We start from the raw sequence: 60,948 nt of genomic DNA, 5'->3' as shown, positions 1-60,948 counted from the left end.
TTGGCTGTAACCTTCAAAGAAGCAGATTGACAGGTCTTTCTTTTTCGAAGCCACGTAACAGTAATTTTGAACATTCACTAACTTAGGTTCCTTGACTTTGTTACCACAATTTCGCAAGTTAGAGCCGCCTGCTGCAAACCGCCAATTCTCGAGACAGGGGTGAGGTGGGTAGCAAGAGCTTTATTAGATATACCGGCATATGGAGATGGGGGGAATGACCTCCTCCTAAAGCTGTCTGTCTCTCCCAAATGGAGACTGGCTCAAAGATTTATAGGGCAAAATCACAGGTTTCAGGAACTTGTGGAATGTCTTTCTCTCCTGGGGTGGTTCTGGTGATCATGGTCCCAAGGTATCAGCTCATCTCTCCAGGGCGTGACTGTTCTCCTGGGTGATTCTGATGGTTATGGTCCCAAGGTATCACCTCAGCTGCCCAGGTGATGACCAGTCTCCTGGGGTGATGTTGGTGGCCACAAAACTTTCTCAGATCGTATCATTTGTTTTTACAGTCTGAAAAAGACATTAGTCATTAGTAAAAATTCAACAGGAAAAGAGGAACTGAGCACTCAAGAATAAGTTTAGAAGAGAGAAAAATGGTGTCGGTCCCGTTAATGTCATGACGGAGCAGCCTGTCTCAACTTGTCAGTAAACAACACTGGAGACAATCGGCTAGATGCCAAATCTGCTCTCTTGGACGATCTTTAAAACAAAACACACCCAGTGCCGCTGAGTCAATTCCGACTCATAATGGACTCATAGCGACCCTACAGGACAGAGTAGAACTGCCCTATAGAGATTCCAAGGAGCGCTTGGTGGATTTGAACTGCGACTCTTTGGTTTGCAGCCCTGGCACTTTAACACTATGCCACCAGGTTTTCTGGACGAGCTTTATGAGTCTGTAGATCTTTCATGTCCAGAATTCTCTTTCAAAGCTCAGCTTCGACCCTGACACCCTGGTACCAACACGTCTTGGATGGATCCCCAGGGCATAAGGGCAAAGGTCAAGCTCCTCAGCCAAGAAGGCTACAGGTGGATTTCTGCTCCTTTTCAGGCCTTGGGCTCCAGTCTTCCCCCGCATGCTCCGCTCCCAGCCTCTAGGGTTCACCGCGTCTTCCCAAAGAGAGATCTCCTGGGCCGTTCGTTCTAACCCGGCCTCACGCGTTCACCGCGTCTTCCCATATGGGGCTCTCCTGGGCTGTTTGTCCTAACCCGGACTCATACGTTCACCGTGTCTTCCCATAAGGGGATCTCCCGGGCTGTTCCTCCTATCCCGGCCTCTTAGGTTCACCGCGTCTTTCCATACAGGGATCCCCTGGGCCGTTCCTCCTAACCCGGCCTCATGGGTTCACCGCGTCTTCCCACACGGGGATCCCCTGGGCCCTTCGCCCTAACCCGGCCTGTAGGTTCACCGCGTCTTCACACACGGGGATCCCCTGGGCCGTTCGCCCTAACCCGGCCTGTAGGTTCACCGCGTCTTCGCACACGGGGATCCCCTGGGCCGTTCGCCCTAACCCGGCCTGTAGGTTCACCGCGTCTTCCCACACGGGGATCCCCTGGGCCGTTCGTCCTAACCCGGCCTCGTGGGTTCACCGCGTCTTCCCACACGGGGATCCCCTGGGCCCTTCGCCCTAACCCGGCCTGTAGGTTCACCGCGTCTTCGCACACGGGGATCCCCTGGGCCCTTCGCCCTAACCCGGCCTGTAGGTTCACCGCGTCTTCGCACACGGGGATCCCCTGGGCCCTTCGCCCTAACCCGGCCTGTAGGTTCACCGCGTCTTCGCACACGGGGATCCCCTGGGCCCTTCGCCCTAACCCGGCCTGTAGGTTCACCGCGTCTTCGCACACGGGGATCCCCTGGGCCCTTCGCCCTAACCCGGCCTGTAGGTTCACCGCGTCTTCACACACGGGGATCCCCTGGGCCCTTCGCCCTAACCCGGCCTGTAGGTTCACCGCGTCTTCACACACGGGGATCCCCTGGGCCCTTCGCCCTAACCGGGCCTGTAGGTTCACCGCGTCTTCGCACACGGGGATCCCCTGGGCCCTTCGCCCTAACCCGGCCTGTAGGTTCACCGCGTCTTCCCACACGGGGATCCCCTGGGCCGTTCGTCCTAACCCGGCCTCGTGGGTTCACCGCGTCTTCGCACACGGGGATCCCCTGGGCCCTTCGCCCTAACCCGGCCTGTAGGTTCACCGCGTCTTCGCACACGGGGATCCCCTGGGCCCTTCGCCCTAACCCGGCCTGTAGGTTCACCGCGTCTTCGCACACGGGGATCCCCTGGGCCCTTCGCCCTAACCCGGCCTGTAGGTTCACCGCGTCTTCGCACACGGGGATCCCCTGGGCCCTTCGCCCTAACCCGGCCTGTAGGTTCACCGCGTCTTCGCACACGGGGATCCCCTGGGCCCTTCGCCCTAACCCGGCCTGTAGGTTCACCGCGTCTTCACACACGGGGATCCCCTGGGCCCTTCGCCCTAACCCGGCCTGTAGGTTCACCGCGTCTTCACACACGGGGATCCCCTGGGCCCTTCGCCCTAACCGGGCCTGTAGGTTCACCGCGTCTTCGCACACGGGGATCCCCTGGGCCCTTCGCCCTAACCCGGCCTGTAGGTTCACCGCGTCTTCCCACACGGGGATCCCCTGGGCCGTTCGTCCTAACCCGGCCTCGTGGGTTCACCGCGTCTTCGCACACGGGGATCCCCTGGGCCCTTCGCCCTAACCCGGCCTGTAGGTTCACCGCGTCTTCGCACACGGGGATCCCCTGGGCCCTTCGCCCTAACCCGGCCTGTAGGTTCACCGCGTCTTCGCACACGGGGATCCCCTGGGCCCTTCGCCCTAACCCGGCCTGTAGGTTCACCGCGTCTTCGCACACGGGGATCCCCTGGGCCGTTCGCCCTAACCCGGCCTGTAGGTTCACCGCGTCTTCCCACACGGGGATCCCCTGGGCCGTTCGCCCTAACCCGGCCTGTAGGTTCACCGCGTCTTCACACACGGGGATCCCCTGGGCCCTTCGCCCTAACCCGGCCTGTAGGTTCACCGCGTCTTCCCACACGGGGATCCCCTGGGCCCTTCGCCCTAACCCGGCCTGTAGGTTCACCGCGTCTTCACACACGGGGATCCCCTGGGCCCTTCGCCCTAACCCGGCCTGTAGGTTCACCGCGTCTTCCCACACGGGGATCCCCTGGGCCCTTCGCCCTAACCCGGCCTGTAGGTTCACCGCGTCTTCACACACGGGGATCCCCTGGGCCCTTCGCCCTAACCCGGCCTGTAGGTTCACCGCGTCTTCCCACACGGGGATCCCCTGGGCCCTTCGCCCTAACCCGGCCTGTAGGTTCACCGCGTCTTCGCACACGGGGATCCCCTGGGCCCTTCGCCCTAACCCGGCCTGTAGGTTCACCGCGTCTTCGCACACGGGGATCCCCTGGGCCGTTCGCCCTAACCCGGCCTGTAGGTTCACCGCGTCTTCGCACACGGGGATCCCCTGGGCCGTTCGCCCTAACCCGGCCTGTAGGTTCACCGCGTCTTCGCACACGGGGATCCCCTGGGCCGTTCCCCCTAACTCAGGTGCAGCCCCCGTTCCGCGCAGCTACGCGCTGCCTCCTCCGTGCGGCGCTGTGACAGGTCCTGGTCGTCAGGCCAGCGGGGACGGCCGGCACACAAACACGGGCCTCCCGCCGAGAGGCGGAGAACTGCACCCCTGCGCCACCACGGCCCCCAGGCCCCTGGCCGCGTCGCGCAGCGCCCGCTCGGCGCCCCTGTCGCATCCGGCCTCCCCTCCGCCCGCCGCGCCCCGGCCATGTCCGCGCCTGCGCACTGGGCCCACCAGAGGCCGGGGCTGCGCCCTCCGTAGTGGCGTTGCGCGCACCGCAGCGACGAACGGACCCCTTTCGCGAATACACACACGGCCAGGCACACCGCAGGAGGAAACGTACGTCATTTCCTGGCGCGGTTCCTTTCCCCGCCCCCCTCCCCCGCCCCGTGACGTCAAGCACTGTGACGCCGGCGCGCGGGTGGCGTCATCGCCCCGCGCCGTCTCATCGCGCCGCCCCGCCTCGGGCCTTGGGAGCAGCCCGATCATGGCGGAGGTGGGCCGGGTGGCGGTGCGCGACCCTGGCGCGCTGCTCCCGGGGGGCTTCTGGGCCGCCGTGGCCGTGTGGCTGGAGAGGCCCCAGGTGGCCAACAAGCGGTTGTGTGGCGCCCGCTTGGAGGCCCGCCGGAGCGCTGCCCTGCCGCGCTCTGAGGCCCGCGGCCCCTGGCCGAGCGCAGTTCCCGGGCCCGAGGAGCGAGGAGCGGGACCCGGACCCGGCCAGGGGCCCCACGAGGGCAGCCCGAGCCCCGGACCGCGAGCAGTACCCGCGCAGGGCACGGCGGGGCGCGGGCCCGGGGAGGCCGAGGGTCGGCGCCAGCAAGGCGAGGAGCCGAGGGACCCCGGGCAGCCGAGCAGGGCTGGGGTCGGGGAGGCCGGCTTCCCTGCCTCGGAGCTGGATTCTCTCTGGGGAGATTTCTCCCGAAGCCTCGTCACCAGCAATGGGGAGATGCTGGCTTTCCTCGCCCGCTCCGAGTCCGCACCGCAGGAAGACGCGCCGCGCGACCTCGACGTAGTTCTCAGAACCATCATCCCGAAAACGACCCCCCAGGGCCAGCTCACTGCTCCGAGGAGAGAAATGGTCGTGCGAGGTAAGAGTGTTTTTGGTAGTGGTAAGATGCAGTAAGATGAAAACGCGTTCACTGAGCCGGGGATCAGTGAAAAGGCATTAGTATGTGCCGGTTCTTTGCAATGTCGTAGGGCGTTTGCAGTTTGACATTGCTTTGCCTATTAAACAAGGTCCTCACCTACTCACATCAGGGACCTAAGGACTGGAAGCTCCACTCAGGTCACCCAGCCACCCGCGACAGGGGTCCAGAGATAACTGGTACCTCCCAGTCCTTACAGCAAAAACTTTGGGTGTCCATGGTCCGTCTGCAGAACCCACCCACCTTAAGAATCATGTGGGACTCTATCAAGAGAAATAATCTATGAGTGATTGAAGTACCAGAACAGGGAGGGATAACAGAAAATACAGAGAAAATTGTTGAAGATTTGTTGGCAGAAAACTTCCTTGATTTTTTGAAAGATGAGAAGGTATCTATCCAGGATGCTCATCGAATTCCACATAAGGTAGATCTTAAAAGAAAGTCATCAAGACATAATCAAACTTGCCAAAACCAAAGCTAAAGAGAGAATTACAAGAGCAGTGAGGGATAAACGAAAAGTCACCTGCAAGGGAGAGCCGATAAGAATAAGCTCGGACTACTCGGCAGAAACCATGCAGGCAAGAAGTCAACGGGATGGGTTTTTTTTTTTTTTTTTTTTTAGGGCATAGAAATATGTGTCCTTAATACAGAGAATGGAGCGATTGATTTGGGGCAGTGTCTGGAAGGCTTCAGGGAGAAGATGAAGGATGTGCTGGGTGTCGCTTGAAGAGCAGGAATTCAGCAGGTGGCTTAGATGAGGACAGTGGTGGTTCGGGGGTAGAACTGTCGCCTTCCATACCAGCCAGTGCATCCCGTGCGCACCCACCACCCATTTGTCAGTGGAGCCTTGCGTGATGCTGAAAAGGTCTCAGCAGAGCTTCGACACAGACAGATTAGGAAGAAAGACCTGCTGGTCTGCTTCTGAAAATCAACCAGTGAAAATCCTGTGGATCACAGTGGTCTGATCCACAGCCAATCACGGGGAAAACGCAGGACCCGACAATGTTTCATTCTGTTGTGCGCGAGGTGAGTCAGGCTGACTTGACGGCAGCTAACAACAACAGATAGATTAAGGAGATGTTAAATAATTTCTAAGAGTAGAAACAACATTAAAACAATGCTACCTGTACCCGAACCCGTTGCCTTCAAGTTGATTCCAGCTCATAGCAACTCTGTAGGACAGAGTAGGTCTGTCCCATAAAGCTTGCAAGGCTGTAATCTTTACGGAAGTAGAGCGCCACATCTTTATCCTGCAGAGTGGCTGGTGGGTTCAAACCACCAACCTTTCAGTTACCAGCCAAGTGCTTTAACCACTGCACCACCAGGGCTCCTCGTTATGAGATAAGTTGTAAAGTTAGCATGAGAGTTAAGTATAAAAAAGGAAACTTAAAAAGGAATACTTAGCACTTGCAGCCTACACGTCCTCTCTGGCCTGGAGCGCTCCGAGCTCTGGAACACTCCTTCCTGCTGGGCTTGTCACGGGAGGGTGCAGAGTGCCTGCGAGGCGTGAGGCTCCACAGCACAAAGCCCCGCCCGGGAGGAGGGCCTAGAAGGACGTTTGCCTGTCTGAAGTGGCCCCTGGTGTTGGCAGTTTGCTGTGTTCCATTCCCATCTGGAGATCATGGCCAGAGGTTGTCCTGGTCTCAGGCCGTGATGCAGGTTGTCCTGGTGTCTCAGGCAGTGACACAGTTTGTCCTGGTCCCAGGCTGCAGCTCTCAAGCCTGCGAAGCTCCACGTCGCTGGCACCTGCCTTGATTTGGCCAGAACATCACACGTGCCTCGCTGGTCCTAGGTCACGTGTCCCCCTAACCAGGACCTGTTGTCTGTTCCTGCCTTGTGCCTGGTGCACTCTAGGCACCGGGATACGGTAGCAACAAAGCACCAGGGCATCTGTGTCCTTCTGGGAACTGACGAGAGTAGCGCGCTGGGGAGAGCTGCTGGTGAGGTAGAAGGCAGGGCGACGTATTTTTCACTATTTTCGTGCCCGTCTGATGAGACACTGAACTGAGCAGCATTAATTTATCATCTTTTTTTCCTAGATGTTTTCGGTGGAACCCTCACTTTCTTACCTTTGGAAGAAGACGCCGAAGGGAATTTAAAAGTTAAGATCAGCAACGTATATCAAATTCAGCTCAGTCGTGGCCGGCAGGAGTGGTAAGAACTAAATGACTAATTCGTTTTTCAGTATTTTGTGGTTTCAGTAGCTTATCCTTTAGGTAGCTTGAAGATTCTGCATCATTTGAGAGGTAAATGTATAAGTTAAAAATAATGTAAACCAGCTCTGCTTATTCATATTTCTCTTATTTTTAAAGGTTCATATCTGTTTTAATTTTCTGTCCAGAAAGATGGCATTCTGATGGAATTGTCTATCCTAAACCCATCTGGCTTGGAAAAGAGCTCCTGGCCAGGTTGGCCAAGTGGTCTGTCGAGAACAAGAAGAGCAAGTTTACAAGTACTCTGTCCCTAGTTTCTGTTGTGAAGTACAGCAAGCTCTACCAGGAACTGAAAGAGAAGTATAAAGAGATGGTTAAGGTAATTCCGGGGGAAGACCCGTGAGCCCCCCCCACCCCCCGCCATTTAAATGAGGTAGTATGATCACTCGAGGAAAGGTAGATTTGCTTTTCTGTAAACCCTCTGGTTTCACACAGATGCCGACAGCGAGTCAGAGTCGCCCTCGCGGTTCCCTGTGGCAGGCTCTTGTACGTACTTAGGCTCAGACCACAGCACCGCTTGCAGGTGTGGTAAGGAAAGGCTCTTTTTGTGGACGTCACCGATCTTAATAACAAGACCTTAGGTTTGCACAGCCAGTGTTCTCCATCTGTCAAAGCACTGGGGTAGTCCTGCTGCTGTGTGTTCGTCAAGGCGCAGGCCGACACAGAGACTGATGGCCGGCTGCTATTCGCGGTGGTGGCGCCGGCACACCAGCAGGGCCAGACCACTGCCTCCCGACCCTGAACTGTTGGCTTTCTCATGCCCGGTCCGTGCTGTAGCCTCACGTAGTGAACAGGACAGTCGTATTGGGGGCTCACCCTGACGTCCATTTGCCACATCTAGACATCTTGCGTGCCTGTCCTTGATTGCACAGTCCTGCTCCGGGCTGTGTTGCCCTGGACATACCGGTGGTGCAGGTGTTCTATGCTGCTTTGTGTACATCTCTCATCGGGAGAGACTGGTCCTGAATCTTTGCCTTTAGAACAAGTTTATATATAAAACCAAGACCAAAGCCAAACCGATTGCCGTTGAGCTGATTCTGACTCATAGCGACCCTATAGGACGGAGTAAAACTGCCCCACAGGGTTTCCAGGGAGCGGCTGATGGGTTTGAACTGCCGACCTTTTGGTTAGCAGTCAAGCTTATATATGTTTCTTGTTTTTGCCACCAGAGAAGTAAAATCATTGTATGTATTATCTGACCAGAGTGTAATTAAGCTAGAAGTAATTTATAAAGATAACAGGAAAATTCCAAAGTGCTAGGAAATTAACCATTTCGTTCCTAAATACACCATAAAACCCTCTGCCATCGAGTCGATTCCGATGCATAGTGACCCTATGGGATAGAGTAGAACTGCCCCACAGGGTTTCCAAGGAGTGGCTGGTGGATTTGAACTGCTGACCTTTTGGTGAGTAGCCAAGCTCTTAACCGCTGAGCCACCGGGGCTGCAGGTACACAGTAGGTAAAAAGAAATATTATAACGGTTGTTAGAAAAAATATATATGTTTTTAAACATTTCCTTGTGCTTTTGGTGAAAGTTTACACGACAAGTGAAGCTTCCATTTCACAGCTTCTGCCCAAATTGTTCAGTGGTATTGGTTACACAGTTCACAGCGTACAGACACCCTCATTTCCGTCCTGCTTGCTCTGTTGCCAGTCATCTAGTTTCCCTGCCCCGTTACCTTCTCATCTTTGCCTTAGAGTAGTTGTTGACTGTTTGGTCTCACTCTGATGGTTTGTGAAGGAGCAGCTGTGGTGTCATCCCCGTCTGACTGCAGGGAGAGTGAGAATCAGCTTCAGCCCAAAGCTGACCCCTGTGAGGTGGAGGTCAGACATACCGCCACTCTCCAGCCTTTTTACCAGTTCTGACACCAGCCGTCCCTCCCACGCCACTCTGCTTCTCTGCTGGCTTCGATAATTTGTTGCAGTGGCCACACAGAACTCACAGACCATACTCACAGTTAAGGGGTTTATTAGGGAAGCCACATGGGATTGGGATCAGTTTGGAAGTAACAAGAGTAACTCAGGATACAGATCTTCAATCAGGATGGCTTCTTTTCAGCTGCCGCCACCGGCCCACTCAGGCCTGACCTCGGCCTGTGCTTGGGCAAGCGTTACAGCTTTGTAGCTCCACCAGCAAGTGCCTGGAGGCACCCTACTCCACCAGCAAACCTGCTGCCGGAAGGCCCTCTGTTCTCTTGCTCTGTGGGTGGGCAAGCCGGTCTCCTGGTTCTGCTGCCACCACTCCAGTATTACAGCTCTCTCTCTGTCTCCTGGGTCCAGGGGGTTCTCAGTGCAGGAACCCCAGGCCCAAAGGATGTGCTCCGCTCCAGGCCCTTCTTGATGGTAGTGAGGTACCCCCTAATCTCTTTGGGATGGGTGCTTATGTAGGCACGTGGCTCGATTCTGTTGGGTGGATTTTATGCACCCTATTTGGATAATCATTCAAAAGTGGCTACAGCAGTATATCAACAGGGAACTGCCAGAAGTTCAGGCTGGTTCCAGAAGAGGACCTGGAACCAGGGGTATCATTGCTGATATCAGACGGATCCTGGCTGAAAGCAGAGAATACCAGAAGGATGTTTACCTGTGTTTTCTTGACTATGCAAAGGCATTTGACTGTGTGGATCATAACAAATTATGGATGACACTGCGAAGAATGGGAATTCCGGAACACTTAATTGTGCTCATGAAGAACCTGTACGTAGATCAAGAGGCAGTTGTTGAGCAGATAATCCAGAAGCTGGACTGTATGAAGAATGGAGTGTCGGGATTGGAGGAAGACTCACTAACAACCTGTGTTATGCAGATAACACAACCTTGCTTGCTGAAAGTGAAGAGGTCTTCAAACACTTACTGATGAAGATCAAAGACTACAGTCTTTGGTATGGATTACACCTCAACATAAAGAAAACAAAAATTCTCACAATGGGACCAGTAAGCAACATCATGATAAACGGAGAAAAGATTGAGGTTGTCAAGGATTTCATTTTACTTGGATCCACAGTCAACAGCCATGGAAGCAGCAGTCAAGAAATTAAAAGACGCGTCGCATTGGGCAAATCTGGTGCAAAGGACCTCTTTAAAGTGTTGAAGAGCAAAGATGTCACCTTGAAGACTAAGGTGCGCCTGACCCAAGCCATGGTATTTTCAACCGCATCATATGCATGTGAAAGCTGGGCAATGAATAAGGAAGATCGAAGAAGAGTTGATGCCTTTGAATTGTGGTGTTCGCGAAGAATATTGAATATCCCATGGACTGCCAAAGAAGGAACAAATCTGTCTTGGAGGAAGTACAACCAGAATGCTCCTTAGAAGCAAGGATGGTGAGACTACATCTTACATACTTTGGACATGTTATCAGGAGGGACCGGTCCCTGGAGAAGGACATCATGTGTGGTAAAGTAGAGGGTCAGCAAATAAGAAGAAGACCCTCAATGAGATGGATTGACACAGTGGCTGCAACAGTGGGCTCCAGCATAACAATGATTGTGAGGATGGTGAAGGACTGGGCAGTGTTTGGTTCTGTTGTACTCAGTGGCACCTAACAACAGCAACATTTGTACAATAACTGATCAATTCCCTTGTAAGTGGCTCTATTTATTCGTATAATAGGTGACATTTTCTGCTGAAGGGGACTGGCTTCTTCCCTGGGCAGAAGTAACAAGCTTCTCCAAAGGACTAGGGCAACTAACATTTTATCAGAATCTCCCAGGCTACTTCCTTGCTCTGTCTGTTTCACAGAACCAAGGCAGAAGGCGACACAAACTCATTTTACCACAGCGGTACTCACAGGTGACGGTATTTTCTGAGCCAGTCTCTTATTTAGCTGAAAGGTGACCTCGGGATAGTTCTGGTTCAAGGTTGAAAGTACCTCAGAGCGATAGTCTCAGGGAGTCGCCTTGTCTCAACTTGTCCAGTAAGTCTGGACTTTTTAAGGATTTGAGGTTCTGTTCCACATTTTTCTCCTGTTGTATCAGGATTCACCTCCTGTGGCCCGGATCAGAGTGGTTAGTAGTGATAGCTGGGCACCATCGAGTTCTTCTGGTCTCAGGTCGATGAGGCCATGGTTCATGTACACAGTTAGTCCTACAGACCGATTTCTTCTCTGAGCCTTTGGTTCCCTCCTCTTTCTTTCGCTCCAGACAGATAGAGACCAATAGTTATGCCTTTGATGGCCACTCACAAACTTTCAAGACCCCAGACACTACTCGCCAGACTGGAATGTAGAGTGTAAACTTTATGAACTATTTTATGCCAATTGACTGAAATGTCACCTGAGACTGTGGTCCTAAGCCTTTAAACCCAGAAAACCCATCCTATGAGGTGTTTGGTTATGTCTAAGAACTACCCGTAACCGTACCTTCTGTGTGCTTGTCATGGATTGAATTGTGTCCCCCCAAAAATGTGTGTATCAATCTGGCTAGGCCGTGATTCTTGGTATTGTGTGATTTTCGTATGTGTTGTACATCCTGCCTCTATGATGTTAATGAGGGAGGGTGGGCGGCAGTTGTGTTAGTGAGGCAGGACTCAATCTAGAAGACTGGACTGTGTCTTGAGACAATCTCTTGACATATAAAAGAGATACATGAGCAGAACTGGGAACCCCATACCACCAAGAAAGCAGCGCTGGGAGCAGAGCGCGTCCTTTAGATCCGGGGTCCCTGCACAGAGAAGCTCCTAGTCTGGGGAAAGATTGATGAGAATGCTGACAGAGAGAGAAAGCCTTCCCCTGGAGCTGACGCCTCAAATTTGGGCTTTTAGCCTACTTTACTGTGAGGAAATAAATTTCTCTTTGTTAAGGCCATCCACTTGTGGTATTTTTGTTACAGCAACGCTAGATGACTAAGACGGCTTTATTGTATATTTGAACATACGTGCAAGTACACCCATAAGTTTACATAGATACACGCACACATGCGTACACATATATACATACTTGTATGCACCTGTACACATAAATGCTTACATATGTACATAGGTGACCACACACGTCTCTTTTTTTTGATTGTGGTTGCAAAATGGTGTATGTCGTAGCATTTACCAAAAGCATCCTTTCTTGTGTGCCCTTTTTTATTGTATGCTTCTTAGTGGTGTCATTTACCTTGGTCGCACTATGCCCACCTCACCCACATTCTGCATACACCTTTATTTTATTACGTGGTTCGTCTTCTTTGACTTACACTGTCAGGGGTCGCTCCAGGATTGTGAGATGGTGAGGAAATGAAGCCATAGTTCATACGTGTGCTTTAAATTGTAGGTGTGGCCTGAAGTGACCGACCCTGAAAAGTTTGTGTATGAAGATGTGGCCATCGCCACATACCTGCTGGTAAGGCTTTCTGTGGCCTGCGTCTGTGTGGCGTGGCAAAGGCTGCTGCCGGCCGGCCATCGAGGCCACGACTGACGGTCAGCTTGTGGCTGTCGTGGGGCTGTCACATGTGACGGTGTTGCTGTGTGGGGTGCTGTGGCATGAAAATAGAAGGAACTTGAATGTGAATGAACCACAGAGTGCTGGCTGGCCTGGTCCATCAGCGTGGCCCCTGACTAATAAGCTTGATTTTCATGTCTATAAAATGCCTAGGCTAGATGATTTCCAATTTCCTTTCAACTGCAGTTCTCTCAAGACTTTTTAAAGAAATAGCGTTTTCGTTTCTGATTATCAAAGTATACAGAATCTGAAAAATACAGGCCAAACCCCCAAGATGACCCTTTTAATGTGGACTCTGAGTGGAAGAAGAGAGGTTTAGGTGCCCCATGCAGGCCTGCGGGCTGTCAGCACTGTCCCCCATGGGGAGCAGACCAGGCCTGCCCTGCTTGTCTGTGTGTGGTCTGTGACGAGGCTCAGACCGTAAAAGGACCTGGCTGTCTGGTTGTGGACGTGGGATTTGTAATCCCAGTGGGGCCTGTGTCTGAAATTTTCTTGGATAGATTGGACTACGAACTGGCCTTTCCTTCCTTTTTTAGTTTTGCTTTTTTTCCTGTTTACTTAGATCCTGTGGGAAGAAGAGCGAGCTGAGTGGGGAGTGACCAAGAAGCAGTCGTTCGTGGACCTGGGCTGCGGGAATGGCCTCCTGGTGCACATCCTTTGCCGTGCCGGGGTAACGCACAACTCAGGCACCTTCTCCAGGGTGTCTGCAAGTCACGCCCAAGGTCTGCTGGTAGTTGTTCCTGCTGGTACAGTCTCAGTTCTGAGCCTGGCTGGCTCTCAGAATAGTGACTAATTAAAAACTCCTGTTCATTTGTAAAACGGGGGAAAAACCGGTGACCTCATTAGACCCTGAGAGCAGTCCCCGGGGCATTCCCGTGTGAGCCTGTAAAATGACGGGCTCGCAGCAGCAGCAGCATCTGTGCCTTTGCTGTAGGTTTTTTTTCCTCTTGAAAACGTACCACTTCAGGGCGTTGCTCGGGGATGAAGGGTCAGGCGGGACCTGCCCTCGAGAAGCTTCTCTTCTGGTGTGGTAAGCCAATCACACACACAGCTGCATGGGCGGCGTGGCACGGGGCTTTGCACCTGTTGACTAGCTGTCTGCAGTGAGGGGTCAAGGCAGTGAGGTGCTTAGGATGGGACCCGGCCTGCAGAGCTTGGTGAGTGTGTGCGGGTGCACCCTGTGCTGAGCGTCTCCCTACCTCACACTCCTCCCAGTGTAGCCGGTGCCCTGGGTGCTGTTTCCCCGCTGTGAGCAGAGGGCACAGGCCAGCCTGGGGTTCACAGCCCGATCTGCCTGACCCCAGAGCTGCTCGTCTTCCTGCTGAGCCTCCACCTACTGGGACAGATGTGTGCTCACAGCTGCGGGAGCGTGACATGGGGCTGTTGACGCGCACTCTTGGAGGTGTTTTATAAAAGAAGGAGTTTGTGGCTGTAATCCCTGTACCCAGGCTGGCTGTCGGTGTTGGCACGTTAGGTGGTGATTTGGAAGTCGGTGTGTGGGGGCAGTGGGAAGTGCCTCACGCCCCCTCCTCCTAGACATGGACACAGGGTGGCCCCATGAGATCTAAAGGCGCATGGTCGTGAGCTGTGGGTGGTGGTCACTGCTGGCAGAAGTGACCTGAGAGGACCAGCCGTGGTTCGGTTGGAAAGGAGAAGGGCAGTGCCCAGGAATCTGAACTGGACTGAGGGCTGAGAGCTGGGCTCATGTTTTCCAGGAGTCCTGGTCCCGGTCCTGGTCCTGGTCCTGGTCCCGGTCCCGGGAAGCGTTTCTAGATGAAAGGACGCTATGGTCAGACACAGGAGCCACCTCGGCTTCATGGCCCTGGGAGGACTCGTGGTGACCATGAGTGGAGCGCGGGGGCCCGTCGGTGCCGTGTGGGGCGGGGGTCGCTGCAGATAGCTGAGAGCCTGTGCTCGCACCAATGGGGAATGCTGTGGGGCCTCACGCTGAGTACCAGGGCAGTCCCTGCAGGGCTTTATAGCTTCTGCTAATGTGTGAGGATTGAGCTTGACCTTTGACCTCTAAAATTAACTATTTCAGCATCCAGGCAGAGGGATTGATGTCCGAAGAAGAAGGATATGGGCCATGTTTGGACCAGAGACACAGCTGGAGGTACGAGCTCTCTGGATTCATGTGGTCTCAGCGCAGACTGTCCTGTTGTATTGGTGGCTCTGATGTGTTGTCAGCCAGTCAGACCTGTGACCACACTAACCCGCATGCGTGTGCCCACTCTGATCTGATGAGAGGTCCCTTGTGTTGCCAGCTGGTCAGATGTGTGGCTACGCTAATCCATGTGAGTCTGATCACCGTGGGATTCACAGAGACAGAAGTGAGTGGGATGAAGGTTCATACTTCTCAACCCTTTCTGGCTAAATTGGAGTAGGGGTGCTCTCTGCTCGGCAGCGGTGCTGTCTGCCCGAGTGTGCGTCTTCCTCCAGGCCGGTGGCCCTCCAGCCCCTCCACCCCAGGGGAAGGGGTGGAACCGGGACACTTGCTGTGTGTGGCACCATCTCTAGTGCCTGGAGCATGGCATGTCTGCTCAGGTCTCAGTCAGCAGTGAGGCCTCCCTGCAGGGCCCGGCCAGGTGGGGGCCTGTGGGTCAGCAGTGAGGCCCCCCTGCAGGACCCAGTCGAGGGCGGGGCCCATGAGTCAGCAGTGAGATCTCCCCTGCAGGGCCCCTCCTAGACCTCACTCTGTGTGTTTATATCTTTTTCTGCTTGATTAAAGTTGGCCCTTTCACTGGAGTTTGAGTCATCCCACTGACTTACCGCATCTGAAAAGAGTGGTGGGCTGGCTGGCCTAAAGTTCAGGAGCCGTGCCTACACCCAGGTGGCTGGGGACGAGAGAGAAGGGCTGCGTTGGCAGCTGGGGTCTGAACTGGCCATGGAAGGGAGCTGAGATCTCTCCAAGGTGGATGTTCTCCGCCTCCCTGGACTGGTTGTCAGGATTAGCTGGAGAGAACTCCGCTGGCGCACACAGGATGGATTAAAGGAGTTTTTATTCATGTCTGATGCTTTTCAGAAGGGCTTTACTTCAGTTACATGTCAGCCCCCCACATCCGTGGGTCCCGTGTCCACAGGTTCAACCAGCCAGGGATTGAAAATATTTGGGGACAAAAAAAAAAGTGACGCACAGCGTCCCGTGCTGTAGCCTCCCACCCTCTCACAGATCCTCGTCTCCAGCTTTCATGTGAGCGTCCGTCGTTCGCCCTGAGTGTGACGTGTACTGTGTCATCAGGCCTAGGGTCACTGCGTCTGTACTGAACACGTACACACCGTTCCTTGTCGTTATCCCTGGAACAGTCTGGTGTAACAGCTATTCACGTAGCATTTACTTTGTGTTAGGTGTTACAAATAACGCAGAGACGGTTTAAAGTGTCCGGGAAGATGTGCGTAGGTTATATGCAAATACTACACCATTTTGTGTAAGGGACTTGAGCATATCCGGATACCTAGGGGCGACTTTTGTTTCAAAAAGGATTTTGAATAAGATACCTGTCCTATAAAACAGGAGAAATGAAGAAGCAGTTCATTTATTTATCAAGTATTTGAGGCCCGCTGCCTGCCAGACCCTCTTCTGGGTGCAGGGGACGCAGCAGGGACTAAAGGCCCTTCCTGCACGAACGTGGGGGGGGCCGTTCATAGAGCCCACAAACGAACAGTGACCGTGTGGTGTGTAGCCGGGGAGAATGCCCTGGGGAGACCCACAGCAGGCAGCACACGGCCAGGGTGGCACAGGCAGAGGGAAGGCCTGGGCTCAGAAGGCGCACTGAGGTGGAGCTCAGTGAAGGAGGAGGCAGCAGGCAGTAAACTGGAGCTGGGGGGAGGTCAGGCAGCAGGTCCAGAACCAGGCAGCTGTGTGGATGGCAGCAGACTGGCTGTGAGCTGTCCAGTCGCCCTCCTTATGGAGCCACAGCCCCCGGGGGGAGAGACGGTTCAAGTCCAGCTCTCCTTCCTGATGAGCTCAGAGGGCAACGTCTCCTTAAAGGGTGGTGTCATGGGTCACCTCCCAGCGGCATTCTGTGTTCCCGGGGGCGTGCCCTATGGAGGCCTGGCCTGTCTGGAAGAACATGGCCACACGTGAAATGCTTTTGTTGGCAAGTGCACCGTACTGTCCAGCTTCCCGGGGCGGAGTTCTCTCCTAGCACAGCGGGTGGATCCAGGAGCAGGTATGATGTTGAGACAGGCCAAGAGGTGGTGCGGCGCTTTCACCCCTTCAGAAGCCTCTTTGAGGCCAGGCAGGAGGGTGCTCAGAAAAAGCAGCTGTTTGTAACAGCAGCCTTGCAGTGATGGGGAAGGGTCTTAATTTTGTTTGTGTGGCTGTGTGTGAAGTGGAGTATTGCAGTTTGCTACATTCGAAATACCAATTAAAACTCCTTATAAAAAGCAAGCGGGATTTTGTTGTCTGGGGTGCTGTTGACAAGGTAACTGTCGCTGTGACTGTGGTGGTTGTTAAATGTAACTTACGTTTGTGTTCATTAAGGAAAAAAAACAAAAACCAAACCCATTGCTGTCAGGTCGATCCCAACTCATAGCAACCCTATAGGACGGAGTAGAACTGTCCCGTAGGGTTTCTGAGGAGCGGCTGGTGGCCTCACACTGCCGAACTGTCCCGTAGGGTTTCTGAGGAGCGGCTGGTGGCCTCACACTGCCGAACTGTCCCGTAGGGTTTCTGAGGAGCGGCTGGTGGCCTCACACTGCCGAACTGTCCCGTAGGGTTTCTGAGGAGCGGCTGGTGGCCTCACACTGCCGAACTGTCCCATAGGGTTTCTGAGGAGCGGCTGGTGGCCTCACACTGCCGAACTGTCCCGTAGGGTTTCTGAGGAGCGGCTGGTGGCCTCACACTGCCGAACTGTCCCGTAGGGTTTCTGAGGAGCGGCTGGTGGCCTCACACTGCCGAACTGTCCCGTAGGGTTTCTGAGGAGCGGCTGGTGGCCTCACACTGCCGAACTGTCCCGTAGGGTTTCTGAGGAGCGGCTGGTGGCCTCACACTGCCGAACTGTCCCGTAGGGTTTCTGAGGAGCGGCTGGTGGCCTCACACTGCCGAACTGTCCCCGTAGGGTTTCTGAGGAGCGGCTGGTGGCCTCACACTGCCGAACTGTCCCGTAGGGTTTCTGAGGAGCGGCTGGTGGCCTCACACTGCCGAACTGTCCCGTAGGGTTTCTGAGGAGCGGCTGGTGGCCTCACACTGCCGAACTGTCCCCGTAGGGTTTCTGAGGAGCGGCTGGTGGCCTCACACTGCCGAACTGTCCCGTAGGGTTTCTGAGGAGCGGCTGGTGGCCTCACACTGCCGAACTGTCCCGTAGGGTTTCTGAGGAGCGGCTGGTGGCCTCACACTGCCGAACTGTCCCGGAGGGTTTCTGAGGAGCGGCTGGTGGCCTCACACTGCCGAACTGTCCCGTAGGGTTTCTGAGGAGCGGCTGGTGGCCTCACACTGCCGAACTGTCCCGTAGGGTTTCTGAGGAGCGGCTGGTGGCCTCACACTGCCGAACTGTCCCCGTAGGGTTTCTGAGGAGCGGCTGGTGGCCTCACACTGCCGAACTGTCCCGGAGGGTTTCTGAGGAGCGGCTGGTGGCCTCACACTGCCGAACTGTCCCGGAGGGTTTCTGAGGAGCGGCTGGTGGCCTCACACTGCCGAACTGTCCCCGTAGGGTTTCTGAGGAGCGGCTGGTGGCCTCACACTGCCGAACTGTCCCATAGGGTTTCTGAGGAGCGGCTGGTGGCCTCACACTGCCGAACTGTCCCGTAGGGTTTCTGAGGAGCGGCTGGTGGCCTCACACTGCCGAACTGTCCCGGAGGGTTTCTGAGGAGCGGCTGGTGGCCTCACACTGCCGAACTGTCCCGGAGGGTTTCTGAGGAGCGGCTGGTGGCCTCACACTGCCGAACTGTCCCGTAGGGTTTCTGAGGAGCGGCTGGTGGCCTCACACTGCCAAACTGTCCCATAGGGTTTCTGAGGAGCGGCTGGTGGCCTCACACTGCTGGTGTTTCGGTTAGCAGCCAGGCTCTTAGCCACTGTGCCATGTTTGTGTTCAGACAGGCCATTTAAAGGGACCAGCGTGCTGGCTTAAATCTAGAATGGGTGGTAACGAAGAATAAACAGTGCCAGAGACTCGTTTTTCCTGCTTGTGGATTACACACAGACCAGTCGGGCCTCGCAGTTTCCCGTGTCATTTACGTGTAAACAGATTACACACAGACCAGCCAGGCCTTACTGGTTCCCGTGTCATTTACGTGTAAATAGATTACACACAGACCAGCCAGGCCTTACTGGTTCCCGTGTCATTTACGTGTAAATAGATTACACACAGACCAGCCAGGCCTTACTGGTTCCCGTGTCATTTATGTGTAAATAGATTACACACAGACCAGCCAGGCCTTACTGGTTCCCGTGTCATTTATGTGTAAATAGATTACACACAGACCAGCCAGGCCTTACTGGTTCCCGTGTCATTTATGTGTAAATAGAAGCACACAGGCCAGCTGGGCCTTACTGTTTCTCGTGTCATTTATGTGTAAATAGATTACACACAGACCAGCCAGGCCTTACTGTTTCCCGTGTCATTTACGTGTAAATAGAAGCACACAGACCAGCTGGGCCTTACTGCTTCCCATGTCATTTATGTGTAAATAGATTACACACAGACCAGCCGGGCTTTACTGTTTCCCGTGTCATTTACGTGTAAATAGAAGCACATACACAGATTAAGAACCAGAAGGACTGTAGAGCTGTAGAAGGGTGGTAGAGGCCCATGGAAGGTGCCTGGGATTGGGCGCGGATGCCCCTCGTCTGGGCTCTGTCGTTCTAAACTGGCCAGCGCTCCCCTTGGCCTCAGCACTGTGTTGGAGCTTGGCTGCCTTCTGCTCGCCCACTCCGGCTCTTTCTTCCCCCTGTTCTGCCAAAGCGAGACAGTTCGTGTGCTCCATCTTGCCCACAGTTCCTTATTATGTTTAGGTAAGAAACCATGTTTCAGAAGCCAGAGGGGATTAGCCCTCAGAAAGGTCTGCCTAGTTGCCTTCCACCCTGGGTGGCGTAAACAGCTAAGTGATTGACTGCTAACCAAAAGGTTGCTGGTTCAAGCCCACCCAGAGGCATCTCAGAAAACAGGCCTAGCAGTCTGCTTCTGAGAGGTCATAGATTTGAAAACCCTTTGGAGCAGTTCTGCTGCTCACATGGAGTCTCCATGGGTCAGAATTGATTCTCGACGGCAACTAACAACAAGACCCTCTCCAGAGATGACTGGATGTCCCCAGTATGACGTGTCCTCTGAGGGAGGCCCTGGGCTGGGCACCTTCACTCTCCCTCTGATTCTCAGTGGCCTCGTGGCAGCAGGCTGCCTCCTGCCCTCTCTGGGGGAAGCCCACAGGGCGTTGAGTCAGATCTGGGCACATAAGCCGGCCGTGCGGTGTGAGTCCAGCGTGTGACCACAGGGCCTTTGCTCATCCACTCTGCCTTGCTGCCTCTGCAGTCTCAGGTTTATCTACTTGACACTTGGTCTCCTTTTTGTGGTGTTCTCTAGGAAGGTGCAGTCACACCCGAGGATAAGAGCCTCTTTCCTGATGTGGACTGGTTAATCGGTAACCATTCTGATGAACTCACGCCGTGGATACCTGTCATCGCAGCCAGGTAAGGGGGAGTGGGCCTGTCGGGGGCTGAGACATTCTGTTGTCATCCAGATGGCGCTGTGCAGGATGGAAACCTCGAGCCACGTGTGGCCCCTGAGCACTTGGAGTGTGGCCAGTCCAGGTTGTTGGAACAATAACATGTGACTTTATTCGGTTGAATTAAATGTATTGTTAATGTGTATCCCACCTGTTTCTTTTTACTTTTTAAAAGTATGGCTACTTGGCATTTCCAATTACCTAAATGGTTCGCATTGCATTTCTCCTGGACAGTGCTGTGCTTGCTTCCACGGTGGCTATAGCCAATATTGGAAGACGTATCTTTTTTCACGAAGTTGTTTTCCTGGTAAGAGGAGGGTTTGTCCTCAGAGGAAAACCCTGTCAATACAGCAGACCCTTCACGGTGGCGTTGGTCTCTTCATCGTAAGCGCACGCACGCACGCCTGTTGCGCTGAGGAACACTATGCGCTGCTGCAGGTCTCCTTTGTCCAGGAGCCGTGTGGCTGCTTCAGCGCTCAGGGAACAATACAGGCCAAGCACCAGCTCTGACGTGGCCTCGGGTGTGCCTGCCTCTGAGACCTCCAAGTCGTAGCTGGAATCTCAGTGCTTCAGAAAGCCTTAGATTATAGCTGACAAGCCTGTCTGTGACGGAAAGGTATTCTTTATAAAAATAATAGAATTCGTGGCTTGTCAGAGACACATAACACGATGCATTGTTTCTAGAAATTAAGCTGGGGAGGGCTGCAGCTCTTTTTTATTAGCCAGGAGCAGATCTTGTCTGTTTTGCCCTGATCCGTCACTGCCCAAGTGGGTCTCTGCTGTTGAACTTAATGACACTGTTCAAGGCTTTTGGTTTCTCTGGTTGTTGATTCTTCTTCAAGGTCGTCCTACCATTGCCGTTTCTTTGTCCTTCCCTGCTGCTTCTTTGACTTCGTTGGGAAATACCCCCGGCGGCAGAGCCAGAAGACGCAGTATCGCGAGTACCTGGATTTCATTAAGGAAGTGGGGCTGACCTGCGGCTTTCACGTAGAGGAAGACTGCCTTCGGATTCCTTCAACCAAAAGAGTACGTCCTGACCAGCGTCCTGACCAACGCCACTGTCCCTGGGCTCTGTCGGCATGTCCATGGAGCGTGCGGGCTGAGTCACATGGTGATTGACGAGCTTTTGCGGTGGCTGGGCCCTCCTCTGGAGACTCCCGGCACTTCCTCCCCAGGCCTGTACCGGCTCTGCGGGGCCCTCACAGAGTCCGTTTCCTCTGCAGATGCCCTGATGGCCCTCGGGGCCTCTTCCCAGAGCAGGCGGCAGCTTGACAGAGCAGTGACTTCTAACCTGAGCACGGCCTGAGGTTAAACCGTTTATGTAAAATTCCCACTTCTTGTTTGGATTCTTGAATAATTGGCTAAAGTTGAGGTTTGCCCTGCTCTGTTTCAGAAGTTCAAAATGATTTCACATTTTTTCATCAGAGTCTCATTAATTCTGCCGGAGTGTCATTTGGTGATTGTTGAAATGGGCCCTCTCACTGTCTGCGCAACAGTGTTGTCATGGTGCTTGCCGGGCCAGGTTGACCCGGTGGCATCCAGCCCCCCATTCAGAGGGCCCGGCCCTTTGGGAAGAGCCCTGTGGAGTATTTATGTTAATTTACATCAATTTTCTAATACCGTTCTTTTATAAGACTGTCGGTGTGCCCTTTTCACATCACAGTCACGGAGCTGGGTTGCTTGATGTGGAAGGATCAGGGCAGGTTAGAGCTCAGCTCTTGGCTCCCCACCTCCTGGCCACGCTGCCCCGGGCCGGCCACGCAGCTTCCTGAGCCCAGGTCGTCATCTGTAGGTGGGGGAGAACATTGCCCACCTCGGGCTGTGTTGGGGGTGACAAAAGGGGCACGCTGTAGCTGCTCGCTGACGGCAGTGACTGTGGCCCCATGCTCCAGACTCAGAGGCTCCCCTCAGCTGGCGTCATGTGCAGGACTGATGCTGACGTGGTCGGTGCTCAGACTGGTTTTGGGGGTTTTCCTAGGACTCGCCCTCAGGGCCTTGGAGCGTCGTCTGACGTATCCTCTGCTTTGGTGGGCCGTAGTCTTCTGAGGTGGGATTTTGGGAACAGGTCACACTGGGTCGTCGGGTCGGTAAGGATCCTGCAGTTCTGGTGTGTGCATTTGCTGTCTGTGCATCAGTGCCTGAGAGCACGGCCAGCGCTTCATCTCCCTGAGCCCCGGTTTCCTCGTGGCTGCAGGGCTGGGGTGAGTGCAGCAGTGGGCATGAGTGAGTCACGACTTGTAAAGCCGTGCCCAGGGCAGGTAGTTAGCGCAGGCCAGGCACTGCCTCTTCCCCTGGACAGAGAGCTGAGTCACGTGCCCGACATGACACACCAGAGGTGGTAGAGGTGGACGGTCAGTAAGATGACGCCCTGATGCAGCGGGACCGGCTTCTTTTTGTGACTGATAAACTGGCTTCAGAGCTAGTACTCAAAGAGAACGTGTGGAACTACCATGGCGTCAGCGTGAGCATACGCCTCCCTCCAGCGCATCCCTGGGTGCTTGTAACTCACCCCATGAGCGTGAAAAACGTCTAACCCTTCTGTAGGGTTAGCATCACTTCTGCTCCCAAGGCACGTGTGGGACCGAATGAGGGTGGACCAGTGACGTGTCCCCAGGCTCCTGTGCCCAGGGTCGCAACTCACAATTCATGCACACTTGTTGAATATCTGAAAATATGCAGGGCGAGATTTTTCATGGGCTCTCACTGTTTGTTTTTTATTTTTATTATTTTTTAAGTTCTTTCGTTTTTAAAAATATTTTTAAAGTAATTCATGTTGGTCTTTTTTTTTTGCTTCAACAAAGAGAAATTTATTTTCTCACAGTCTAGTAGGCTAGAAGTCCAACCTCAGGGCATCAGCTCCAGGGGAAGGCCTTCTCTCTCTGTCACCTCCAGAGGAAGGTCCTTCTCATCAGTCTTCTCTTGGACTAGGAGCTTCTCCACGCGGGAACCCCAGGTCCAAAGGATGCGCTTTGCTCCTTGTGCTGCTTTCTTGGTAGTATGAGGTCCCCCATATCTCTCTGCTGTATCGGTGCCATTTGATAAAATACAGACTTTTATCATAAGAGATTGAACGCTTCTACGTGATTTGTCCTCAAGCGCAGGAGAACTCCGTGGGAACGTTGAAGTGCCATGAGCCTGCCGAGATGACAATTTGCTTGTTTCCAATGCAGGTTTGCCTCGTGGGGATGTCCCGGACGTACCCACCCGATGCAGAAATTTCCCTCAACGAGAAGAGGACTCGGTACATTCATAGTCGGCGGCGACCTGGGGGCCCACTGCCCAAGGAACTTTCTCATCCTCCACCCAAGGGACAGGACTGGACTGGCCCCCGGCATGGCCCCCGAGCCCAGGAATCTGGGCCTGAGCCCGGGCCTGCAGCACGAGGGGCAGGGGCCCAGGCAGAGGGGCTCTGGCTGTCGGGGTTCCAGCCCCGAGAGACAGTGGAGCGCGTGAGGAACTGTTCTGCTCTCCCTCGTGACTTCATCGACCGCGTGGTTCTGCAGGTGGCCCGCCTGCTGTTGGGCAGGAAGCAGCCAAGCACAGGAGGGGATTCTCAGGACACCAGCGTGAAGCCCTGGAACCCAGGAGGTAAGGCACCCCCACCCAATGGGGGCATGCACCGTCCGTCTACCACGCCCTTCCTCCTGTGCAGCCGTGGGAGACCACATGGGGCTGCCTGTCCTTAACTTGTTCTCAGAGAGAGAGAGAGTGATGTTGGACGGGCTGCTTACCACCTCGTGCTCTAAAGCTTCGGCCTGGTTTCTGTTAGCACAGCAGACTTTACGTGCCTCGGGAGGGAGGCTGGGGCCCAGCGTGTTCACGCGGGACCTTTAACCAGCCTTGTGGATGCACAAGGGTCAGGCTCTGCGGCACCTCGTTTTCAGCCTGTGGTGGTATGCAAAGAGACTGGACAGAGGGACCAGGAAAACGCACCATCCCCTTGAGTGTAGTGATTTGATAGTTCTTCAATTCTCTGAGATCTCAAAAACGGGAGAATCAGACATGACGAAGGGAGATTGTTCTCGTGCAGGGCGTGCTGACCTCTGTGGCCCTCGAGAGGGACAGATCAAAGCACAGCTTCTCACCGTGACTTTACCTCCAGGGAGGAGCTCGCCTCTCCTGACTCTGCTGCCAGTCAGGAGAGATGGTGGTGGGCAGCCAGGGGGCGCTGTGGAGCCAGCTCGTTTGGGGATTGAGCTAGAGCTGAACCTGAGTTACAGGGTCCCTGAGGAGGTCAGGTCCTCCTCCTTGCCCCCGCTGCTTGCTGGCCCAGGGCCGAGCAGATCCAGGAGGAAGCAGCCATGTCTCACTTCTCCTCTTCTTCATTTAAACTGTGAGATGTCAGGTCTTCTTTCTCCTTATTCCCTTTGACTCTGCTCTCAGGCTATGGGGGCTTCCCTTGTCAGGCTGGTGCTCCCTCTGCAGATGTTGTTGGGTGACCCAGGCTGTGGGGACCTGCTGGTCCCTGCCCCTGGGGAGGAAGCCTCAGGTCCAGCCTCTCAGCTGGCGGGCTGCACCCTACATCTGTGAGGGGACCGGGACCCCAGGAAGCAGCACTGTGCAGCAGCCTCGGCCGGCCGAGCTCACAGAGTGGTCGGGAGTGGCAGGAAGGCTTTCAGGGAGGTATTTAAAGCATTCCTTCAGACCTTCTCCCTCCTCTTGGTGGATTGGAGGCAGCTGAGGGGTGGCAGGTGGAATGACGGTGGCCACAAAACAGGTGTCTGCCCCGAGGGTCTTTGAGTGGCGTAGGGGAGCTGGTTTCCAGTCTCCAGATCAACCCTCCCGGCAGGCCTGAGGGTCCTCAGCTCGCCTGCACGCTGGTGGTAAGGGCAGAGGAGACGTGGAGGCAGCGCCTCCTGTGGGCAGTTCCTGGCAGAGGAGTTCAGGAGACCCACCAGTTGCTGTGGGGTCAACCCCGTCGGAGAACTCTGCTCCACAGGGTTTTCAGTGGCTGGTATTTTGGATGTAGATTGCCAGGCCTTTCATCTGAGGCACCTCTGGGTGGACTCGAGTATCTAACCTTTCGGTTATCAACTGAGAGCATTATCCATTTTTGCCACCCAGGGACTCCAGAACAAGCGGATTTCAGCCTCACGTGAAGTTTGGTGTTTTGGCAATAAAGTGCTCTCTGCTTACCAGGCTTCTGGGAGATCAGAGTTGAGTGTGAATTTCCTGAGGCCTGAGAACAGTCAGCTCTAAACAGGAACATCTGTGGTAGTGTTTCATCCCACAGAAGCCCTCTTGCAGGAAATGCCCTGCCGGGAGCCAGCGAGCTCTGGAGCCTGGCTGGCTGGGTGGCGGAGCAGCCATGGGGGAGCCCCGGCTTTTGTGGCCAGCTTGGCCCTCTGTCCTCAGTGCAAGAACCTGGGAGAAAGGAGGGCAGGTGACACTGACCATGCTGTCCGGTCATTTAGCACAGTCTCCAAGGCCATGGAGTCATCCCTGTCCTCTCGCCTGTCCAGGCCATGCCCTCAGATGTGACACAGACCCTGTGGACGTGAGGTTGTCCCTCTCCCCTCGCCTGTCCAGGCCATGCCCTCAGATGTGACACAGACCCCGTGGACATGAGGTTGTCCCTCTCCCCTCGCCTGTCCAGGCCATGCCTTCAGATGTGACACAGACCCCGTGGACGTGAGGTTGTCCCTCTCCCCTCGCCTGTCCAGGCCATGCTTTCAGATGTGACACAGACCTGTGGCTGTGGGGTCATCCCTGTCCCCTCACCCGTCAGGCCGTGCCCTCAGATGTGACACAGACCCCATGGCTATGGAGTCATCCCTGCCCCCTTGCCTGTCAGGCTGTGCCCTCGAAGCTAGTGAGGTCCTGCTCTCAGGGGCCCACTCTTGTGGGCCGTGGGTGACATGGCCCTTCCTGCACTATGATTTGCGTTTCGGAGCCAGAACTGATTTCAGGGTGTGGCTTTTTTTGCACATTTAGCTGGTTTGTGATGGTCTCTTTGTTTTCTGGGGAAACTTGTCTCATCAGGAAGCCTCTCCTTAGCCGAAGTCGCCAGCGAGATGGACAAGGAGACGCTGCAGAGACTGAAGAGGGAGTGCGGGGGCCTGCAGACGCTGCTCCGGAACCGCCACCAGGTGTTCTCAGGTGAGGGCTGTCCCCAGGTGTGGCAACACTCGCTGTTCCTACCTCATTGAGTTGCCTTACACCCCACTGCTAACATCACTGTCCTTCCTTTTTTCTTTTTGATAAATATCTCGCTTTAGGATTGTGAGATTTGCAGGGAGTCTGCGAAGGTAGGACAGAGAGCCCTGTGTGCCCCCACACACCATGTCGGGGTGTGCCCCCTGAGCGTCTGCACTGTCCTGCTGCACGGCACCCAGCTGGGGCTGCTGTCGGGAGAGCTCTCCTGGGCACTGCTGTCTGCTGGGTCTCTGGCAGCCTGTGCTAACCCGTCGAGAGCCACAGACCAGGCGCCAGGCTCAGGACAGGTACACCCAGGGTCTGAGGCCTGGGCCCTGCCTGGCCCTTCCCCCGTATGCTAGGTGGGGATGTTCATGGAAGAGCTGTACTTTGGGGTTGAGGGTCTTGGTCCCTCCACCCCAGAGCCTAGGCCCTCCTAGGACAGGAGGGCCCTCTTGCCTGCTTGTTCTCTGACTGCCCACAAAGCAAGGTGGACGGCTTTTGTACTCCCCCCTCTACCCTCTATCCTCCACCCTCTGCGCTACACCTTCCCCATCTGCCCTACTCCCTCTCCCCCCGCCTGGGAGCAAGGTCTAGGGTGGAGGGCAGCTAGGCTGGGGCTCACATAGGCGCCTGCATGTGTGGCAAGTCCCACATCTCAAGTGTCAGGTGTGCACACGTGAGCGTGGCCCAGTAGACTGCTATGTATCCGCTGCCGAGGGGCTTGCCTCAGCAGCTCTTTTCCTTCTTCCTCGTGGGGGCTTGGAGCAGACCCAGCTGGCATCCCTGTGGGCACCAGTGTGTATCATTTACAGTGGGTGTCTTCCTGCGTCACCTTACTGCCGTGAGCACTGTTTCCATAGGCATCATGACCTGCTGGGAGACAAGTCGAGGGGTTGGCATGGGGGGCCCTTAGGAAATGCATGGGAGCTGGGACTTGAGGGAAGGCAGGAGTCAGAGGGGTGACAAGGGCAGGGAACAGCAGGGGAGGCAGAGGGAACAGCATGAGCAAAGGGCATGCACGTGGAGGAGCAGGGTGACAGGATGAGGGTGGGCCAGGGCCCTGGCGAGAAGGACTGGATCCTGTGACATTGTGGCTCTGTTGGGGTGTGGCAGTAGGATGGAGGTCCCCTGGGGCCCCAATCCCATGTGGCGTTGCCTGTGGGTGTAGGCCAGCTTCCCGCTCTGGGTATAGGCTGGCTCCCCACTGGTCTCTCGGCTGCCTGGACTCCACCTTGCTGGGCTGTCTTGAAGATCAGACACAGGCCTGCATGCCAGTCCCCAGAGCAGTGCCCAGCCCTGTGGTTGGTACTGAAGGAGTGGCACACGAGGACACCATGTGTAGGCTCTCCTGTGTGTGCACACAAGGACATGGTGTGCGTGCTCCCATGTGCACACGAGGACACGGCGTGCGGGCTCCCCTGTGTGCACACGAGAATCTGGCGTGCGGGCCCCCCATGCGAGCATAGTGTGTGTACATGGTGGGCATGCTTCCTTTGGACCCATGGTCACTGTTGCCCAGCTCAACTTGATTCTCATCTAACTCAGTTCCACCTGAGTACGCGCGGTCCGGTGGGCAGGCGGCCTGGCGTAGCCTTGCCTGAGGAGCCTGCCGGGAGGGTCACAGCGCAGGTGGGGCTAGGCAGCTGGGGACCGCAGCAGGGCTTTCTGAGCCAGAGGGCGCAGCCGGCCTGGAGCCCGCTTCCTGTTTCTCAGCATGAGTAGACTAGCCGTCTTCCTGAGCAGAAGGCCCCTTTTTTCTGTTGCTCAGCACAGTTTTGTGTGGTTTTACGGCTTAGTCTCTGTTTTCCACCGTAGATAGGCAGGTAGCGTTTGCTTCTCTGTGCAGTTCTCGTGGGGGGCATGTTTATTCCTGGAAGCTCTTCTGAGGAGACCAGGGGCCGAGCTCCAGAGAAACATTTTTCCCAGTCCTGCAGAAACACACCCTGAAGCACTGAGCTGGGAGTTTTTTGTTTTTTCAGTAATAATGTCTGGTCTCGAAAAGAATTAAAGATAAAAACACCAAGCCCGTTGCAGTTGAGTGGACTTGGACTCACAGCGATCCTATAGGACAGTAGAAGTGCCCCATAAGGCTTCCAAGGGTGTAACCTTCAGAAAGCAAACTGCCGCGTCTTTCTCCTGTGGAGTGGCTGGTGGGTCAGAGCCACTGACCTTTCATTTAGTAGCCGAGTGCTAACCACTGCACCACCAGGGCTCCTTCTAAAAGAGTGAGGAGGCAGTAAGAACGGTCTCAGGTGGCATGGTTCAGCTCACAGGGGGCACCTCTGTGCAGGTGCCGTACTGGCCTCCTGCCTGTAGCTTCCCCAGGCCCGATCCATCTCCCCGGGTCCCTCTTAAGAGCCTTGTAGAACGCGAGCTGTGTGAGACTGGCGTGCTGGTCCCACCCTGAGGTGCAGCTTTCAGAGGCTGGGGTGCTGACCCCTCTCACGGCGAGGGAGCTGGCTGCTCCCGAGTGCCCTACGCTGCCTGGGTCCCCCTCTCCCTGGAGATTTTCATAGTGATTTTCTGGAAGCATCTTTAGCCAGTCCATCAAGATACTTTTGTGAAGCCTTCATGAGTGGTGGGGAGGCAGGGGCTGGCCAGTTTCTCATTCTGTGTCAAGCAGGCCTGAGGAATGCCCCTATTAGGGAGGAGAGATCTTCAGACACCTTGGATGAAAAGTGAATCTTGTTAACTATCTCATGTTGATAAAAAGCGACACAAGGCTCATTTCCTGCTGTCCCATGTCTCCATCTCTGACAACAGCCGTCACGTGGCACTTTCTCTCCCTGAGGCTGACCGCCCGGGCTAGGCCACACCTCAGTTAAATGTTAGAGGACGCAGCCCTTCAGATCGACTGTCCAGTAGGCAGACGCCAGCCTGTGCTGGTTCTCTGTGCCCCCAGTGGGTTTTGTAATCTGCGAGATTGGCTCCAGAACTCACAGAAAGGGCTGTGCTTACCACGTTATTGTTGGGTGCCCTGGAGTCAATTCTGACTCAGCAACCCCGTGTGACAGAGAAGAACTGCTTCCTAGGTTTTCTAGACTGTAATCTTTACAGGAGCAGACTGCCGCTTCGTTCTCCTGCGGAGCAGCTGGTGGGTTCCAGCCACTGACCTTTCGGTTAGCAGCTGAGTGCTTAACCACTGCACCACCATGGTTCCTTGTACTTACAATAACCACTTTGTTACCCAATTAGGGTCTGTGCCCTGGAGCGGTCGAGCCAATGAAACACACCCCAAGTCAGAAAGAGTGAGAAAGCTTATTCAGGAGATGTGTGCATCACGGGGGACCCGGCAGCAACACTGTCTGTCTTTATGGAGTCCCGAAGTGCGGTTTTACATCAGGGCTTATATAGAATCTTACAAGGTTGTCGTTGTTAGGTGCCATCGAGTCAGTCCCAACTCACAGCGACCCTGTCTACCACAGAACGAAACGCTGCCCGGCCCTGTGCCGTCCTTACAGTTGTTGCTGTGCTTGAGCTCATTGTTGCACCCCCTGTGTCAGTCCACCTCATTGAGGGTCTTCCTCTTTTCCACTGACCCTGTACTCTGCCAAGCATGATGTCCTTCTCCAGGGACTGGTCCCTCCTGACAACATGTCCAAAGTATGTAAGATGCAGTCTCGCCATCCTTCCCTCTAAGGAGCATTCTGGCTGCACTTCTTCCAAGACAGAGTTGTTTGTTCTTTTGGCAGTCCGTGGTATATTCAGTATTCTTCGCCAACACCACAATTCACAGGCGTCAACTCTTCTTCCGTCTTCCTTATTTATTGTCCAGCTTTCACATGCATATGACGCGATTGAAAACACCATGGCTTGGGTCAGGCGCACCTTAGTCTTCAAGGTGGCATCTTTGCTCTTCAACACTTTAAAGAGGTCCTTTGCACCAGATTTGCCCAATGCAATGCGTCTTTTGATTTCTTGACTGCTGCTTCCATGGCTGTTGATTGTGGATCCAAGTAAAATGAAATCCTTGACAACTTCAATCATTTCTCCGTTTATCACGATGTTGCTCATTGGTCCAGTTGTGAGGATTTTTGTTTTCTTTATGTTGAGGTGTAATGCATAGTGAAGGCTGTGGTCTTTGATCTTCATCAGTAAGTGCTTCAGGTCCTCTTCACTTTCAGCAAGCAAGGTTGTGTCATCTGCATAACGCGGGTTGTTAATGAGTCTTTCTCCAATCCTGATGCCTTGTTCTTCATATAGTCCAGTTTCTCATATTATTTGCTTGGCATACAGATTGGACAGGTATGGTGAAAGGATACAACCCTGGCGCACACCTTTCCTGACTTTAAACCAATCAGCATCGCCTTATTCAGTCTGAACAACTGCCTGTTGATCTACGTAAAGGTTCGTCATCAGCATGATTAAGTGTTCTGGAATTCCAGAACACTGGAATTCTTCGCCATGTTATCCATAATTTGTTATGATCCACACAGTCGAATGCCTTTGCATACTCAATAAAACACAGGTAAACATCTTTCTGGTATTCTCTGCTTTCAGCCAGGATCCATCTGACCTCAGCAGTGATATCCCTGGTTCCGTGTCCTCTTCTGAAACCAGCCTGAATTTCTGGCACTTCCCTGTCGATATACTGCTGCAGCCACGTTTGAATGATCTTCAGCAAAATTTTGCTTGTGTGCGATATTAATGATATTGTTTGATAATTTCCCATAAATGGCGACTATACACATGGACCTCACCAGATGGAATACACAGAAATCAAATTGACTGCATCTGTGGAAAGAGACGATGGAAAATCTCAATATCATCAGTCAGAGCAAGGCCAGGGGCCGACTGTGGAACAGACCATCAATTGCTCATAAGCAAGTTCAAGCTGAAACTGAAGAAAATCAGAGCAAGTCCATGAGAGCCAAAATATGACCTTGAGTACATCCCACCTGAATTTAGAGACCATCTGAAGAATAGATTTAATGCATTGAACACTGGTGACCGAAGACCAGATGAGTTGTGGAATGACATCAAGGACATCATATATGAAGAAAGAAAGAGGTCACTGAAAAGACAGGAAAGAAAGAAAAGACCAAGGTGGATGTCAGAGGAGACTCTAAAACTTGCCCTCAAACGTCAAACAGCTAAAGCAAAAGGAAGAATTGATGAAGTAAAAGAACTGAACAGAAGATTTCAAAGGGCAGCTCTAGAAGACAAAGTATTATATGACATGTGCAAAGGGCTGCAGGTAGAAAACCAAAAGGGAAGAACATGCTCGGCGTTTCTCAAGCTGAGAGAACTGAAGAAAAAATTCAAGCCTTGAGTTGCAATACTGAAGGATTCTATGGGGAAAATATTAAACGACGCAGGAAACATCAAAAGGAATACACAGAGTCATTATACCAAAAAGAATTAGTCAGTGTTCAACCATTTCAAGAGGTAGCATATGATCAGGAACTGATGGTACAGAAAGAAGAAGTCCAAGGTGCTCTGAAGGGATTGGTGAAAAACAAGGCTCCAGGAATTGATGGAATATCAGTTGAGATGTTTCAACAAACAGATGCAGCGCTGGAGGTGGTCACTCGTCTATGCCAAGAAATATGGAAGACAGCTTCCTGGCCAACCGACTGGAGGAGATCCATATTTATGCCTGTTCCCAGGAAAGGTGATCCAACTGAATATGGAAATTATAGAACAATTAATATTTACAAGGGTTAGAAATATCTTTGTCGTCTGCAGATGGCCTGGCCGGAGGAGTTGTTAATCATAGGTAGTGACAGAAGCCTACGAGACTGCTCTTTATCAGGCAAAGACATACAGATCAGACACCTAGGCTCTGATTTTCCTGTGTTTGGGGGGGCGGGTGTGAGTCACAGAACAAAACAAAGCTACTGTGTCAGATCAAACAAAGAACAAAGGTATTAGTGTTAGAGCAAAACCAAGTCATTCACAGGTACGCCCAGGAGGAGGCAGGCAGAGGAGAGAGAAAACAAGTAGGTTCATCGTGGCGTTAGTTATGTCAAGCTCCCAGTCGTCCGTTTTGAAAAGGAGAAAACATCCTGGGGGGTACTGGGGTCACAGTGTAATCACCAAAGGATACACACAGGTCTTGCTCTGGGAGAATTGCAGGCCTGAGTCTAATATTGTCCCCAGGGACATGCCACAGCTACCAGCCTTCAGGAGGTCCAGCCCCTTCCCTGTCAGGGCCTCTTATCAGCTGTGGGGCCTCAGCACAGGTGCCCCTCCCTCCCTTCCTGTCTGCCAGGTGTGGTCCCTGGGCCTCCTGGCTGTTTTGGAAAACAAAGGCACCTTGATTCCTGGCAAATTCCAAGGGTTGTTTTCAGGAACCAGAGACAAAAGACCAAATGGAGTTCTTGGACACAGGCGCTGGCTCCTTGCACGGTTTGTCGGTTTGTCGGGTGGGGACAGCAGCACTGAGGTCTGGCTGCTCTCCCATGGAGGGTTTCCCAGGTGGCCGGTTGGGTCCTCCCCAACCTGTTGTCTTCACGCTGTACCAGTAGGTGCTGCTGTGGAGATGTCTAGGGGAGAGGAAGGCCCTTAACCTGGTGTTTCAGGTGAAGGAAATAAGCCTGGCATTCCTGGGCAGGCTCCCGGAGGGCACACAGAAGTCCCTGTCATGTTTTGGGCAAGGGTGCCTCTGCGACTGTCCTCTGGTCCAGGACAAACACTGGCCAACGACGGACAGGCTGGTCACACTGCACACAGGGCTGACTTCAAAGGGAAGTCCAGCTTTGGTCCCTGCAGCGTCGTGTTCTCATGTGCCTTCGGGGACTGGTCTGTTTAACAGGGGCCCTTTGTTCCCCTGGACCTCCCGTCTCTGGGCTGGCAGCTCCGCGTTGCCAGTGGAAACCAGGAGGATGTGGTTGCTTTGGCTTCTTTGCTCACAGAGCCGTTGGCTCCTCAGAGTGAACATGCCAGGGAGAGGCCCCGGGTGCCTGCCCCAGCTGCTTGGCCAAATCGGGGCAGCCGTACTCGGGGCTCCTTGTTTTCTGTGTGTGAGCCTGAGGACATGGCCCTGAAAGACTCGTACAGCAGCCCAAACGTTTCCCAGCAGTCTGCCCAGATCAGGGCCCACCGCGATGGTTCCCACGCCCTGCTCCCAGCTCCTTGCCATCTCTCTCTCCTCCCTGTGCCACCTCAGCCTCTGTCCTGGCTCATGTCCTGCATCTTGTCATTGTTGTAGCCTTGCTCTCAGGCACGGAGCTCCCCACCACCTCCTCCAGTGTGGGCGCACTCCTCCCAAAAGCTCCCCAACCCCGGGGCCTTGAGGCCCCTGAGCCCACCCTTCCTCGGACCTCACCCCCACTCCGTCTTCTCTCTGTGCTGGCTTAGGCCCATGTCGCGTGTGCCCCAATCCTTCCCCGTCCTCCCTGGCCAGCCCCGCCCTGGTCACAGTCACACGTCCCTGCTCCGCACGTCTACTCACCGCCCAGCTCCTCGCACACCACGCAGGGCCATGTAGGGGTGCACTCAGAGCACAGAGAACAGCAGGGGCTGTGGGAGGCAGGTTTGTAGTAACAAGTAGGTGGGGTGGCCTAGTTCCTGTGGGAGGCGGTAATGGGATTGTTTGGACAGCCGAGCAGCCGCAGGGACTGAAGCTCATCAGGTCGAGGACAGGGTGTAGCTGGCTGGCTGGTAGGGGGCCGGCCAGGTGAGTGAGGTGCATCTGATGAGAACAGGGGAGCTCGTGGATGAGCCTTGGGGATCCTGGGAGGCAACACAGGATCACTAAGGGCACCGGGGTTGGCATTTGCTGTTGCTTCTGCCCAGGCTCCACAAGCTGCTCCTCACCTCTGGAGCCTCAGCTGACCCCCAGGGCCTCCCTGTTTCCGTCTGGCCTGGAATCTTGTCACAGTACTTGGCATTCCCTCCTGCTAGAAGCCGGCATGTGGTCTGTCCCCAGCCCAGAGCCTTCCACACTACCGGCACTTCCCAGGTTGTTGACTTGGCACACCGGCTGACTTGCTGGCTGTCTCCTGTGTCACCCGCAGTTTTGAACGGGCGCGTCTGCCTCCGCGACTGGAGAGAGGAGCAGCTGCAGAGGAAGACACGGCCAGAGCTCAGGCGGGGGCCTGGTACTGAGGCCTTCAAGACCCGACCCTGCTGGTTCTTCATGCACCACCCCGACGGCTGCGCCCTGCCTGCTGCTAGCTGCCCATTCGCGCACGGGCCTGGGGAGCTGCAACCCGCCCAGAGCACAAGGAGGGCCCAGCAGCTGCTGCAGCCTGTGGCCACCACGCCTGTCGAGGCCTGACTGTGGCCAAGAGAAGAGACTGAGCAGCCTTCCAGTGGCCACAGTCCCCAGTTGTTTTCCCTGTGTGCTAGGACCCATTCTAAGCATTTCATGTCACTGACATGTGAGGTGTCTCCACTTTACAGATGATGACACTGAGGCACCGCGATCACTGTCACTTGTCCAAGGTGGCCCACACTCCTGCCCTTCCTCATCTTCCTTTCCCTGGATGGCCTGGCCTTGGGACAGTGGGGAAGACTGAACTTGGAATGGCTCAGAACAGGGTCGGCACTTTCATTTCATTTCTCACGGAATAAAGCTTCACGTCTGTCTGTGGTGCTCCTGTTTGCACAGTGACCCACATGCTGTCCGTCATCTGCTCCAGAGGAGAAGGATCTGGGGGTGAAGGGCCAGGCCTTCTGCTCTGCCAGCCACCGCCTTCGGAGGCAGCATCCTGGGTGGGGCCTGAGGCTGGGCAGGCCAAGAAGGGAGAGGGGCCCCAAACGGAGGGAGGAGAAGAAAGATGGTGACCCCAAGTGCTGATGTAACCACGTACCACAGACTTAACCAAAACCAAACCCGCTGCAATGGAGTTGATTATGACTCACAGCAGCCCCACAGGACAGAGTAGATCTGCCCCGTAGGGTCTCCAAGAAGCCCCTGGTGGATTCCAACTGCTGACCTTTTGTTAGCAGCCTAAGCTCCTAACCACAGTGCCACCAGGTCTCCACCACAAACTTAGTGGCTTAAAACAGCAGAAACTGGCCTCTTCTCTATGGGGCAGACTGGCTGGGTACACGCTGCAGTGGGCTAAGCAGGAGGAGACGGGACGGGGAATGGAGGAAGGGCCTGGGGTCGATCCTGTGGGTCTGGGGGCGTTGGAGGCCACTGGGCTCCTTTGTGTTAGAAGAGCTGCCCCACCTCACTGCCTGGGCAGGGAGCAGAAGGGGCTGGGAGCCGCGAGGAGGCGATGGGTAAGCAGAGACCCCCAGACAGGCAGGGCGAGCTGGAGACCATTTGAGAGGGGTCCTGGAGCAGAGAACAGAGGGAGGAGACAGAAACCCAAGGGGAGGGGAGAGCTCAGTGCCCATGGGCACCAGAAGGTGGCTGTCAGCTGGGTCGGGGTCATCTGAGCTGTCCGTGGGAATTAAGGCCTTGGGGGCAGGCAGCTCCATAGAGTGTGCCAAGGGCAGGTGAGGCTCAGGACAGCCTGAGGAGGGAACTGTATCCCACGTCCTCGGCAGATGGCAGTAAAAGCCCCCGGTCGGGCAGCTCCGTGCGGTGGGCCGTGGGCTGGTGAGGCTCAGGACAGCCTGAGGAGGGAACTGTATCCCACGTCCTCGGCAGATGGCAGTAAAAGCCCCAGGTCGGGCAGCTCCGTGGAGTGGGCCATGGGCTGGTGAGGCTCAGGACGGCCTGAGGAGGGAACCAGGTCCCAGGTCGTCAGCAGACAGTGAAAGCCTTAGGTGGGGCAGCTCCATGGAGTGGACAGAGGGTGAGTGAGGCTCAGGACAGGCAACTGTGACCCACATCCTCGGCAGGTGGCAGACAGCCCCAGGTGAGGCTGTGATGTCGTCTCTGGCCTCCAGGTGTCACCCAGGCCCCACCAGTGAAACCTTCTGGGCCCGCCTCCGCCGCCCCCCACACACACCTCCCTGCCCCAGTGTTGTTAGAGACCTTGCCTCATGGCCTAGCCGGGTGGGAGCCATTTAGAAGGGGCTCAGGGTCCCCCAAGCAGTAACCCAAAGCCGATAGCTCGCAGTGTCCTGGGACCGTGCCCCCAGCCACTGCGAACTGCAAGATCCTGCCCCAGCTCTGGCCTGTAATGACAGGACTGTCAGGGTCACCTCCTGGCTCCCACAACCCCCACCACCACCCCGAACACTTGCCCAGTGGCTTCCCTGGGGCCCCACACAGGGCACAGCAGATACCTAGGCTGCAGGGACTCTATGAGGGAGAGGTGGGGGTGCACACCCAGCTTCTCGGGGCGTGAGGCCAGGCCCCACCACTCGTGGAGCTATAACTGGGGGGCCGGTACCCTTTCACACTGTGGACACTCAGCCTGGCCCCTGGCCGCCTCTAAAGGGGATGCTGGTCCCGCTTCGATCCTGGGTAGGACCCAGATCCCAGGGCAGGGACCCTGCTCACCCAGCAAGTGTGCTCATTTGCAGTTCTATGGATGTAAGTCACAGAAACCAATTCCACCTTCAGCCAAGAAAAAAAAGGAAAGTCATTAACAGGGCTGTCACCAAGCCCATAGTCAGGGCTGTGGCCACAACTCAGAGCCTTCTAGAAGCAGGCATCTGGCAGCCCTTGGGCACAGCTGCTTGCCTGTGCTCCTCCCGGATTCTGCCTCGTTCTCTTGGGCCTAGGGGGTGACATGGCGGGGTCAGTCACTGCCAGTGACCCCGGGGTTCTAGATGACCATTCAGCCCCTGACAGACTCCTCCTTCCTAGTCCAGGCTCCTTGGGTTCTCTCCGGTGAAGATGAGTGGGGGAGGGAGCCCACCCTGGCTGCTCCTGGGAACACAGCTCTGGAGGGTAAGTGCTGGGGGGCGTTGTGAGGGGTTTGGGGTCCCACAGGTCCAGGACGGGCCATGGAAGCTGGTGTGGCTGCCACCTTCCAGGCCCGAGAATCTAGACTCAGGCCAGATGGGGGTGGAGGTGGGCCTGGTTGGAAAGCTCTGCTGCGAGAACTCCAGCCAGGACGGCTCTGCTGACGGGCTGGGCGAGGCTGGACAGAGCAAGCGCAGTTCTCTGGAGCCAGGCGGCTTGGCTCCAGGAACCCTGAGCAGGGCCTCCAGCCGGGAAGGCCCCAGGCAGCTGCATCCTGCCCCAGCCGGCCTTGGAGGCAGGACCCCACGCTAGGACCGTGCCACTGCCTCCTGGGGGGCTGAGGCTGAGCAGGAACGTCCTGGGCTGGCAGGGACCCAAGCATGGAGCTGAGCTCAAGGTTAAGTCAGGTTACCTCCCATCTGAGTGCAGAGCAGACCTGCTGGGAGCCTGCAGTTGGCCCCAGTGGTCCATGCCTCCCTCAGGCGTGGGTGGCTCAGCGGGGGCTTCCACTTCGTTTCTAGGGGAATCGAGGCCTGACAAGGGACAGGACGCCCTAGTCCAGGCCACTCCTGGGAGGAATACCTTCTCCTTTAACCACTGCTGTCGAAACTGCCCCTGGCCACCTGGAGCTTGGTGATGTCCCCCTGGAAAGCAGGTCTCGGCCAGCACCAGGGGTCCCTATAAAAGTGAGGTTATGTGAAGAGCCTGTCACCTCAGCCTCACTGTTGTCAGGAGCACCCATGGTCCCTGTAAAAGTGGGGGTGCAGGAGGCCCATTACCCCACCTCCCTGTGTCGTCAGGAGCACTGGGGGTCCCCGTAAAAGTGGAGGTGCAGGGGAGCCCTTCACCGCACCTTCCTGTGTCTTCAGGAGTTGGACATGCCTGGTTCGAGCTGGCACTGCAATTTGTGTGACCCTGGGCCAGTGCCTTACCCTCTGCGTCTGAGTTCTCATCAGTAGAAAGGGGTGACAATGATGACACCCACCCCATGGGGCTGTGAAATGGAACATATGTTACCATCTTCCCCTTGGAATGACCTCAGGCACTTACTTGGGTGGTCTGTGTCTGCTGGCAGCACCAGGCCGTCTCTGGGCCCCTTTTGAACTCTGTTGTGGATAGAGTTGTGTCCCCCAAAGAGAAAAGTGGAAGTCCAGACCCCTGTACCTGTGGTCTGGCCCTTTGGAAACAGGGGTTTTTGTACGTTAATGAGGCCATACCGGAGCAGGATGGGTCCCTGAGCTGGAAGCCTGGGGCAGGGTGGCTGTGGGTGATTCAGACGGTTCTGTTGCGGGTGAGCTCTGAGTCCTGGCTTGAGGAGGCCTGTGAGTCCCAGGACCCTTGGGGAAACCGTGTGTCACTTCCTGCGTGTTTAGATCCGTGCTTTTCAGGTTATCGGTGGGAAGGAATGTTGTTTAAGAATTTCCAGCCTGTCACAGACCAACATTTTGTAAAATACAGTGAAGATAAACCGCTTAAAAAATGTGAGTAAAAGGTAGGCATTCAAAAGACAAGCGCAGAAACAACCCAAGGGCCCACCAACAAATCAATGGGCAAATAAAATGTCACCCATCCATGCGATGGAATATTGCTCAGCCACGAAAACGATTGGAGCCGTGGTACATGCTGCAATGTCGAGGAGCCTGGAAGACACGATGCTGAGTGAAATTAGACACAAGAAGACAAATATCAAATGATCCCACTTATATCCAGGATAGGAGACCTTCGTGGTTGCCAGGGCCTGGGGGGAGGGAGTGGGGAGCTATTGCTTAAGACGCGCTGAGTGTCTGTCTGGGGGTGGGGGAGGGAGGGGGTGGTACATTTCCGGAAACAGCGGTGATAGTTGCACAACATTGCACACTTGAAAATGATTAAGATAGCAAATTTTACTTGTGTGTATTTTACCACAAATAAAAAAAGGACAAGCACATTTTTATTATTACCATAAGATTTAACAATAGACATAAAGTGACTCTGTCAAATTGCCGTTACAGCGTCTAGTGCTTACTTCTGCTTTCTGCACAGTGGTTTGCAGATGGCCTGGTCGCCAGGACCTCACTTGGACTCTCCTGGACAGCTGATGCAACCTCAGGATGGCCTTTTGACCCTCGGTGCCGGAGGGGGTATCCTGGGGCTGAGAGGGCGAAGCCTGGTGGTCCTGCTGGAGCACAGGCACAGGGCCAGCTCAAGCTACTCAGGTGCCGGCTCTAGGGGAAGGCTTTCTCTCTGTCAGTTCTGGAGAAAGGTCCTTGTCTATTTTCAGCTTCTGTTCCTCCGTTCCTTCGTGTTCTTTGTCTTCCCCCATGTGTGCTTGCTTGCTTCTGTAGCTAATCAGCTCATTCTATACTCAAAAGTGATTGGTTTAAAACACACCCTACACTGATACGGCCTCATTAACACAACAAAGAAAACCCTATTCACAAATGGGATTACATCCACAGGTGTAGGGGTTAAGGATTTACAACACATGTTTTGGGGAACACAATTCAATCCGTAACTGCTGTCCAGGCCAGAGTGAGCCCTGAGAGATGGGTGGAGGTCACAGGCAGAGCAGGGAGGCTGTCGCTGAGGACAAGGAAAATGGTTGGGAGTGGGCAGCTTCCACACTAGGGCTTCCTGGGAAGGAATGCTTAACTTTGGGGAGGTGGTCTCACTTGGCTTGTGTGCAGAGTCAGACAGAGAAGGCAGTTTGAAATTCTTACCCTCATACGTTGTCATGTCTTTAGTATCCTTAACCTTCTGAGAAAGTTTCATGCTTCTCTATGACTTTGGCAGGAGGGTCACAGAAAGAAAGGAGTGGGGAGTAAAGAGAAGTGGAGTTTGCTCCTCTTTCCCTCGGATACCCCTTGAGCATCATACCAGCAGCAACAGCATATCCAGAAGAGGGCTGGACGGCTGCCTGTGAGTCCCAGGCCATGAGCAGAAAGCCATTGAGCAGCCTGGCAAAACTGACAGGGGCATGGGGAACACAGGCGAGAGACCCATCTCAGGAAGAGAAGCAGTGGTTCAAGGGCATGGATGGATCAGTGAACTTGCCCATGTTTGCAAATACTCAAGAAGGAGGATAAAGCTGACACTTGAGGCACATTAATAGCAGCTACAATTTCTTGTATTGTCTCATTCAATGCTCATGAAAATACTGCAAAGAGAGACAATTACGTCCAGAAACTGAGGCTGAGAAGTGAGCTGACTTGACTAATGCTACACAGCAGGTAAGCATCAAATGCTGGTTTAACCTGGGCTTGTCAGGCTCTTCCCAATGCACTGTCTTTCATAGCAGCTAAGTACAAGGCACAAATCCTGGCATGTACAGCTGAGACTGAGCTGTGTCTGCTTATGCTTTTCTCCCTTTCCAGCTCCAGGCCGAGCTCCATGAACATAGGGATTGTCTTTCTTGCTCACCACTGAATCCCTGGTGTCTCTAGTGGGTCTTGCCCGTAGTAGGTGATCAATGTTTGTAGGATGAATGAATGAATGCATTTGTGAGGAGATAGTGTCTCTCCTCCCATTTATCCACTCACCTGTCCACCACCCACCCACTTGTCCACACACCCACCCATGTACCCATTCATAGGTTCACCCATCCATCCATCCACGAATCTACTCATCTTTTGTTCATCCATCCATCCGTCCATCCATCCACCCACCCACCCATTCATCCACCCACCCATCCATCCATGAATCTACTCATCTTTTGTTCATCCATCCATCCATCTACCTATCCATTCACCTATTCACCCAGAGGACAGGTGCCTCCAGGACACAATTTCCAATGTCTCTTGGTTCAGTGGTTCATCTGAAAATTTATTTGAAATGCATTTCTGTCTGGTGATGACCATGTTGGTCAAGGCCAGAACCTTGTGAGGCCTCTGCCTCTTCCAGCATCTGGGTGGGGACACAGAGAGGGAACTGGAGTGAAGGGCAGACCATTTGGAAGGGAAGTATGGTAAAGACAGTGGTGGGAGGCATGCCTCTGACACTGTTCCCTGCTGCCAGCAGCTCTGATGCTGGACTTTGGTGTGAGACTGCCCACTACACGTGAGTCCTCATTTGAGAACCATCACAGGCCAGGAGAGCCTAGCTCCATGTCCCCTCACACTGTGGGGAGGGGGGCCCCCTTTAAGGACCCATCCATCCATCTTCAGCCCCAGGAGGCTGTGGCTGGGGCAGGGAAGGGTGTGCAGGGTAAAGGGGACTGGCTCTGGGTCAGACACACCTGGCTTCACACCTGGCCTTGCCCACCCACCTGCTGAGCAGCCTGGGCTGGACCTGCCCTGCCCTCCATTGCTCTGAGTGGCCCACCCACCCACTGAGCAGCCTGGGCTGGACCTGCCCTGCCCTCACTTGCCCTGACTGGCCCACCCCCCCACTGAGTAGCCTGGGCTGGACCTGCCTGCCCTCACTTGCCCTGAGTGGCCCACCCCCGCACTGAGTAGCCTGGGCTGGACCTGCCCTGCCCTGCCCTTGCCCTGAGTGGCCCACCCCCCCCACTGAGTAGCCTGGGCTGGACCTGCCCTGCCCTCACTTGCTCTGAGTGGCCCACCCACCCACTGAGTAGCCTGGGCTGGACCTGCCTGCCCTCACTTGCCCTGAGTGGCCCACCCCCGCACTGAGTAGCCTGGGCTGGACCTGCCCTGCCCTTGCCCTGAGTGGCCCACCCCCCCCACTGAGTAGCCTGGGCTGGACCTGCCCTGCCCTCACTTGCTCTGAGTGGCCCACCCACCCACCAAGCAGCCTGGGCTGGACCTGCCCTGCCCTCACTTGCTCTGAGTGGCCCACCCACCCACTGAGCAGCCTGGGCTGGACCTGCCCTGCCCTCACTTGCCCTGAGTGGCCCACCCCCCCACTGAGTAGCCTGGGCTGGACCTGCCCTGCCCTCACTTGCCCTGAGTGGCCCACCCCCCACACTGAGCAGCCTGGGCTGGACCTGCCCTGCCCTTGCCCTGAGTGGCCCACCCCCCACACTGAGCAGCCTGGGCTGGACCTGCCCTGCCCTCACTTGCCCTGAGTGGCCCACCCACCCACCAAGCAGCCTGGGCTGGACCTGCCCTGCCCTCACTTGCCCTGAGTGGCCCACCCCCGCACTGAGTAGCCTGGGCTGGACCTGCCTGCCCTCACTTGCCCTGAGTGGCCCACCCCTCCACTGAGTAGCCTGGGCTGGACCTGCCCTGCCCTTGCCCTGAGTGCCCCCCCCCCCAACTGAGTAGCCTAGGTTGGACCTGCCCTGCCCTCACTTGCTCTGAGTGGCCCACCCACCCACCAAGCAGCCTGGGCTGGACCTGCCCTGCCCTCACTTGCTCTGAGTGGCCCACCCACCCACCAAGCAGCCTGGGCTGGACCTGCCCTGCCCTTGCCCTGAGTGGCCCACCCCCCACACTGAGCAGCCTGGGCTGGACCTGCCCTGCCCTCACTTGCCCTGAGTGGCCCACCCCCCACACTGAGCAGCCTGGGCTGGACCTGCCCTGCCCTCACTTGCCCTGAGTGGCCCACCCACCCACCAAGCAGCCTGGGCTGGACCTGCCCTGCCCTCACTTGCCCTGAGTGGCCCACCCACCCACCAAGCAGCCTGGGCTGGACCTGCCCTGCCCTCACTTGCCCTGAGTGGCCCACCCACCCACCAAGCAGCCTGGGCTGGACCTGCCCTGCCCTCACTTGCCCTGAGTGGCCCACCCACCAACCAAGCAGCCTGGGCTGGACCTGCCCTGCCCTCACTTGCCCTGAGTGGCCCACCCACCCACCAAGCAGCCTGGGCTGGACCTGCCCTGCCCTCACTTGCCCTGAGTGGCCAACCCACCCACCAAGCAGCCTGGGCTGGACCTGCCCTGCCCTCACTTGCCCTGAGTGGCCCACCCACCCACTGAGCAGCCTGGGCTAGACCTGCCCTGCCCTCACTTGCCCTGAGTGGCCCACCCCCACACTGAGCAGCCTGGGCTAGAACTGCCCTGCCCTTGCCCTGAGTGGCCCACCCCCACACTGAGCAGCCTGGGCTGGACCTGCCCTGCCCTTGCCCTGAGTGGCCCACCCCCACACTGAGCAGCCTGGGCTGGACCTGCCCTGCCCTCACTTGCTCTGAGTGGCCCACCCCCACACTGAGCAGCCTGGGCTGGACCTGCCCTGCCCTTGCTCTGAGTGGCCCACCCACCCACTGAGCAGCCTGGGCTGGACCTGCCCTGCGCTCGCTTGCCCTGAGTGGCCCACCCACCCACTGAGCAGCCTGGGCTGGACCTGCCCTGCGCTCGCTTGCTCTGAGTGGGGTTCAGTGCAGCAGCACCCCTCCCCCTCCAGCATTGCAACAAGGAGGTTGGGCTGTAGCTGCCACTGCTCAGGGGCTTTGGGGTGGAAGCCCTGTGCAGTCTGTGTATCCTCAGCCCAGCAGGGGGAAGAGGGCAGGTCTAAGGCCCACCGCCCTGTCCGGGGTCCTGTCTGCCCCCTCTCCAGCCCCTGTTCCCAGGAATCCTGGCAGCACCCCCTACTGGCACCTGTGGCTGAGGAGGGCTGACAGCTGGGCACACACAGCTTCCTCCTGCCTGGGCTCTTTGTGGCTGGGTCCTCTAGCACCCCCGAGGTGGCCCAGGGAGAGGCCACGTCAGCAGCAGGCCAGTTGGAGGTGGCCTGGTTCCCTGGGTTTCCACGAGGCCCAGATTTCTGGCCAGAGCTGCCAGGAGGGTGGGGCGGGGGCCTATGTCTTCTGCTCCACGGAGAAGGAAAGTCGACTTCCAGGAACTGACTCCAGGAACCTTTGACTTGGAGCGCCCTCTGTTGCACTGATGTTTCTCTGGCGCTGAGCCTGTAGCCTGGCTGGGGCTGGGTGTGAGGGCGGAACAGCGGAATGGAGGGGACCGGCGGGGCAGAGGGGACCAGCGAAGCACGTGAGCCCTTCACCCAGTGACCACTGGCTGGTTAACCCGCTGAGGAACCAAGGCTCCCTGGATGCCGGCTGCCAAGTCGGAAGTGGCCCAGAGGACCTCAGGAGAGCCCCTCATGGCCAGTGTGGCTCTCCCCATGGCGCAGTCCTGGACAAGGTGTTTCTGGGGCACCTCAGGCGGGGCAGGGTGAGGAAGGAGGCAGGGGACGAGGCCGTTGCATCATCCAGTGTCCCCCCCTCCACTCTGGCAGCCTGCGTGTGGGCTGGCGCAGACCCTGCCGTGGTGGCTTGTGTCCTGAAACCCTGCTTTCTGTCCTGGTGTCAGCCCAGCGAGCAGTGGGGACCCAGCTGTGTCTCGGGCTGTCTCCCACCTGGTCAGCAATACCCTCCCTGGGGGGCAGCCTGCCCCTGACTCTCCCTCCACAGGGCTCAGCCGGTCCCGGGGCCCGTGGGGGGCTCGGCGGGCACTGGTGGAGCGTGGCAACTCCTTTCCCAACTGCATAACTCCACGAAAAACCCCATTTAATGCTTTTCTTGAGAGTGTGGTGTGTGTGTACATATATAGTGTGCATGTATGTACAAGTGTGTGTGAGTCTGTGAGTGTGTCTCTGTGAGTGTGGTGTGTGTGTACATGTGTGTATGTATGCACAAGTAAGTGTATGTGTGTCTATGTAGTGTGTGTTTCTGTGAATCTGTGTACGTGTGTGTGTGTGAGCATCTGTGTGTATGTGTGCATGTGTGTACAGTGTGTGGGTGTGTATGTGCACAGGTTTGTATGTATACATGTGTGTACACATGCATGTGTGAGCATCTGTGTGGGTGTATGCGTGTGCATGCGTGTACATGCGTGTGTGGGGTGTGTATGTGCACATGTTCATATGTGTTCATATGTGTATATGTATGTATACATGTATGTGTGAGCATCTGTGTGGGTGTATGTGTGTGCATGTGTACCTGTTGTGTGGGGTGTGTCTGGGTGTGTATGTGCACATGTTCATACGTGTGCACGTATGTATATGTCTGTGTGTGTATGTGTGTGAGACCCCTCCCTCTGGGAGGTGGGTCAAGGTGAGGGTATCTCCAGGTACTGAAGTCCTGTTCTAGGAAGACAAACACCCCACATCCGTGTGGCTTCTGGACTGTGCCAGGGCTGAGCAGATGTGTGAGGAGGGAAGGAGAGGACCCAGTGATGTGCCTGATAACAGCTAGGACCCTGAGGGCTGGGGGTGGCTGGCACTTGTCTGCTGCTCACTACATGGTCGTATGCGGGAGTGGTGGTCAGGGGCCTCCTAAAGGAGGAGTTTCCCCAGGTGACATGTGACCCATCTCCATGGAGACCCCTGCCCCATCTCTCTGGGGTGGAGGTTGAAAACTCAGCACCCCTTACAGAGGCTGAGGCAGGGAGCCCAGCTCAAAAGGCCGAAGCTGCCTTGGGCGGGTGCCAGAGACATTTCCGGGCTGTAGGGGAGGAAACTGGGCATAAGGGAGATGCATCTCAAAATACGCTCAAGAATCTGCTGCTCAGGAAATATTTCTGGAAAGTTCAGTGGGGTGGCCTGTGGAATCTCAAATATTCCAAGTTCAAAAGAAATGGAGACTTAACAGGCCAGGCGCTGGCCTCTGGGGAGACAGCGTGTCCAGCTCCTATTTCACAGAGAAGCCATTGGCCCCAGAGGAGAGAATGTGCGAATGTGCTTTGGAGGGAGCTGGGACTGGGAGAGGGACGTGGACGTGGGCGTGGGTGTGGGCCCTGCCAGGGCCTGAGTGCATGTCAGGGGGCTGCGAAGAGGCAGGCCCCTGGAGGTGGGAGGCTGAAGTGAGGCCCAGAGAGGAAACCATTCGCCTGCACAACTCACCCACACCCTTGCTTGGCTGTAGTCTCCTGGGGGGGGGGGGGGACTGGGCGATTCTCTGGCACACACAGTAAAGCATCACAGGCGCCCTGCCTGTTTTTTGTGGAACAAACAAACTCCACATTCCAGGGACTCGGACGCCGACGACCTAAGATGTGTCACGATTGGCATGCCACTCACAGAGCAGAGGGTGTACCCAGAACCAAACCCGTAGCTGCCGAGCCAATTCCAACTCATATCGAGCCTATAGAACAGAGTAGAATTGCCCCATAGGGTTTCCAAGGGGTGCCTGGTGGATTCAAACTGCCACCCTTTTGGTTAGAGGCCAAGCTCTTAACCACGATGTCACCAGGCTTTCCTTTACCCAAAAGGATTATCCTGAGGGCCAGAAGGCCTAAAGGAAGGGCGGGGAGAATGTGAAACAGGAGTGGCATTCCTGTGCTGGGGGGCAGGACCAGCTCCCCTGTGCTAGACAGAGACATGGGGTGGGGGGTGCAGTGATCACCGGGGCCATCGTGAGTTGGAATAGACTCAATGACCACAGGTTTGGTTTGGTTTCTTTTCATCACTGGGGTGGGTAAGTGATTTCAGTTAGGCCATGTGGCTGGAGATGTTTTCTTTTCTTATGATAAGGCCACGTGGACACTGAGAGACCTGGGGACGGAGAGAGACAGAAGAGATCTTCTGGATAAGAGCCTGGAGATGGTGAAGATGGAGGAGAGAGGATGGGAGATGCAGGAAGAGAAGGCCCGTCCGGAGTTGCTTTAGGAGGCAGAGGTGGTTCTGTGGTAGAACTCTCACCTCCCGTGCAGGAGATCTGGGTTCAGTTCTGTCCAATGCACCTCACTGCAGTCACCACCCATCTGTCAGGGGAGGCTTGTGTGTCGCTTCGATGCTGAGCAGGTTTCCGTGGAGCTTCCAGACTAAGACAGACTAGGAAGAAAGGCCTGGCAATCAATCCACTTCCAAAAACCAGCCATTGAAAGCTCTGTGGATCACAGCTGTCTGAGATGAGGCTTCAGCTCAGTGAGGCGGAGTGCGGTTCCAGGCCCCATGAGCTGTAGGCGTGTCTGGTGGCCTGCCCCAGCAGGCCGCACTGCCCAGCACCATCCCCACACTATGCCCACCTGGGTTGGGCTGGTTAGCTGTCCGGCACTTACCTAGATGCACCGTCGCTTCTGCTCTGTGTCAGCCTCTCAGTGGGAGGTAAGTCCTTCTGTAGCGTGGGGCCTGCGTGGATCGGCCCTAATTCACTGCGCATGTGGTGGTGGAGTGGCCTGTTTTCTAACCCCAGAGACACCTTCACAGCACTGTGGGAGGCCGGAAGGACAGGGGCCATGTTAGCTGGCCCCTCCTGTACAGGTCTGAGGTCCAGAGCGGTGTCCACGGTGGGGTAGCCCCTCCCAGCAGCCCCACCTCGATGTCCCCAGGCCCTCTGGCTACAGTGCGCTGACCACCAGCCCCATGCCGTGGGACACCAATGCCATTTTCACACGCCAGGAACGCTCTCCAGCCACGTGGAGCACTACCACTCAGAAGGTGTGAATTTGTCTCCCGGGCCTCCAGGCCTCACGGGCACGTCCTCAAGAATCCGGATCTCTGGGAAGTCAGGGGAGGGTGGACAGGCCTCCCCACTCTGCACCAGCAATGTCGACCAAGCCGAGCACCTCCCTGAGGTCGCCACGACTCTTGTGGGTCTGGCTGAGCAGATGGGGGAAGGACTGGGCATCCAGTGAGAAAATGCATCTTCCTGTCACCTGGGGCGGCACAACTTCTGAGGATGTAAACGCCTTTGGTGGTCTTCTGGGGAGGTAGCTCTTTCTTGTAGTGCACAGATTATAAATCAGAGCATGACTCTGGAGGACCTGCATCTTTTTTTCAGAGTGATGTCGACCAAAGAGATGTAATGGGAGCTACAAGTCACTGAATGTGTCTCCTGGGAAAACTCTTTCCCTCTGCTTTCTGCTGGAACTTGGATGTGATGGCTGGAGCTCCAGCAGCTATCTTAGACCAGGAGGTGGCCTTGTCAATGTGAGCCACTCTCTAAGGATAGCGGAACAGGAGGATGGCGCCTGGGTCCCTGATGGCCATGGAACTGCCCCGGATTGCTTCCCTAAAGACTTCATATGGGAGACACAAAACCTCCATCTTTTAGCTACTCTGAGTTTTCTGTCATATGCAGCTGAGCCAAATCCTGGTTGATGTAGTAATTTTTGTTATCAACTTGAAAAGTGAGATGCAAGTGTCCCACCTGTAAAATGGGAATGAATGTCTGCTGAGTCCGTTTGCTTGGGGACTGTGTTGCTCATGGCCATCATGGTGTAGCACCTGGGAAGGAGGTAGGCGTGCTCAGCCAGGGAAGCCGCTGCCCCTCACTGGGGATGAAGAATGTGAATTATGAATGGGGTTGCAAGAGGCAGCTCTGGGCTCAGTAGTGGGACATGGTGGTGTGAGACACAGTCCCCGCCCCTCAGAGTTTGGTGGCACAGTGGCAGAGCTGTGACAGTGAGGGACATGGGGCTGCCAGGGCCCATGGAGGGCATATGACCCAGATAGAGGAGGGGTCTGCAGAGGTTTACTAGATGGGGGGACCTGAAGGAGGGTTGGAACCAGCCTGCTGAGTTGAGGAGAGGGAACTGGGGTGGGGACAATACTCCAGCCAGAGGGAATAGCACAGGCAAAGACCTAAGCTGGTGGTCGTTTTTGTTAGGTGCCGTCGAGTTATTTCTAACTCACAGCAACCTTGTGTACAACAGAATGAAACGGCCCGGCCCTGCGCCATCCTCACAACCGTCGTTATGTTTGAGCCCATCGTGGCAGCCACTGTGTCAGTCCATCTCGTTGAGGGTCTTCCTCTTTTTCGCTGACCCTCTACTTTACCAAGCACGATGTCCTTCTCCAGGGACTGGTTGCTCCTGATAACATGTCCAAAATACATGAGACCAAGTCTTACTGTCCTTGCTCCCAAGGAGCATTCTGGTTGTACTTCTTCCAAGACAGATTTATTCATTCTCCTGGCAGTCCGTGGTATATCCTATAGTCGTTGCCAACACCGTAAGTCAAATACATCAGATTTTCTTTGGTCTTCCTTATTTATTGTCCAGCTTGACAAGTTCAATATTTTGTCTGTTTATAATGACATTACTTATTGGTCCAGTTGTGAGGATATTGTTTCCCTTATGTTGAGGTGTAATCCACATTGAAGGATGGGGTGAGGCGGGGAAAATACTCCAGCCGGATGGAACAGCACAGGCAAAGGCCTAAGGTTAAGAGGAAGAATTTTTAAAAATGATTTATTTTACTTTTTGTTGTTGAAAATATACACAGCAGAATGTATACCAATTCAACAATTTCTTCACGTAAAATTCAGGGACATCGATCACATTCTTCAAGTTGCGCAACCATTCTCACCCTCCTTTATAGAATTATTCCTCCCCCATCAACATAAACTCACTGTCCCCTTAAGCTTCCTATCTAACTTTGGAGTTGCTTTTGTCAGTTTGGTCCCGTATAGATAGATCTTTAAAACAGCACAATGCTCAAGGCAGGCATTCTTTCCTAATTAAGCTTAACTATTTTTTTTTTATTGTTTGGAAACCCTGGTGGCATAGTGGTTAAGTGCTACAGCTGCTAATCAAAGGGTCGGCAGTTTGAATCCACCAGGCACTCCTTGGAAACTCTATGGGGCAGTTCTACTCTGTCCTACAGGGTCACTGTGACTTGGAATTGACTCGATGGCACTGGGTTTTTTATTGTTTGGTTTAAAGAAGACCTAAGGGATATTTTTGGTTAAGGTTTAGAGTGAGCTCCTCATTCCTGGAGGTATCCAAGCAAGGACCGACATCCCAGAGTGTTTGCAGGGGTTAGAGTGACTTGGTGAGGGGGGCCAGGGAGCAGCAAGGAGGGAGGGAGGCCAGGGAGCAGCGAGGATGGAGGGAGGCCAGGAGCCAGCATTTGGAATGGACCAAGCCGCCAACTCAGCTGAAGTCAGGAGACCGAGGGCTCACCCAAGTGAAGCTCCAGGCGAGGCCCTGGGGGTCCAAGCAGTCAGGGGTGTGAGCAGATCCCAGGGGTAGGCAGCTGTCCCAGGAGGGTAGTCTCCAGGAAACTTCCAGAATCTGTGGCTGGTAAAATCTGTATCAATTATGTGGTGAGAGGCCTCCTCCCCCCACCCCTGTGTGCAGAGAGACCTCCAAGGGGTGAACAGAATCTGGGGGCAGCTTCCAGGGGGTCCAGGAGCCCCAGCCCATGGGCCCTCCCAGTCATGGTGGCCCCCTCCTGTGAGCAACCCTGGGTTGGGGCTGAGCTGCCTCCGTGTCTATGCCCCCGGGTCCTGCAGGGCCACATGGAGCAGGTGGCCGGAGCAAGTGGCTGGAGCAGGTGCCTGGAGCAGGGCCCACCTGTGCAGGTGCCTGATGCCTGTTTGCTGAGTGAACCCAAGGGTGACCCAGCGACCTTGTGAGGTGGTTGCGCTGCCCTCCACCGAGCAAAGGGTTTCCCATATTTAGACAGTAACCCTTCTCCCAGAGGGCTGTGAGGATTAAATGGGAAACGCATATGAAGTGGAACACCCTGTAGGCCTAAGTTTCCCCATCTGTAACCTGAGTGCTGGATCCTTCGTCCCCAAGGCACCGTGTCTTCCACATGCCAGGACCGGAGGGCTGGGCTGCCCAGATTCCAGGGCTGCAGGCCCGGTGGCCACACGGCCCAGCTGCCACCTCAGTGTGTGCCCAGATGCCAAGCCCTCCATCTGCTGCCTGCATTAGCTGCCCCTCCTGGCAGGACCCCTGGTTCCTTCATGATGGAAAATGAGAGCCCCAGAGCCGTCCTGCAGCCAGTGCAGTCCTGGGGCTGTAATGACTGAGTGACCCTGTCTCAGGGTGACATGAGGTGACATAGGGGGCGTAATTAGAGAACAGGCGCAGCTGGGCAGGACTGGGGGCAGATTGTTGGGGAGACGGATGATAAGGCTGGCTGAGCTGGCTTGTGACGCCCTTTGAGGGTCAGGCCAGATGGCCTAGACTCATATCTGGTGGGTGAGGAGCCAAGGGAGGCAGGTCGCACCTCTGTCTCCTAGGGCCTCCTGCAGTGTGGAACGACATATCCAGGCTATCAGGTGCACAGAGGGGCTGTGGGATCCCCAGCTGGGGATGGTAATCGGGCCCAGACTGACATTGCTGAGGCCCCTCACAGCCCCGATGCAGAGCCTCACAGGGCCTGGAAATGCCTGTAAGGCGATAGGGAGTGGTGGAGACTGCGGATAACCAGAGAGAGCCTGCAGTGTTGACAGGGGTAGGGTTTCTGAGGTATCAGTTAGCTACAGCTGGGTAACAAAACCCATTGCCATCAAGTCAATTCTGACTCGTAGTGACCCTATAGGACAGGGTAGAACTGCCTCATAAGGTTTCCAAGGCTAGAAGTCCTTACAGAAGCAGATTGCAACATCTTTCTCCTGTGGAGCACCTGGTGGGTTCAAACCGATAACCTTTTGGTTAGCAGCTGAGCACTTAACCACTGTGCCACCAGTGCTCCAAACCCCAAAACCCATTGCTGTTGAGTCAATTCTGACTTGTAGGGATCCTACAGGACAGAGTAGAACTGCTCCATAGGGTTTTCCAAGGAGACGCTTGTCGATTGGAACTGCCGATCTCTTGGTTAGCAACTGAGCTCCTCACCACTTCTCCACCAGGGCTCTATTGGGTAACAAATCACCTCCAAATACAGTGATTTCAAATAAATGATTAAGAGTAAGGGTTGCACAGCCAATTATTTAACTAATGTCAAAAAGTTGTACACCTGTAAAAAAGTGGAATTGGCAAAAGTTGTGTGATAGATACATTTACAACAATGACAAAAAAGAATAGCTGCTGGGGCTGCTTGTGGACAACCAAACACCTCATGGGATTTGGTTCCTTCGTTTGGAGGTTTAGGGTCATGGCTTCATAGGACATCTCACTTAATTGGTCTACCTCCTAGTTCTACCTACCTTCTGTTCTACCTCTAAGTTCATTTCATAGTGCCTGGGTCTTAAGAGCTTGCCAGCAGCCATCCAAGGTACAACAATAGGCCTCTACTTGCCTGGAGCCACAGAGGAAGAAGGAGAGTCAGGAATAGGACAAGGATATGGAACCTGTAGCTAATTGCCTCCGTGAACAACTGCCTCCTTTGCCATGAGACCAGAACTGGATGGTGCCCGGCTATCATTACTGAACATTTTGATCAAAGATTCTACAGAAGGCCCAGTGTGATGGTTAAGGCTGTATGTCAACTTGACTGGGCCATGATTCTCAGTGGTTTGGCAGTTATGTAATGATGTAATCATCTTCATCCTCACAATTGTTATGTTGAGCCCATTGTTGCAGCCACTGTGTCAATCAAATCTCTTGAGGGTCTTCCTCTTTTTCGCTGACCCTCTACTTTACCAAGCATGAAGTCCTTCTCCAAGGACTGGTTCCTCCTAATTACATGTCCAAAGTATATGAGACAATGTCTTGCCATCCTTGCTTCTAAGGAGCATTCTGGCTGTACTTTACCCATCATTTCATAACAAAAGTCTTAAATCAACTCCAAGTCCAAAATCCAAAAATTTTTCTTCATCTGTGAAATCTAGAATACGAGTTATCTCCTTCCAAAGTACAATGGCGGAACAGGCACAAAGTAGACATTTCCATTACAAACGGGAGAGATTGGAAGGAAAGAAGGGATAATAGGCACCAAGCAAGTCAGCAAAACACATTACATTCACTCAGAGCTGCCAGATTTCCTAAGTCTGTATTCTAAATTCTTTGGAGTCTATGGGTGGTACAGTCAACTCGTTCACTGCTGAAGGAAAGAAGGTTCAAGTCCACCCAGAGGCACCTCAGAAGGCCTGGTGATCTGTTTCTGAAAAACCAGCCATTGAAAACCCTAGGGAGTGCAGTTCTGCTCGGACACACATGGGGGCACCATGAATCGGGTCGATTCAAGGACAAATGATTGTTTTAAATTCTTTAAGTGTTTAATTGGCACTTCGATTTTGATTCCTAAACCCCCTGTGAGCTGAGCCAAACCTGCCTGAGCTTGGACGCTAGGCAGTGCCCTCGGCCTGGGTTAGCCCTCCCCTGCCATGTCTTGGCCCACCCCGAGCCTCTGTTCACAGAGACTTGGCAGCAGCCCCAGCCCCCCAGCACCTGTGTGGGGGCCACCGTCTCCCTCCAGAACTGGCCCTGCCTCCCCCTCCAGCACAGTGACGTCACTAGGGTTGGTGTCACCCATGGCGGTAACTCATGGTGTCACACCCTCCCCCCACTTCCCCGTGGACCTCCTCCTGTACCAGACCATACAGAATCCTTAGTGATATTTTTGTACTGTTACTTATAAATTTTAATTCCTTAATATCACTCTTTCTTTTCCTTTAATTACGACTTCCTTCTCAAAAAAGTTATTGATACAAGTTTATGAATACTAATCACCACAATATATTGTACCTAAGAGACCAGAAAATTTGACAAAATCACCGACTAAAAACATGGGCAGCAACGGAAACAATGGGAGGCGATTGCATGCATGCACACAAAACCATGTGATTCGAAGCGTCGCTGTACCTGGTAACAATGGTAGCTCTTGCGGGAGCCCATTAGGAAGTGCAAAAAGTAAATCGGCAGAGTTTTAGCCTTGTAGGTATATTGATATGTGTCAGCTGGGCTTACGAAAAATGTTTCTCTTGTTATAACTAACTGCAGGGCTCTTTTTATTTTAAAAAATAATAAGTTTCTGCTGAAACACTGCACAAAAATTTTATAGACAGTTTGGTGTCACCCATCTCTGATAGCGTCACCCAGTGTGATCTGCACCCCCTGAGCCCCCTAGGGACACCACTGCTCCAGCCAGCTCCTTTCACTTTCCTCCAGTCCAACCAGCATCCTGGACCCCCCGACCTGCACCCCACCTCTGCTTAAGTGTGCCCCCTACTTTCTGGAGAGTTCTCCTACCCATCCTGCCAGCCCTTCCACCATCACCTCCCTGGCAGGGTGGTCATGGCCTGTTTTCTAACACTGCTTTGGGGCAATCTGCTTCTGTTTGTCTCAGCTTCCCGGATTTACGGGGGCTGCACCCCCAGTGCCAATGCAGGGGTGCACAGAGCTGGGACTCACTCCCGACTGGTGGACGACAGACAAGCCGCTGGACACCAAGCCTCATTGTCCACCCTCCCCTTCCATGTCCCCAGGCTCAGAGAGGGTGCATGGATGCTTGAGAAAATGCAAGCGAAACCCCTCCCCCTTACACACTCAGAGTTTGGGAGGTGATATTGATTGAATTGTACCCCTCCCAAAATATGTGTTGTAAATCCTAACCTCTATGCCTGTGGGTATAGTCCTATTTGTCTTTGATATGTTAAAGAGGATTAGGGTAGGGTGTATCTTGAATCAATCTCTTTTGTGATATAAAAACCCCATTGCCTTCTAGTCCATTCCTACTCATAGCAACCCTATGGGACAGAGTAGAGCTGCACCATAGGGTTTCCAAGCAGCAGCTGGTAGATTCGAACTGCTGACCTTTTTTTTTAAACACTTAACCACTGTGCCACCAGGGCGTCTTTTTTGACATAAAAGAGATTAAACAAATGAGCAGAGCAGAGATGGGGGAAGATAGATGCCAAGCCACATGAAAATCTCCCAGGAGCAGAAGCTCAAGGAGACAAGGACCTTCCTCCAGAACCGACAGAGAAAGACTTCCTCTAGAACCAGCACCCTGAATTCAGACTTCTACTGCCCTCAACTGTGAGAAAATATATTTCTGTTTGTTAAAGCCATGCACTTGTGGTATTTCTGTTATAGCAGCACTAGATGGCTGAGACTAAATTTGGTCCTGGAAGAGTGGGGTTGCTGCTCTAACAGACACCTAAAAGTGGCAGCAGTTTTGGAACTGGATAACGGGCAGAGGCTGGAATAGTTTTAAGATGCCTCATAGCAAAAGACTAGATTTCTTGAAGAGAATCTTGGTAGAATTATGGATGCCAAAGGCAATTCTGGTGAGGGCTCAGAGGAAGTGAGGAGAGCTATAAAGAAAGTCTCTTATCATTTTAGAGAATATATATGGCGCCAGCAACAGAATGCTGCTAGAAATGTGGACATAAAATGTGCTTCTGGTGAGGCTTCAAAAGAAAATGAATAGAGAGGCGGGGCCAAGATGGCGGACTAGGTGGACGCTACCGTGGATCCCTCTTGCAACAAAGACTCGGAAAAACAAGGGAATCGATCACATACATAACAATCTATGAACTCTGAACAACAAGCACAGACTTAGAGACGGAAAACGAACAAATACGGGCAGACAGCGACTGTTTTCAGAACCAGGAGCCAGCGTACCAGCTCAACAAGAAGATGATGAATTTGTGTGTCAGATAATTTATGTCTTCTATCAGATGGTTTTCCACCAAGCCACGAGAGACGTCATAATCAAGGAAACACATTTAGAGGCGGAGAACGAACTAATACGGGGAAGCAGCGATTGTTTCCAGAGCCTGGAGCCAGCGTACCAGTCAGGTACGGCACAAGCACAGAGAGCTGCTCCACCCCCCTGAACTAACCCCGGGAGGGGGACCAGCCGGTTCCGCGGGCGGCGTGGGACGCAGCCGGTAGGAGAAGTCCCCGGGAGGCAGTGACTCGTCTTGGAGCAGAAAGAGCAGCGTCCGAGCCGGGGAACCGTCCCGCAGGGATTTGGACTGGACGCAGCGGATTTTCTGGAAAAACTAGTTTCCCAGTGATGGCTCGGAGACAACAATCCATATCAAACCACTTAAAGAAGCAGACCATGACAGCTTCTCCAACCCCCCAAACAAAAGAATCAAAATCTTTCCCAAATGAAGATACAATCCTGGAATTATCAGATACAGAATATAAAAAACTAATTTACAGAATGCTTCAAGACATCACAAATGAAATAAGGCAAACTGCAGAAAAAGCCAAGGAACATACTGATAAAACTGTTGAAGAACTCAAAAAGATTATTCAAGAACATAGTGGAAAAATTAATAAGTTGCAAGAATCCATAGAGAGACAACATGTAGAAACCCAAAAGATTAACAATAAAATTACAGAATTAGACAACGCAATAGGAAGTCAGAGGAGCAGACTCGAGCAATTAGAATGCAGACTGGGACATCTGGAGGACCAGGGAATCAACACCAACATAGCTGAAAAAAAAATCAGATAAAAGAATTAAAAAAAATGAAGAAACCCTAAGAATTATGTGGGACTCTATCAAGAAGGATAACCTGCGGATGATTGGAGTCCCAGAACAGGGAGAGGGGACAGAAAACACAGAGAAAATAGTTTGAAGAACTCCAGACAGAAAACTTCCCTGACATCATGAAAAACGAAAGGATATCTATCCAAGATGCTCATCAAACCCCATTTAAGATTGATCCAAAAAGAAAAACACCAAGACATATTATCATCAAACTCACCAAAACCAAAGATAAACAGAAAATTTTAAAAGCAGCCAGGGAGAAAAGAAAGGTTTCCTTCAAGGGAGAATCAATAAGAATAAGTTCAGACTACTCAGCAGAAACCATGCAGGCAAGAAGGGAATGGGACGACATATACAGAACACTGAAGGAGAAAAACTGCCAGCCAAGGATCATATATCCAGCAAAACTCTCTCTGAAATATGAAGGCGAAATTAAGATATTTACAGACAAACACAAGTTTAGAGAATTTGCAAAAACCAAACCAAAGCTACAAGAAATACTAAAGGATATTGTTTGGACACAGAACCAATAATATCAGATATCAGCACAACACAAGGTCACAAAACAGAACGTCCTGATATCAACTCAAATAGGGAAATCACAAAAACAAACAAATTAAGATTAATTAAAAAAAATACACATAACAGGGAATCATGGAAGTCAACAGGTAAAAGATCACAATAATCAAAAAGAGGGACTAAATACAGGAGGCATTGAACTGCCATACGGAGAGTAATACAAGGCGATATAGAACAATACAAGTTAGGTTTTTACTTAGAAAAATAGGGGTAAATAATAAGGTAACCACAAAAAGGTATAACAACTCTATAACTCAAGATAAAAACCAAGAAAAACGTAACGACTCAACGAACATAAAGTCAAACACTATGAAAATGAGGATCTCACAATTTACTAAGAAAAACGCCTCAGCACGAAAAAGTATGCGGAAAAAATGAAATTGTCAACAACACACATAAAAAGGCATCAAAATGACAGCACTAAAAACTTATTTATCTATAATTACCCTGAATGTAAATGGACTAAATGCACCAATAAAGAGACAGAGAGTCACAGACTGGATAAAGAAACACGATCCATCTATATGCTGCCTACAAGAGACACACCTTAGACTTAGAGACACAAACAAACTAAAACTCAAAGGATGGAAAAAAGTATATCAAGCAAACAATAAGCAAAAAAGAAGAGGAGTAGCAATATTAATTTCTGACAAAATAGACTTTAGACTTCAATCCACCACAAAGGATAAAGAAGGACACTATATAATGATAAAAGGGACAATTGATCAGGAAGACATAACCATATTAAATATTTATGCACCCAATGACAGGGCTGCAAGATACATAAATCAAATTTTAACAGAATTGAAAAGCGAGATAGATACCTCCACAATTATAGTAGGAGACTTCAACACACCACTTTCAGAGAAGGACAGGACATCCAGTAAGAAGCTCAACAGAGACACGGAAGATCTAATTACAACAATCAACCAACTTGACCTCATTGACTTATACAGAACTCTCCACCCAACTGCTGCAAAATATACTTTTTTTTCTAGCGCACATGGAACATTCTCTAGAATAGACCACATATTAGGTCATAAAACAAACCTTTGCAGAGTCCAAAACATTGAAATATTACAAAGCATCTTCTCAGACCACAAGGCAATAAAACTAGAGATCAATAACAGAAAAACTAGGGAAAAGAAATCAAATACTTGGAAACTGAACAATACCCTCCTGAAAAAAGACTGGGTTATAGAAGACATCAAGGAGGGAATAAGGAAATTCATAGAAAGCAACGAGAATGAAAATACTTCCTATCAAAACCTCTGGGACACAGCAAAAGCAGTGCTCAGAGGCCAATTTATATCAATAAATGCACACACACAAAAAGAAGAAAGAGCCAAAAGCAGAGAACTGTCCCGACAACTTGAACAAATAGAAACTGAGCAACAAAAGAATCCATCAGGCACCAGAAGAAAACAAATAATAAAAATTAGAGCTGAACTAAATGAATTAGAGAACAGAAAAACAATTGAAAGAATTAACAAAGCCAAAAGCTGGTTCTTTGAAAAAATTAACAAAATTGATAAACCATTGGCTAGACTGACTAAAGAAATACAGGAAAGGAAACAAATAACCCAAATAAGAAACGAGAAGGACCACATCACAACAGAACCAAATGAAATTAAAAGAATCATTTCAGATTATTATGAAAAATTGTACTCTAACAAATTTGAAAACCTAGAAGAAATGGATGAATTCCTGGAAAAACACTACCTACCTAAACTAACACATTCAGAAGTAGAACAACTAAATAGACCCATAACAAAAAAAGAGATTGAAACGGTAATCAAAAAACTCCCAACAAAAAAAAGCCCTGGCGCAGACGGCTTCACTGCAGAGTTCTACCAAACTTTCAGAGAAGAGTTAACACCACTACTACTAAAGGTATTCCAAAGCATAGAAAATGACGGAATACTACCCAACTCATTCTATGAAGCCACCATCTCCCTGATACCAAAACCAGGTAAAGACATTACAAAAAAAGAAAATTATAGACCTATATCCCTCATGAACATTGATGCAAAAATCCTCAACAAAATTCTAGCCAATAGAATCCAACAACACATCAAAAAAATAATTCACCCTGATCAAGTGGGATTTATACCAGGTATGCAAGGCTGGTTTAATATCAGAAAAACCATTAATGTAATCCATCACATAAATAAAACAAAAGACAAAAACCACATGATCTTATCAATTGATGCAGAAAAGGCATTTGACAAAGTCCAACACCCATTCATGATAAAAACTCTTACCAAAATAGGAATTGAAGGAAAATTCCTCAACATAATAAAGGGCATCTATGCAAAGCCAACAGCCAATATCACTCTAAATGGAGAGAACCTGAAAGCATTTCCCTTGAGAACGGGAACCAGACAAGGATGCCCTTTATCACTGCTCTTATTCAACATCATGTTGGAAGTCCTAGCCAGGGCAATTAGGCTAGACAAAGAAATAAAAGGTATCCGGATTGGCAAGGAAGAAATAAAGTTATCACTATTTGCAGATGACATGATTATATACACAGAAAACCCTAAGGAATCCTCCAGAAAACTACTGAAACTAATAGAAGAGTTTGGCAGAGTCTCAGGTTATAAAATAAACATACAAAAATCACTTGGATTCCTCTACATCAACAAAAAGAACACCGAAGAGGAAATCACCAAATCAATACCATTCACAGTAGCCCCCAAGAAGATAAGATACTTGGGAATAAATCTTACCAAGGATGTAAAAGACCTATACAAAGAAAACTACAAAGCTCTACTACAAGAAATTCAAAAGGACATACTTAAGTGGAAAAACATACCCTGCTCATGGATAGGAAGACTAAACATAGTAAAAACGTCTATTCTACCAAAAGCCATCTATACATTTAACGCACTTCCGATCCAAATTCCAATGTCATATTTTAAGGTGATAGAGAAACAAATCACCAATTTCATATGGAAGGGAAAGAAGCCCCGGATAAGCAAAGCATTACTGAAAAAGAAGAAGAAAGTGGGAGGCCTCACCTTACCTGACTTCAGAACCTATTATACAGCCACAGTAGTCAAAACAGCCTGGTATTGGTACAACAACAGACACATAGACCAATGGAACAGAATTGAGAACCCAGACATAGATCCATCCACGTATGAGCAGCTGATATTTGACAAAGGACCAGCGTCAATTAACTGGGGAAAAGATAGCCTTTTTAACAAATGGTGCTGGCATACCTGGATATCCATTTGCAAAAAAATGAAACAGGACCCATACCTCACACCATGCACAAAAACTAACTCCAAGTGGATCAAAGACCTAAACATAAAGACTAAAACGATAAAGATCATGGAAGAAAAAATTGGGACAACCCTAGGAGCCCTAATACAAGGTATAAACAGAATACAAAACATTACCAAAAATGATGAAGAGAAACCAGATAACTGTGAGCTCCTAAAAATCAAACACCTATGCTCAGCTAAAGACTTCTCCAAAAGAGTAAAAAGACCACCTACAGACTGGGAAAGAATTTTCAGCTATGACATCTCCGACCAGCGCCTGATCTCTAAAATCTACATGATTCTGTCAAAACTCAACCACAAAAAGACAAACAACCCAATCAAGAAGTGGGCAAAGGATATGAACACACATTTCTCTAAAGAAGATATTCAGGCAGCCAACAGATACATGAGTAAATGCTCTCGATCATTAGCCATTAGAGAAATGCAGATTAAAACTACAATGAGATTCCATCTCACACCAGCAAGGCTGGCATTAATCCAAAAAACACAAAATAATAAATGTTGGAGAGGCTGCGGAGAGATTGGAACTCTCATACACTGCTGGTGGGAATGTAAAATGGTACAACCACTTTGGAAATCTATCTGGCGTTATCTTAAACAGTTAGAAATAGAACTACCATACAACCCAGAAATCCCACTCCTCGGAATATACCCTAGAGATACAAGAGCCTTCATACCAACAGATACATGCACACCCATGTTTATTGCAGCTCTGTTTACAATAGCAAAAAGTTGGAAGCAACCAAGGTGTCCATCAACGGATGAATGGGTAAATAAATTGTGGTATATTCACACAATGGAATACTACGCATCGATAAAGAACAGTGACGAATCTCTGAAACATTTCATAACATGGAGGAACCTGGAAGGCATTATGCTGAGCGAAATGAGTCAGAGGCAAAAGGACAAATATTGTATAAGACCACTATTATAAGATCTTGAGAAATAGTAAACCTGAGAAGAACACATACTTTTGTGGTTACGAGGGGGAGAGGGAGGGAGGGTGGGAGAGGGTTTTTTGGGAGGGTGGGAGAGGGTTTTTTATTGATTAATCAGTAGATAAGAACTGCTTTAGGTGAACAGAAAGACAACACTCAATACATGGAAGGTCAGCTCAATTGGACTGGACCAAAAGCAAAGAAGTTTCCGGGATAAAATGAAGGCTTCAAAGGTCAGGGGAGCAAGTGCGGGGGTCTGGGGAACATGGTTT

At 53.0% G+C, this 60,948-nt stretch overlaps 1 protein-coding gene across 2 annotated transcripts; it reads left to right on the top strand.

The window, feature by feature from the left end:
- Window positions 1-4,037: 4,037 nt before the first annotated feature.
- On the top strand, window positions 4,038-34,696 carry TRMT44 (tRNA methyltransferase 44 homolog). Of its 2 annotated transcripts, XR_010322175.1 has the most exons (12): window positions 4,038-4,669; window positions 6,766-6,880; window positions 7,039-7,258; window positions 12,198-12,266; window positions 12,928-13,035; window positions 14,407-14,478; window positions 19,883-19,989; window positions 20,867-21,050; window positions 23,195-23,612; window positions 26,007-26,123; window positions 26,243-26,467; window positions 34,124-34,233. XR_010322175.1 is itself a non-coding variant. In XM_003411331.4 (11 exons), the coding sequence occupies exons 1-11, from the start codon at window positions 4,069-4,071 to the stop codon at window positions 34,384-34,386; spliced, it is 2,274 nt and encodes a 757-aa protein (XP_003411379.2). In that variant the 5' UTR covers window positions 4,038-4,068; the 3' UTR covers window positions 34,387-34,696. The 2 variants fall into 2 exon arrangements, 1 of the variants encoding a protein (XP_003411379.2); XM_003411331.4 differs by lacking the exon at window positions 26,243-26,467 and having other exon boundaries at window positions 34,124-34,696.
- Window positions 34,697-60,948: the final 26,252 nt, after the last annotated feature.

Source organism: Loxodonta africana, chromosome 5 (genome assembly GCF_030014295.1).
Source record: "Loxodonta africana isolate mLoxAfr1 chromosome 5, mLoxAfr1.hap2, whole genome shotgun sequence".
NCBI lineage: Eukaryota > Metazoa > Chordata > Mammalia > Proboscidea > Elephantidae > Loxodonta > Loxodonta africana.
Note: the sequence above shows the minus strand (reverse complement) of the source record. Positions and strands in the feature narration are given on the sequence as shown.

Bases quoted from the DNA above. Each gene is read 5' to 3' on its own strand.
- TRMT44 (XM_003411331.4), top strand. From the start codon at position 4,069: ATGGCGGAGGTGGGCCGGGTGGCGGTGCGCGACCCTGGCGCGCTGCTC. The intron at 7,259-12,197 runs GTAATTCCGGGG...TTTAAATTGTAG, and splicing joins AGTATAAAGAGATGGTTAAG to GTGTGGCCTGAAGTGACCGA. The intron at 14,479-19,882 runs GTACGAGCTCTC...GGTGTTCTCTAG, and splicing joins GACCAGAGACACAGCTGGAG to GAAGGTGCAGTCACACCCGA.